Consider the following 72,089-nt stretch of genomic DNA (forward strand, 5'->3'; position numbering starts at 1 on the left):
ATGGCTGATTTCAGACAGAAATCCTATTTCAATTAACAGGAATGATTGCAGTACACTTTAGTAACAAAATAATTCTATTTATTAGGAAAACACATATGTGAGTGATGTTACCCATAACAGCACTGGAAAAACGACATTACACGGTGCTTGTTCCTTCTGACCAATTTCCTACAGAAGAAGAATGCAATTCCCTATCACAAAAGCAAGCTAAAACCCATTCACCTAAAATATGTCAAAATCTTGTGACTTCTTTATGTCATTTTTTCTTTAAATAAATATTGTCTTCCATTAACAAAACAATTTAAAAACAAGCTGGTTCTATTAATAAGCTTTCTTATTTCTTATTTTTTAAAAATGGGGGTGAATTTTGGAATAATTCTGGAATAGGCCTGCTATCTCACAAATGGGCTAGTCAATACTTCCTAAACGCTATTTTTTGCAAAAGAAAATTGGCACTGCTCCACGAAGGAGATTAAAAAGCCAAATCTTCCCCTGAAATGCAAACATCGTGCAACCTGAGATCTCCAGGCCACTACTGGCCAGGAGAGAAAGGGAGCTACACATAATATAATGTTATATATATCAAAATGGCCCTCTTCGCAACCCGGACCTCCTTCCCATAGGAGGACAGCGGGCCATTCCGCAAGAGAAAGGTAAGCAGGAGATATCCGTGATATCGCCTGTTTTACCTTCTTGAACAATGGCCCGGTAGCTTAATTTCTACAATTACAATGTTCATTTTTCACCTGCTTTTATTAAAATGAAGTGTCAAAGTTACAACGTCCTGATGAAAATGTTGTTTTGACATTGAAACGTTGACACTGCTGGGAGTCGTTTGAGTGTTTTTTCAAAGCCCTGAGTGACGCTGTATGTATATCCTGCTGTTAGGCTTAATTTCCGATGAGGGCAATTACATTGTAAAAGTGAGTGCATATACATATATTTTGCCTTTTTGTTAATGGACTCTTATCCTTCTGCAGTCTTTTGACCCTCCCATTGAAGATCAATCAATAGAAGAAAAACATATTTGTTCTGTTTTTCTTCTATTGATTGATCTTCAATGGGAGGGTCAAAAGACTTGCATTCTTGAGCAGATATCCAATCCTTTATTTCACAGAAAATGCTATGGGGTATATTTACTAAGGTGCGGGTTTTTAGAAGTGGTTTTGTTGCCTGTAGCAACCAATCAGATTCTAGCTATTAACATTTATCTAGCACCTTCTAGAAGGTAAGTAGAATCTGATTGGTTGCTATGGGCAACAAAACCACTTCTAAAAACCCGCACCTTAGTAAATATTCCCCTATATCTCTATATATGGACACCTACATCAGAAGGATAAGAGTCCATTAACAAAAAGACAAAATATATGTATAAGTGGTTATTAGGTTCTGCATGGATAGATAATTATTTTTGATAGCATGTCCTGATCAATTGTACAGTTTAATTATATTTATCCTAATGTTGCTTTTATACATATTCATTGAGTGTGATATGTACATGTATTAAATTTATATTTTTACTAAGCGCTTCTTCTATATCAGTTAATTCATACAGTACATTGGTTTTTTTTCAAACCATTTAATATTTATTACTTGATTTAATTTTTAATTTTTAGTTAATTTTTATGTTGTATTTGAGGAGAATCAGAACATATCCCCTTTTTTAGGAGCTGCTTTTTTCTACGAGATTTATATTTATTGACCATTCATAGATTTTTATTCATGTGATTTGTGCTCGAATTAGTGTATATATTTCTTATTATATTAGTATAGATTTTGTTGAAAATGGATTGCATTATGTATGTCAGTATGTGTCTGTCTATATGTAGCTGGAAGAACTTTAATTGACTGCACTTGCATTACTTTTAGAATTTTATTTAACTTAGCAAGTTTTGATTTTCAAAAATGTAGTCTGTGCAGCTACTGTACTGCCGTCTGCAGCTGAAGGATGGACATTGGCACTAAGTAAGATACAATAAGACAAGTCACATCCACCAGCATAAGGGGATTCAGTGTCATTTTGCTTTTATTGTTGTACTTTACAAACACTTCTGTTAATCATTATCTCTCCTCATATTTATCGAATAGTATTGCGTAAGTCTAACAAACTGAAAGTTTCTGCTAGTCTTCCCATGACAGGAAGCGAGTTTGTTTTCTCATGCTGGAATTTTAAACTTTTACAGATAATGCTGTATTTCTGGTATGGTCTGATGAGAGTCCAAGTTGATTGCCTTTGGGTCAGTGGGGATGGCCGGTACAGTAGGTCAGCTTGAGACACTACAGTGATTGTGTTACTGAAGATTTGATGATAAAGAATTTGGAACTTACCTGACCAGGTGCGTATCGGACTGCTTTTAATAATATTTGTGCCTCCTGCACTTATGTTTACACGAATGCACTGATTTCTACAGCAGAGTACATGGATGTAAAACTTACAGCAGCATCTTGTGATGGGAGAACCTGGGTTGTTGTTCTTTTTTGCAAGAAAAGACTATTTAAGTGAAATCCAAAAATTGTGAAGAATTTTTGGAGAAGTTCTCTGTTTCTTCCTGCAAATGGATTTGAATTTTCTGTATACTCAGGAGGTCGTAGTTATCAGGCTTCATCCTATACTTTCAACAACATGGGTTTCGCACCCACCAGGTGAACTTCTTTGGATAACTCAGTCATAGAAGAAAAAAAATACAGAAAAGTGCCACATGTAATAAAGATAGGCTTACCATACTATCCCTTTAAACCAGGACACTCATGAATTACACAGATTCTGCGGCTGGGTGACTTCAAGCCTGCATTTCTCCTGGTTTTAATGAGCAATAGAACCTGTGTACTCCACGAGTGTCCAGGTTTAAAGGGATGATATGGTAAGCCTAAATAAAGACATAAAACAGACTAAACTGATCAGTATTTTAGAGAGAAAAATGGAAACTGAAAATAACAAATATGGGGATGTTCTAAGGAAGTTGTAGGATGGACTTTCACTTTCCACCATATACATTTCCATTAAAACCTATAATCTGGAAATATTAGGCACAGAGGCCCTGATTCAGAGCGCTCGCTCTGAATCAGGGCCGACTATTTTTTTTTCTTTAACGGCCTCCTGGCCGCTCGCATAGCTGTGGGTGACCACCCACAGCTATAGCGAGCGGCCAGGAAGATGGTCGCGATGGTCAAGACCATCGCGACCATCGGGTTTGCGACGATACCCTTGTGGTAGGGTCTCATTGCCGCAAGCCCCAGAGAGATTTCGGCTCTAACAGCCGAAATCTCTCCCACTGACATCACTCGTGATGTCAGTGGGGCCGCCCCCAAACGGAGGCGTTCACATGGGAACGCCTCCGTTTGGGCAGCCATTCCCCCGGCCCGCCCACCAAAGGGGGCGAGCTGTCACTCAACATCAACAGCTCACCCCCTTTGTTGCGAGAACCAGAGCGAGAGAGTGCCCATCGCTATCCAGGTCTCGCGCCTGCGCACGACGGAGTCGGCTCCGTCGTGCGCATGCGCATTGGCCCATTATCGACCCGGTTTCGAGTGCACAGCACTTGCGACCGTGTCTGAATCAGGCCCAGATTCATTTTTAGAGAACAGTTCCAAACACCAGGTCATGGGCACACACCTATGAATATGCCTGGGAGACAAAAAGATCCATCTGCTCTGCACTTTTGCTGAAATTTTGTCAGATATGATCTTAATCACTTTACATGCAAAATGAAAGGATTAGAAGGACTAAAAAGACAAGCCAATATAAAAAACACCTTATAGCAAATAATAATTCCATTAATGATCTTGGTGCTCATCTAAAGTTGGACACATTTGCGCGCCCAACATATTTAAGAAACGACACACACTAAAAACATACTTGTGTGTATCTGTTGAGTTGGACATATCTCATTATGGCAAATTTTTGCCTGCAATTGTAAAAATTAAGTTAATATTAATTATTAAGTTATTCATCACGAATGGCGGAATGGCCCGCTGTCCCCATACACTAGTAGGGGGACAGAATTCATCAAGCTCCAAAAATATATTTTTGGAGCTTGAGTGCGGGAGCATTCGACATCTTCAGATGGCGAATGCTCCCGATACCCGCTCCTTCCGTGTGGGAAGGAGTCCCGGGTCATGAAGAGGGATCCTTTCGAATCCCTCCGCCCCTGACCGGTTCCTGCGCACTCCCGTCACTGCTTCGAAAGGAGCAGTGAAGCTGCTCGCGGGACAGCTGATTTTCGGATCAGCTGTCACCGCACCGGAGCAATGATGAATTGCTCCGTAATCCGTGGCAAGTTAGAATGTTAATTATCGGGACCCCAATAATTAACATCATGAATAGGCCCCTAGGTCTAAAGTTAAAAATAAATAGTAGTATTTGTGAAGAGACATACATACAGGTGTACTGTATATACATACGCCCAGGGCCGCTGGCCATCTGGCACTTCTGGCTTATACCAAAAGGGCAGATGACTTGATGGGCCAGTCTGGCCCAAAAGCCTGGCCAAGCTGCTCCATCTCCTGGCGCTCTGCCTGGCCAACATGCAGGGAGATGGGGTTGTGCCACGAGGCCATGCCATCCATGACTTGCGACTTGCCCCTGTTAAACAGGGCTATGTTCCATCCCAGAGGGATGTCAGAACTGAAATACAGCCCGTCTGTCCCTGCATATGCCCCACCATGGTTTGGTGATGATGCTTCACAGTGTTAGTAGTAAATGCACCTAATATAGCTGACCAACCTTTGTCCTTATTGTTAATTGTTAGTTGTTTGCCACTGTTCTTACGCTATATTTCATTGTTTTTACGTTGATTCCTTATGTATCTATATGCTTCTTACCTTTTTCTTACACATTGTATTGGTTTAATGATATCATATTTGCTTGAAACCACACCTGTTATTCATAAGGACACTAGCCTGTGATACATCTTGTTTTCATTCATTCTACCCTTTCCTGTGTTCTACCTGTTCCTGCTGCTGCATCTCTCTTGTCTTCTCTCTAGAGCTTGTATTCCTTCCCTCGCTAATTGTTCACCCCCTCTCTGTCACCATATCACGTCTGAGCCTGCCCCAACCCCCCCACCTCCCCGAGCAAAGAGAGTGCGAAGCCTGAACTTCCTCCTTCACTACCAGGCTCCTCTCCCTCCTTGAGTGCAGGCCGCGTTCCTTTTCCTGTCAAGTCTCTTACCTTTCCTCCCTCTTCGGTTTTCCTCCTCTATCCTTTATACCTGTTCTGCCAGGTGTTGCTGCATCATTTTCCCTGTTACCTCTTTCCTTCCCTTTTAAGCCTCCATGAAATTTACTTTTTTGTCTCTCAACCTTAACGGCCTCAACTCCCCTGCAAACGTGGTAAAGCCATTTAGTATTTTAACAGCAGGAACCCTGATGTTACCCTACTCCAAGAAACACATTTCACACCCCTCACACCTTCATGGCCTGTAAACAATACCCCCATGTTTATCATTCATACATGTCGGCTAAGTGCCGAGGTGTAGCTATTCTCATTCACCATAGGGTCCCCCTCACTTTCAACAACTCTATCTCAGACTCTTATGGATGATTCCTCATATTAATGGGACAGTTTAATCAATCCCCTATTACCCTTGCTTTAATTTGTGCCCCCAAAGTGGGTGTCATCTACACTGAATTTTTGGACCAACTTGGACAGGTGCAACAGTCATTGGAGGGGACTTCTGATATCACCTTAGATCCTCACTTGGACAGTTCACATCCCCAAGGTTATTGTAGCTTGCACTCTAAAGCCTCTAAAAACTTGTTGGCTTTCATACAATCATATGACCTATATGATGCTTTGTGCCCGCTTTATCCTTCATCCCTGGAGTGCACTCATTATTCCTCCCCTTACTTGCTCTGCACACAAATTGATTACTTCTTCCTAGATCGTGCTCCTCACAGTTGCACCGAATGGTACACTTCTCTTCGGTTTCATGGTCGGATCACGTGGCCATTGAACTAACCCTCACTGCTCCCTCTCTCTGCAAGAGTCTCCTGAACGTGATGACTAGATTAAACACTCCTCTTTCAAAGTGATACAATAGCAGAGCTTTCTGCTACCATCACTGACTTTTACAAAGTTTACACCACCCCAAAATTGTCCCCTCCACACTTTGGGAGGCACTTAAAGTCACTATCCGAGGGTGGCTTATAGTTCTAGCTTCTGCCTGATGTAAAGCCAAGAGGGCACGCATAGAGGAACTTGAGTCCCAAATTTAATCTATCACTATGTTTCATTACAGCTTTCTAAAACATCCACATACATTAAACTTTTTTACCTTAAGGCCAACTGACCCAAATAAAAAGGCGGCGAAGGCTTTTCTCTGGGTCCGACAGAGATATTGCGAGAAAAGAGATCGCACTAATAACATCTTAGCTTGCAAGTTTCATGACAAATGCACTCATAATAGAATACTCTTTCTTCAAATGACTCTCTCACTTACAACCCTCAGGACATGGGACCTCATTCAGAGTCGGTCGTTGCGGCCACACAATCGTAAGGGAAAAGGGGCCGGAATTACCAAATGATGCACTCGCAAGTTGCGTCCTTAAGATCGGATCGTTAGCTGGCCGACCAAGGGGAGAATGCGGCCGTAAGACAAAAAATACGCCCCCTTCTCGTACGCATTACACGTCATCTCCGGGCATATAAGGATTAATCGAGACCATCGGAACTGGTCGTAGAGCTTAAGGTTGACCATACCCTCTCTTAAGCTCTACGATCAAGTTAGTGTAAAAACCTCCCATGTCACGTGTGCTATGACACTACTTTGTTAACTATGCACTCCCATAAAACGCCATTTGCATAGTCAGGCACGCCTGCGTTCGGATCTCCACTCCCCCGTTCACAAGCACCTTCCCTGTCACTCAAACTAACGACCTGGCCAAGTTCAAGGAGAGAGATATTTCCGATCGTAACAGCTAGTTTGCGCACGCGCATTGCGATTTTTACGCATGCGCAGTTTAGCGAACATCGGTGGCGTACGACCGTGCAGCCGCAACGACTGTCTCTGAATGAGGTCCATGGTCTCTTTATTATAAAACTACTTTAAATCTCTATATGATCTCCTGCCTGACCAGACAGACCTGGCCCAACAAACAGAGGATATCCAAACTTACCTCCAGTCCTGCTGCCTTCAACTCTCTTCAGCTCTCCCTTAATAAAGATATTTCCTCTAAGATGCAGGCACAGAACTCAGGAGATCCTCCTTACCCAGATGGCTTCACTGGTCTATATTACAAAAAAATCCTGGCACCCTTGATTCTAGTGCTTCTCTCCTTATTTAACTTTTACCATGGGGTTAAAAGCTTAACAGCGCTACTACCAGAGTCAACATTGTAGTTATAGCTAGGCCTGATAGGGACCCCCTGGAGCTGGGGAGTTATAGGCCAATCCCAATCTCTTAGTTATGAAGAGACCTCTGTGATCCACCATGACCAGGTTTGTGTTATACCAAACCGGCAGGCGACCAACAATACCAGAACTCATTGATCTCTTTCATATAGCTCATGAAAAGTTGTTACCAACTATGGTGGTGGCTCTTGACACAGAAAAAAAAAAATGTTGATCCCAGCGCTGAAAATCCTGCAGTCCACATCTCACCGAACTGTTCCCAGTGGCGAGTGACATTTGGCAGCAGCTACAAGATGGGTGCAGCTCGTGGAACGGTGGCCATTTGAAGTTGGCGCCAGGCGCAAGCCAATTGCGGCATGTGGACCAGCATCCAATAGAGAACAGCAACAGCGAGCCAATCGCAGTTCGCTGCCCCATGGATGCCTGCAGCGTCTGGCGTAAGGCGCCACTAGGCAGAGAGGTCACTTTGGCGGCGGCAGGCGGAGGATGCAGACATCACTGGCAGAACTCCGGCGGCCCTGGAAGAGGCCAGAAGATGCTGGGCTCAAGATAGAAGAGTTGCGGCAGAAGAATGCAGCTGAGGACCGGACAGATAGGCTACCATTAATCCCTCTCTAGACCACCAGGTTGTAGGCCACTGATAGAGGGGGGGACGTGGTTTATTCTCTTGCCCTGGGCTCCAAACCCCCTAGTTATGCCTCTGCCCTGGCATCCTGTATTTAACGGAATCCTGATATGTCTGGTATCTCTGTTGGACCCAGGGATCATAAAATAGCGCTTTATGCTGACGTTATCCTAACCCTTACAAAGCCACATATATCCCCTCCAAACCTCCTTCAGGAAATAACAACATACAACTTATTTTCTAACTATAGGATTGATAAAGACAAGTCGGAAATCTTGGAACTGAATATCCCCGCCAGCACCCTTGATTTGCTTTCAGCTAACTATACCTTTCAGTGGCAAACTCATAAACTTTAATATTTGGGGGTATATTTAACTAAACAATACTCACAGCTATGTGATGCCAACCTCTCTAGACTTTTCACGTCAAATAGATCTGACAACTCCACATGGCAAAGCTCCGTAACTTCTTGGTTCAGCCATAATGCTGCCGTCAAAATGAATGTTCTTCCATAGCTCTTATACCTCTGACAGACTCAGATTCACCACTGAAAGTATTAGACATGTACAAAAGACTATCTTGGACTTTATCTTGGCCGGGAGAAGACACAGGGTTAAAATAAGGGTGCTCCAGTGCAACCATTTGTATGGCAGATTGGGAATCCCCAATTTAGTAAAATATTCTCAGGCCACCCATTTAGCCCAATGTGTTCTCTGGTATTGCCCCCCTATTTGTTGTTCCTGGGCCTCTATAGAGGCTGACGCTTTCTCCCTCTACTCCCCTTACAGATTGTTATGGCTTCCGCCTAAACTCCAACCTCCCCTAGCCAAAACCTTCCCTACAGTTCAATTCTCTTCTCCATAAGGCATTGCTACATCATTACTATAAACTCCTTTCTGCCCATCCCCTTTTAATTTCCCTATTGAATAACCCAGCTCCTTGCTGCACATAATGGTCATCTTGTCCCAATATCAGAGATTACTGGAAACATATCCACGATCTCATACTGCCCGTTACTGGCTTCCAATTCCTAGCCTCCACGCTTTACTCTCTCCTTCCCTGAACCATCTCACTAGTCCCTAAACCCACATCAAAACTTATCAAACATATCAAATGTCACTAAATATCAGATTGCTCTACACTGGAAAAACCCAACTTCACCCTCTTTACCAGTCACCATTAACATTATTTGGTTGTTTTATTGCATGGAGTGCATCACAGCTACTCTTCATGACACTCCTAACCACTTTGTTAAAGTTTGGTCACAGTGTACCAAGCACTTTGAGGCCGAGTCACCTCTACAAACTATTTAAAAACTTCAATTTTGAGACTCTATAACATGATGTAATGACACCCCCAACCTACCTACCTTTGCTTCAGCAAAGCATACTTAACGGAATTGCTATTGTGTAACCGGGGAGGGTGGCTCTCCCTTCACTTCAACCTGTCTTCACAGGAGCACTTGAGTTTTTATAAATGCCTAAAGCACCTGGTGAGGCAGTTTGGACAGATGCAAGCCTTGAGATTTATTGACATCTATGATCACTGCTTTTCTTCTCAGTGGTACTCAATGGTACTGAGTACTGACACATTTTCTCTCTGGGAACAAGAACTTGTTCTATGTTTGCTGTCTTGCAAATAAGCAGGCCAAACTGACAATATAGTCAGAAAGTGCCTTTTCCGGGATGTGGCAGGATGACGTCACTGAACGATATCATTCAGTGTGTACACCCAATATCTTTCACCGGTTGGGATACCACTGTATATTACTAATGTGTTAGCCCAGCAAAAAGGATAATCAGGCGCATGTGCTGGAACCAAGGGTGCTGGAAAATCGGCGGTGTACCTGTAGTACCAATGTCTTTTTCATAATAGAATAAAACCTCTATCTATGATAAATACAGCACTGACCCCATTACAAATATTCCTATTTCCATTTTTGTTGCGGTTGGCACTTAGAAAAGCACCACTCTATACTGTCACTGTATTTATATTTTGTACAGCATCAAATCATGTCTATTTTAACAGTATTCAATCTGTGTTCAACATTCACAAGATTTATTATTGGCTATAATCACTGTTGGAATATGTAACACCAGCTTCCTGCTTTCAAGCATAAAAAAGCTCAGGTTGAGAAAAGTCTCCTTTGTAAATGAGGGAAATGTAGCTCCGCCCTCAGCTTTTGTATTCATTCATACTCTGATTTGCTGCCAGGATCCTACTGCCATTCAGACTTTCCAGCTGAGTACTCGCACACCCAGGGCTGTAAACAAACAGCATCCCACAGTGCTTCTTCTTCTGCTACAGAAAGGCAGTGTGAGCTTTGCGTCGCAGGTAAGCCTCGTGGGAACTTTTAGCCTGTTTCGCAAAGGATTGGTGGATGTTTGAGTGATTATCATTACATAAAACAGTCTCTCTGTAGACTCAGCACTGCACTAGAATCCATTGCTAAACTGGTGCTGTTACCTGAGACAGACCAGTCAGACTAGTACAGTATATTGGTTCTCTGCGCATCTCTCTCTGATTTCCAGGGACTGTATTCATTCTTTCAATAATGCTGATTTTTACAATCTATCAATTAAATTCTATCTTCACTTTCTAAATTGTATGGATAAATAGTTAATTTCTGAATGTATTATCTGGACACGAGTCTATCAGCACAGTACCTTAGTTATTATACATGCTGCCTGTAATTATCCGTACTGTTATGGTATATATGTATGCCTATATATCTTTTTCTGTATGATGCATGTAATTACCATTATCTGTCTGAGTATACAGCAGCGCCCCTCATTATATGCAATATGTAGTGATCCATTAAGGGCAGACTAGATGGGCCAAGTGGTTCTTATCTGCCGTCAAATTCTATGTTTCTATATTTTATTATTCTGTAGGTCCTGACAATTGAACACTACCACTTTGTTTATTCAGTACCTTATTGCAACACTTTCTGATCTTATCATGTAAATAACTGTACAATACTAACTATCTTGTTATTCCTGATGAGATAGAGGGGGGGGGGGAGAGAGAGAGAGAGATTGTTAGGTGCCTGGCAGAGGTATACATAAAAGCAGTCCTTGCAGGTAAGCAAGACGTTAGCACTTGTTGGAAGATGCTCCAATACATATTGCTTAAATTACTTGCAGCCTATCAGATAACCTAGATTTCTCTCCTGCCTTGAAAGAGATCTACCGTATGTTAAAAAGTCCCTCTGCACAAGTCAGACCAGAGAAATAAGTAGCCATTCCCTTCATAAATGTGTATGGGGTCTGTTCACCAAAAGCATAGACTTATGTGTTCACTGACCAGTCGGGGTCCTTCTGCGGACTGCGGACTAGATCATACACGCACGTTGCACTGGAAAATGGAGATAAACAACATATCACACTTTTTTTTGGACTTTATTTCAGCACCTGACCGTAGTACCCTTGTTATGTATATTGTGCGCTCCCTGATTAGGCTTCCCATTAATAGGTGCTCACCTTTTCGGCATCTTTCAGTTTGCAATTGAGTACTCCAATATACTGTACACATTTTGTGAGTAAATGCTCACTTCTAACCACACTATTGCATCTATCTATCTATCTATCTATCTATCTATCTATCTATCTATCTATCTATCTATCTAGATTTAGATTAGACATACCTAAATTAGATATTTATATATTTTCATGTAAATGCTATCACCTCTACAAAAAAGATTCCATTACAAATGTTGGTGCTTAGTGCTTTCTTAAAATGTCCAGGTAAATCCTTCCTCCAGGACATCCAAATGCACTGGACAACACAGGGGGTACTCACCATTTTCTAGAAACATCAAAATAAAAGTCAAGATTGCTGTCCCGTGGTAGGACCTTTGTCAAGGCACAGGTTGAGTCTCCCATATCCAAATATTCCGAAATACTGAATAATTTTGGCATGACTGAGATAATGAAACCTTTGATTTTTGATGGTTCAATGCACACAAACTTTATCTAAGGCACAAATTATTAAAAAATATTGTATAAAATTACCTTCAGGCTGTGTGTATAAGGTATATATGAAACATAATTGAATTTCATTTCTGTACACAAACTTTGCTTGAGTCACAAAATTATTCAAATGTATTGTATAAAATGACCTGCAGGCTGTGTGTATAAGGTGTATATAACACATAAATGCATTCTGTGTGTATATTGGGGTCCCATTCCCAAGATATTTCATTATGGTATGCAATTATTCCAAAATACAGAATATTCTGTTATCCAAAACACCCCTGGTCCCAAGCATTTTGTATATGAGAGACTCAACCTGTACAACCATCACAATATTCCTGGTCTTTTGATGGCTGCATCTTGACGGAGGTTTTATCATGTGACCAAAACGTTCTTCTAATATGGGTGCTGCCAAATCTCAAAACGGTGAACACCAAAAAAGGAACCCAGAAATAAACACCATAAACATCTTCTCATCAGTACAATGCACAAATATCATGACTACATATACTGTAATATATAAGGAAATATATGAAGCAGTTCTTAGGTATTTTTCATTGTAGTTGAGCTCCGCAACTTCCCAGATTTATAGGGAATTCCCCTTTTGTAGATTACTCACAAGAATGTCAATATGAAAAAAAAAAAACATATTCTTTTCATGAATTTCCATTAATTTCACTTTTAATTGTAGGGAACATACCTCCCAACTTCCTGCAACTCAGGCCAAATGTAACGACGGTGGAATCCAATGGCAAGACGGTTCCCACAAATAGAGCCGTAACTAGACTTTTTGGTGCTCTGTGCCAGAAAGAGCATTGACGCCCCCCCCTATTTTTTAAATAGGGAGATAACTCACCGAAAAAGGGCCATGGCCTCATGGGGAAGGGCCAGGAAAGAGATAGGGGAGACCAGGAGATGCTGGGGATAAAATAAGAGGTCTCTACAAGTTAGAATGATAATAAACAGAAAATTGACAGGCCCAAACAGAGCCCCCTGCCCTGCGTTGCCCTGTGCCTTGGCACCGGCTGCACTACCCTAGTTACGGCCCTGCCCACAAATCAGAACTTTCAGGTGAAATCCAAAAAATTGGGAGCTATGATATAAAAACACACACACACATATCTGATATACCCATGGCCTAAATTTCAGTGCTATTTACATTTGTTTTAAATTTTTAAATATTTTTAAAATTATTTAATAAAGTTCTTTAACAAAAATAAAAATACATATTTTCTTATCCATTCCGATAACATATTTTCTTTGATGAGCATAGTAGAATTTTAACAGTTTTTTTTATTTCATTGTCAAATTCAGCAGCTTTTTTGTGAATTATTACAAAACCAATATCACATAAAACAACCTAGAACTCTGGTTATCACATGCCCTCTGAAGCATTTATTTTGAGGCATGGATGAATTGGTCTAATACCTTTTTCTTATGCTACAAATAAAGTAATTGATTGCCTTTGGACAAAATATATATTGTGCAAACTTAAAATTAAGCCACGCTGCCATTTCACCACTACACAGTTAAATATTTTGCAGTGGATGTGAAACAGAACAACCCACAAGCTGCCACATGGCTTATTATTCCAGACATGAGGCATTGGGAAACCAGGACGTCACAGACAGGAAGTCCAGACTCTCTGTTGTTTCCTTACAATACTACAAGAGATTTCTTAATAAGTGACTCCAAAAGCAATTAATCACGTTTTTTTTTACTTGTTTAATTTTTTTACCTTTGAAGATATATTATTCTTTCATGACACTTTTACATAAGATTATTATTTTTTTTCTCCTTAAACAAATTGATAGAAGAAAGGGCAGAACTAAATAAAAATCCTGGTACAATAAGAGCAGCAGGTGTTCAGGGTGTAAGAAGACAACTATTTTCACCTTTAGGAATATTTGGGGTTTATAAATAGATCTTCAATACATGTCACATTTGTCTTTCAAGTTACAGTAACAAGATGACATAGTTCTAGCAACCAAGGATGTAGAATGGATCAGAATCTTGTCTAGTGATTTTAAGCTCACTGTGCCTTGTGGCCTGCTTACGCAACTTAGATCGATAACGCGTGATCCAAAGTTGTACGGATGTCAGTGGTATCTCCACTTGTGTCTGAGTAGGTATTTCGGGGCAGTCGCATATAGGATAAGTTTGCCATGAGCGTGTCGTGGGTTTGTTGCTGGAATTGAGGGCTATTCAGAGGTGAGTGTATGCAGAGATCCATCCGATTCTCCTATGAACATATGTCCCGGTACTCTGAGAAAAATGTACAGGTACTCATCTAAATTGCTGAAGTACCTGTGGCCAGGTTAGTGTCTCCCTGGTCTATTACGTAGCTGGAATGGACTAGTCTGTTGATACAAGGATGTTAAAACATACTGGCAATGAGGGTAGAAGAACTTAAGCTGGGTACACACTATATGATGTGTGTACCCAGCGATGAAACAACGCAATATAATGATGCCATGCGTCAGCCGTACACACTGGCACTGCACAATGGCGCAATGTATCATTGTAGCATATGGCAGCACACATAATTGGGCATACACACTGCACGATCCACACAATAAATCATTCCGATCCCCATTGAAACGATCTATCGTACAATATATCTTATACAGTGTACCCAGGTTTACTGCATCCAGATTTTATAAAAAGTTGCCGCTACTCAGTATCATTGAGTAACATCACAAAAAAGCTCTGCAAGCGGAAATCCACATTTATTTCCAACCCTGGGAAGCAGTCACAGATGCGGCCTCTTTACATGCAACTAAATCATGCCCAAAGTGTTATACACACTGTAACATATCTCTACTCCTGATGTGGTGAAAGGACCTTTTACATATATATTTGTAAATGCTGCTTTTAATATTAGTTGAAAAGGAATCAAATGTTTAATGGCTGGTATAATGAATGGCTGGTATAATTAATGGCTGGTATAATGAATGGCTGGTATAATTAATGGCTGGTATAATTATTAATTATCGATATATTGAATCCCTATTTGATTTGCTTCATTCCAGTGATCAACATGTCTGAAGCAAATTTACCAAACACATTCAAGCCGATAAAGTTGATTGCCGCTGCTTGTAACAATATGGGAATTGGTTTGAAAGGGCATTTACCGTGGGATCTACCGTAAGTAACCGTCTTATACCACTTTCATACAGGTAAACCTCAATAACCCGGCTTTTACCTTGCGTTTGATGCATGGGTTTTTTTGCCGGTCCCAGCCTGTTCCCCCCTTCACACAGAAAAGCAAATTCCCGGGTCAAGCATTTGGACCTGGTAATTTGGGGATTAACCCGTGTATTTCTTCTGTGTGAAAGGGTCAACCCGGGTTGCAATTCCCAGGACTTCGACCATGGAAAAAAACCAGGGTGGTAGTCCTGGCAATTTTGACCCGGGTTGACCCTTTCACACAGAAACAGGACCCGTGTTGATCCGCAAACTACCGGGTCCAAATGCTTGACCCAGGAATTTGCTTTGTGCAGTCATATACAATGGGATTTTTTGATATAGTGAAAGGCAAATGATATTGATGATGGCCCAATTGTTATGTGCCAAACTAAAAATTTTAATCTCGTTGAAACCTCCGAAGGTTTGGAGAATGCGAACTTTGAAAACGATCGTTATTGAATATTTAATGTCTTTTTCCCTTTAAAGTGATTTACCATTTTTCTTCTCCAGTAAAAGCCATGTATTATTTTAATAATTTGATAAGGAAATGCTAAAATTCAATGTTTCCTGGAACTGTCCCTAATTCCAGTGGCATTTTATGCAAATAAGAGGAAGGAGATTTATGCAGAAGATATTCTAGTAGTTTAAAATGAATGGCACCCTCTTCTCTTATAGCTTTGGGAGAAGAATGTAAGGTTATTATTACAAAGGGATGTAGTTAGTAGTTACCATCCCGGCGGTCAGGATGCTGGCACTCAGTATACTTGGGCCACAATTCTGACAGCAGTTGGAATCCCTGCGCCAGAATCCCAACCGCCAGCATCCCAATGGTAATTATTAGGGTTAAGGGAAGGGTTAGGTTTAGGGGTTAGGCACTAGGGGGAGGGTTAGTGTTAGACTGTGGGGGAGAGGGCTAGGGTTAGGCTGTGGGCGGAGGGTTAGGCTGCGGGGCGGGGAGTGTTAGAGTTAGGCTGCAGTGGGGGAGGGTTAGGCTGTGGGAAAGGTGGGTTATGAGGGGGTAAGGATTTAGGGCATTTACCTAATTGGGTCGGGATTCTGACCGCCGGCATCCTGACTGCCAGGATCTTGTACCCAACCTATTGCAAATTCTATTTATATTTTCCATACAAATTTTAAATGTAGACAAAGGATTACTATATGAGAATACACCTCTCACTGTCCTTCCTCCCAACTAGTAGAATCCTCTCAGTTCCTATATAGTCACCTCTGACTGCGCTGCCAGAGATACTTGTGCCAGTCCAGTAACTAGAAGGGTGAAAGTAAACAGTTTCTGTTCTACAATTACCAGTAAAGCTACATTGCCAACCTTGCAATGGATACAGTTTATGGCTAGGGTGATTATATACTAGTTGGATAATCAATAGAAACTATCAAACAATTTCTATTTCTTAGTAAAGAGAGCATAAAGTCTGCCCATGACGGATCTGAATTAACTGAGAGGTACCATATAATGTGATTCAAACTAGAGCACAGGTTCTCAAACTCGGTCCTTAGGACCCCAAACAGTGCATGTTTCAGGGTCTCCTCACAGAATCACAAGTAAAATAATTAGCTCCACCTGTGGATCTTTTAAAACGTGTCCGTGAGTAATGACTACACCTGTGCACCTGCTGAGTGATCTGCAAAACGTGACCTGTGTGGGGTCCTGAGGACCGGGTTTGAGAACCTCTGAACTAGGAGGACGTTTCTGAAAATCAATGCAAAAGTAAAGGGTGGTGATTCTTACAACAAATCAAATGTTTGCTTAATTTTCTAAGCTGCAGTAGAAATCTTACAGTGGTTATTATTGGCAATACTGAGCTTTTACCTGCGCTCATTTTCATAAATGCCCACCTCCTCATGTCTAGATTATGGGGTCTATGTACTTAGCCTTGGAGAAAGATACAGTAGAGAGAGATAAAATACCAACCAATCAGCTCATGTCACTTTACAGGCTGTGTTTGACAATTGACAGAGAGGAGTTGATTGGTTGGTACATTATCTCAGTCGACATTATCTCTCTCCAAGGTTTAGTACATAGACTCCAAAAGTCTATGAGATATGCTTGAAGTGAATTTATTGAGCTGAAGACTTCTGCCATACTTAATGTGAATTAAGTAAATAGACCATCCATGAATTAGTTCTGACATACTGTCCAGGAATGATGATGTTTGTCCATGAAGATGATGTTTTGCCTCTTTCTGAGACCTAAATTTTGGAGGGAAAAATCCGAACCCGGCGTGCAAATCCGAACTAATCTGAGCCTGCACATCCCTAGTTTAAATGGATTACCACATTGAATAATGTATTTCATGTCGACATCAGGAGTCATTTACAATGCATAATTCAGCAAAGTTGCAGGGCAAAGCTCCAATTGGCGGAGCTTGAATCTTCACTGGTGCACTTAGGGCCTGATTCAGACCCGCTCGCAAGCGGGTGATGTCAGTAGTGAGTGATGTCAGTAGTGAGCTTCCGACTCTATTAGAAGCTCACTGGGGCTTGCGGCAGACGAGACCCTACCACAAGGGTCTCGTCGCAAGCCCGATGGTCGCGACCATCACTTGGCCGCTCGCTAAAGCTGGGGGTGGTTACCCACAGCTTAGCGAGCGGCCAGGAGGCCGGGTTTTTTAAAACAAAGAGGCCGCCCTGATTCAGAGCGAGCGCTCGCTTTTCGCTAGTGGCTCTGAATCAGGCCCTTAGTTTTAAGGCAATGTACATGGAGCTGAGGAGTGAGATTGACTGTTTTTGGAGAACAGGACATTTGTCGCCGATGGAAGGAGCAAGTGCGTTAAGTACAGAGTGGGTGCATCTGGGAGTCTAGTTATACAGAACTGTACCAAAACGACAATACGTTTTGTAGCACCTTTCCAGGATCCCTAAAATATGTTCTTGTCTCCAAAATTTTACTGATTTTTTTTTTTTAAATTTTACTGAATTATATTAGGATATAAAATTGTTGAGTTACAGTAAGTCTAAAATCACAGTAACACTTAGTACATATTATTATACACGTGATATATGTTAAACTATTACAAATGTAATTGTTTGAAATAATATGAAACATTTTCACTGCAGGAAGGAATTCCGCTATCTATTAGACACGATAACTACAGTGGCACAGCCTGGTAAGTTGCAAAATGGACTTGGTGGGTTTGTGGCCCAAACGTAGACCTACAACTGTGGCAGCACAATTTCAGTTTTATATGTGTAGTTAGAGTTGCCCGTATCTCAAGATACGTAATAAAAAGTAGAAATACATTTATTAACATTTTGAAAAAGTCCACTATGTCCCCCCCACCCTTGAAGGAATAACCAGCACAAGTGCTGTAGTTTGGGTTACTTACCCGCTAATGCATGAGGACAATGAAGGTGGGTTGCCCCTACTGAGGTGGTAACAAACAGCAAGCTTTGCCAGCAGGGCTTATCGCACTATAACAGGAAGCCCCTCTACATGGGTTCACCCTTTCATAAAGTGACCCGGCACCAGCTTGTACCCTAGGGGGATTAGACCCCATCTCCAGGGCTAACCAGATCTGTGCTGAATTGCACTAGGGCTCTTCCTGATACCCCTGTAAAGCAGCTCTTGACTGACTGGGCATTGCTGATGCTTGTAGAATTAAAAGCATCAGCATGTTCATAAGCTGCAATGCAGGATTTTGCCAGGGGTGCCTGGAAACCCCCCATCCCAGAAACCATGACCACAATAGCAATAGTAGGCATGAGGTAAGTCCCAACTTTCCCACCAAGATCGGGACTACTGGACACTAGGCCTAGATATAGCAAATGTTCTTTCTAAAGTAGTTTATAGGGAAAGAAAATAAGAATATATTAGACATACACAACTTGCAGTGACGAGACTGAACGAACTGAAGTGATTTGGTATATGATACCTTAATTTATTGTTGTTGCTAGGTGCAAGTTATGTACTTTTTACATATCTTTCCATTATACTAAGAACTTCAGCTATCACTACTACTCAGTAGGTGCAGGGTGTGCTGTACACACAGGCCCTTGGGTCCAGGGGACTCTGCACTAAACCATTTGTCACTGTGACAGCTCCACACTCCCTATATAGCCCATGCAAATCCCCCTCCCTAACTTACTCTGTAAGTAACACAACCATAGAAATGGGAAGAACATGCTGGTGACCTAAAAGAGTTTTATATGTACAGAGGTTGTACACTCATAGCAGTGACAGAAATTCTGTTTATTCAGTACTTTTCAAGAAAAAGTCACCAGGGCAGCTAAATGATACTCGGCTCACCTGAGACACGGTGAGAGTAGGCAACGGCAAGAATAGTCTTACTGCTTTCCAGGCAAGCTAGGTGCCACATGCCACATGCCAGATTCGGGCTTCTGGTTCCAGATTAAACAAAAAATGAAATATAACAAGTAAATAATATTTTTTTTTTATTATGGGATGAGATGGCCGTACCTAAAAGATGTGCAAAAACGTACCTGCTCAGTGCTCAGCCTTCTATCTCCACAGTCCTAAGGACAGTTGCTTTCACTTTTCCACTCACCCCTTCCCTCTTACACCTGTTATTAGCCCAAAGCAGCAAAGGCTACATGGCATGGCAACAAGAGTCAGGGTACGGTAGAACATGAGCATTGTGCCTTGTCTCTGTCACGGCCAGGGTATTTCAGCATGGCGCTAGGCGGGTGTTACCTGTGAGGTCATTGTGGCGCGGGCTGTCTGGTGGCGGAGCTGGCGTCTGGCGGGGGGCTTTGGCTGCGCGCGTTGTTGTGCGGCCCTGTTGTCACCCTGTGCTGGTGAGGCCTGGCGGCGTCTCCGTTCCGTTTGGCATGGGCGCCGCCATCTTGCCTTCTGGCCATGTGATGCGGCTGGCCAATCCTGGTGAGTCACATGTTCCCTCCGGCCAGTAACAGCACGGCATGGGGTATTTAGGAAGGGTCAGTGCCTTCCTTCTTTGCCAGTGCAACGTGTATCTCAGCCTAGCTGAGAGGGAGTTCTCTGTGCTTATCCTGTTCCTGTGAATTCGCTGTCTGCCAGTCTGCCTGTCAGCTCCTAGCTCCCACTGGACTACCCCGCTTCTTCCATCACCCTTGCCCATACCTGAGTGCCTGAGCCTGCTGACATCCTGCGCTTCAGTTCACTACCTGCATACCTGGCTTGTTTATTTTCAGTTCACTCCCTGCATACCTGGTTTGATTATTTTCAGTTTCACTACCTGCACACCTGGACAGCTCTAATTGTTTCTACTTGGACATTAACCCTTTTACTCCCACCACAGAACTCTTGTGCACATTTATATATTCCTGGACTTTTATTTTCTGCCACATTGTATGTCTGCTCAAGCACTTATTAAAAATCCTAGTTTTATTTTCAAATCTGCTTCTGTGATCGCTCCTGCTACCACCCCGGGTCCACAAACAACCCAGAACATAACAGTCTCTCTGTAAGGACTAATACTTAATATTTGAGCACTCATCTGGCCTCTGTACACATGTCAAAAACTGGGACAGTAGGAAGGCAGCTTAAAGGACCAAGGCCATTACTCTAATGCAGAGCCGTAACTAGACTTTTTGGTGCCCTGTGCCAGAAAGAGCATTGGCGCCCCCCTCATTTTTCAAAGGGACATAATGCACCCAAAAAAGGGCCATGGCTTCATGGGGAAGGGCCAGGGAAGAGATAGGAGAGGCCAGGAGATGCTGGGGATGAAATAAGAGGAAGCTACAAGCAACAATGATAATAAACAGAAATTTGACAGGCCCAAACAGCGCCCCCTGACCTGTGGTGCCCTGTGCGATGGCACCGGCCGCACTACCCTAGCTACGGCCCTGCTCTAATGACACCTGACATAGGGACGGAAGTGACGAATGACAAGCAGCACAAAATAGGCGATAAACTTGCTACTTGGTCCTTGATACTAACCTTACAGGGGGAGTATACTTAAAGACATTAATAATAGTACATAATTAATATTCACACAGAATAAATATATGTATGTGACGGCAACTTACAGTACTGTCCAATAGAGATAAGTTGCGTTAATAGGAGAGAGAAAGTGGCTAGAACCTGTTTCTGTCACTGTTTGCAGTGAGTGTTCCAATCAGTATAATATAGATTTGTACAAAAATTTCTCTATGTAGAATGTAGGTACCAAATAAACGTGTTCAGTGACTGCAGCTTCAGTTTTCTGTGACGTAACCTTATAATTGCTATTTTACCTTATACAGAGTAACATACTCTTATAGATTGCAAAGCTATTGAGCTAAGCCCAAAAATTGTGCATTATTTTTTTGTAGGAAAGAAGAATCTGATTGTTTGGGGCCGGCAGTCATTTGAGACATTTGACGAGGAGTTATTACCTCTGGCAAATACCGTCATTGTACTTCTGACGAGAAAACTCAGGTATTACCTTACATCTTGTTGTAATCCCTTTAGTGTTAAGGGCAAGTCGGACCTGTTTGCTCAAGTTTATAAATCCTTGTAAGAGGAGACACTTGGTGACCACTTTATTTGACATTTTTTGTATTATTTATAAAGATAAAAAATTGGTACAATAAATTATATTGGTAAAAACACAACACATCAAAGGTTCATTGGAAACATGTTAAAAAAAAAAACAATTATTTAAACTTGTCTAAAGTGCGTGTTGTTGTTTATGGGTTTAATGAGAAGTGAAGATAACCTGCGCCAATTAAAAAGTTTCAATGGATGTTAAGAGTATGCAGCTCAAACTTTTGGAACTCAACCAATACGTTCCTAGAAGATAGAGGTATCAAATGGGCGTTGCAGTCTCAAGATGTGTGGGTTAATTTACTAAAAAAAAAAAAGAGGAAAATAAATATACTGTACATTGTGTGAGTCAAAAAACATGCACTCAATATGACACAAGCTCACCGATTCTTGAATGAAATTAATCTTTGGGTAATATTACACCATTACCCACCCATTTCCCAGGTTGCACTGTGGCCTTCAAACCTTCTGGTAGGTGTTCCTCAGAATACTCAGAAAGGGTTACAGAACACACAACAGAGTGTCTACTGTCGCATATTGTGAATTGTACAAAATAAATTCTTCAAGATTGTGCTCACCCTTTATTCATTTATAATCCTGATATTCGTCGGTTTAATGGTAGTGGAATAAAGTCCTGTTATCTCATTACAAAGAGGTATAATGTGTAGAGTGCTAGAGTGTTCTTAGAAAAAAAATGGTGCCTAATTAGGGATGGTCCTCCCAATTTAAGCAGAAATGTTGAGTATATGTATTTTGGATTCACACAGTGTACAATTTGTTTTCCTCTCTTTGTGAATTAAGCCACACACCTTGAGACTAAAGATCGGAGAAGTGTTGGAACATCCCCTGTTCATGCATTTAAACATTTTTTCATGGTAGTGCAGGAAATTATTGTTGCTTGTCTGGCAATGTCCAGCCTGTGTGGCGCTGCCCCAAAGGGACTCATATAATAGTGATTCTAAAAAAACATTTTTGTTATAGTACAGCCTTGTCTGAATAATACAGGTAGTCACATGTCCTGACTCCTAAGAGTGAATAGGTAAAATCTTATAGATAAGCATAAACAAATGAAAACATATATACAGGAACAATGATGACTTGACCACTGGAGGGCACTGTTTCATCACAATTTATCATATTTACTTAATGTTGTCGAGACTTCCCACTAACATGAATTTATTAATTTATTCATTAACATTTACTAATAAAGGGCTCCATTTACTAACGAGTTTGAGCTTTTCTAAACTCGTTGTGAATTTTATTTTTAGCTGCTGCTATTTGTTAATGTAGACAGCGTTGCTGTAATACAGCGCTATTTAATTTGCATATCTGCCTTAGAAATGTGTTGGTGTTGGTATTTGCCAACGAGCGGTAATTGTTACTTACCGCTCGTTGGCTTAATTTGAACTCGCCAGGGTCCTGCTTCTTTTACTGTGCGGCCAGCAGCCATGCGGTCATGTCACACACACTGCCAGCACAGGACACCATCAGTGACACACCACAAGCATGGGACCTGGGCCCAACGGGGAGGAAAAGTGGAAGGCATATCAGCCAATACAGCTTTTAATGGGGCTCCTCACCTACTTCATCCACAGAGGAGTAGTGTGTGTCCGGAGCCTTGCGCCCACTACACCGCCTGCCTGTCCCTCCTACAGCTGCTGACTGGTGCGAGGGGTTGCCCCCAGACTCCTACCTGCTGGACGCCTCAGATCCCCGAGCATGGCCCGTCCCTGCAGGCTCCCCGGTTACATCGCTGCAGGCTCCCCAGAGACCATCCCTGTAGGCTCCCCGGTTACATCGCTGCAGGCTCCCCAGAGACCATCCCTGCAGGCCCCCCGGTTAGATCGCTGCAGGCTCCCCAGAGACCATCCCTGCAGGCTCCCCGGTTACATCGCTGCAGGTTCCCCAGAGACCATCCCTGCAGGCTTCCCGGTTACATTGCTGCAGGCTCCCCAGAGACCATCCCTGCAGGCTCCCCGGTTACATTGCTGCAGGCTCCCCAGAGACCATCCCTGCAGGCTCCCCGGTTACATTGCTGCAGGCTCCCCAGAGACCATCCCTGCAGGCTCCCCGGTTACATTGCTGCAGGCTCCCCAGAGACCATCCCTGCAGGCTTCCTGGTTACATTGCTGCAGGCTCCCCAGAGACCATCCCTGCAGGCTCCACGGTTACATCGCTGCAGGCTCCCCAGAGACCATCCCTGCAGGCTTCCCGGAGTCCATGTCCATGCTGTGAAGGAAAAAATAAAAACCCAGCCGCTCAACAGACGCTTTAAAAAAAAAAAAATACAGATAGACAAGGGAGAGAAGCAAAAAAAAACTTACCTTAGGTCTAATGGTGGACACAGGTCCGGCCTGAAAGACTGCGCCTGTGCCAGGTAAAGAAGACACACAGTGTATGCGCCGATTTTAGAAAAAAAACTTCAATCGTCAGCGCTACTGATAAGAGAAAAACAGCGCTGTCAGGATTATTTACACTGTCGATCACTGGCGAACGCATCATTGTTAAATACAAGTTAAAATAAGAAATAAAACACAGCGAGTGAGAATGGTAACTAACACTGCAGATAAGATTCGTTAGTAAATGGAGCCCAAAGTACCAGGATATTCCGTTACGCTTTACAGTAGGGAACAAAGAGTAATAAAATAATACTGGGTAATAACAGACAAAGAGGTACAGCAAGAGGGCCCCGCCAACAAGGTTACAATCTGTAGGACTGACCAGTGATATTGTCAGCTGTAGCTATTAACAGACATGTTAGAGCAGACACGGTGTAGTCAGATATTTAGTGTTACTATTTATTAGATTGCAGCTGGGAGGTAAAGACCTCAGTGACATCACTAGTAAAATAACAGACTGAATCAGTATGATTTACCGCCAACCCCATGGCCGGCGGTTCAAATTCCGACAGCGGAGGACCGGCAGTGCAGATCCCGACAGGTAAGTATATTTTCTATTTACTAACCTAACCCCCCTAACCCTAACCATCCCTTAGGGGTGCCTAACCCTAACCTTTCCCCCAAGTGCCTAACCCCCCTTTAAGTGCCTAAACCTAACCCCCCCTTCCCCGCAGCCTAACCCTAAGTCTCCCGGGGGGGTGCCTAACCCTAACCTCCTCCCGGGGGTGCCTAACCTTAACTCCCCCTTCCCCTAGCCTAACCCTAAACTCCCGGGGGGGTGCCTAACCCTAAGTCCCCCCCCGGGAACCCCTAACCTAACCCTCCCCCCACCCGCGGCTGTCCGCACCCGTCGCCCGGCTTACCTTCGATTGGTAAGCCAGGTGTCGGGCTCCCGGCGTAAGTCTCAAGACAGGCGTCGGGATTTCGACGCCAGTCATTAGACACTTGCCGGGATTAGACAGTCGGGATGCCGACGGCCGGCATTTAGACCGTCAGCATCCCGACTGCATCCCATTGTGTGCTAAGGACAGGTGACATTTACGTAAGACAGTAGTCTATTTACTAAGCTTTGTTTGTGGTAGTGGGGCTCCAGCCATTCAGTTCCCAACTGTCATCTGTTAGAAATATGACAGTTAGGAGCTGATTGGCTGGAGCTTCATTTATCACAAACCATGAAATTTATCACTCATTTTGAGTGATAAACTCGTTGATAAATAAGGGTAATCAATGAGTTTTATCATTCACAACGAGTGATAAAACTCGTTGCGTATGATAAATGGTGCTCCAGCCAATCAGCTCCCAATTGTCATTTTTCAAACAGATTACAGTTAGAAGCTGATTGGCTGGAGCCCCATTATCATATGCAATGAATTTTATCACATGTTGATAAATAAGGCCCTAATATAAAGCAGCTACACCTTATATCCCCCACTCACTGTGGTCTGTCTAATCCTTTACACATCACATACTTGATTTATTTTCCAGCGTAACTTATGTGATTTCTGCTAAAAATATTTTTACTATTTTACGTCTAGCGAACTGCCAAAGTATGTCCATTACATTTGTCGTGATGAGGATGAAGTTGTGGAGCTGGTCTCATCACCGCCTCTCAGTGACGAGATTGAGACCATATGGGTGCTAGGAGGAGTGGAGTGCTATACAGTAAGTCGTGCCGCACAGGATTCATTGCCAGTCTTCTACAATTGTACAATATTTCATGGACACTCAGGGACCAATTCAATTTGCCGCGGAAACCGTCTGGACCTGAGTAACTGCAGAAGGCAGATTCTGCTTGCGCCCTACAGAAGAATCTGCCTACCATAATACACGGAAAAATGCGAATCGTGATCCTCCGGCGGCAGCCCTCGGCTAATCGAATCCGTTTCTGAGAAGTTGTGCTGGCACACCTAAGCATGAACAAGTCTTCAGTAATGCACAACTGTTGTTCCCTGTCTTCAAAGTACAATATAACCAGCTCACCAGTGCCGTAGCTTGCTGATAGTTCAGAGTTGTGTATATTAATATTATTATTATTAATAAACAATAAGACAGTAGACAAGTAACAAATAGCACTACAACTCTCAACACAGTCACTGATGCAAGGGGCACAATGGAAAAGTTCATCATAAGCTGAAACCTGAATCTATTAGCGTAGGAAGAAGGTCGTCTGAAGAAATGAAAACAAAGGAGTGGGGTCCAGGGGCAGAGAACCCAAGAGGGGTAGAGTGTCACTGGTGTGTAAGAGAAGTAGGTCATGAGAACAGGAGGGAGGAGGGCCTTGCTCATGGAGCTTACGGTCTAAATGGAAGGGGGAGACAAATGGAAGACATAACTGAATCAGTGTAAGGGTAAAAATCATGGATATTATGTATGAATCAAAGAACAGAACAACAGTGAAGTATACGAATTGTACTGTTATTATATTGACTCCATCTGCACCTCAGCTTGACACACGGACTTATCATTTTCTGATGCATCATAGTCCATGAGTCATGTCAGAATAGCGTCTTACAGCAGCCGGAAACCAAACATTTCTATATAGTCACAACTTTGGTTTTATTGTTTCACATTACAATGTTCCTTTCTGTTTCATTTTCTCGCCAGCACCTCAGGTTTACTGCCTGTGCCTATTGAAGAAATCTATAATCAATAATCCATTATCTGTGTGCTCAGCACAAGTCAAGTAGAGAGCTGCAGGGAGGTTCCTCTTCCTCCCTCCCAGCTCTCACTGGCTGCCCGTCACAGTCTCTCCTCTCCCCCAGCAAATCAGCACAACAGCTAATGACCCGACAAATGACAGCTCCAAAATACTTGTATGTTCATAACAAAAGGTATAGAAGACAATGTCAGTGACGTCATCCGCATTCGCCCATTTTTGGTAAGCCATATATTAGGAAAATAAAGTATATTAGTACTTTATTTACTTTCTTGATCTCAACAACTGCTCCAATTTCTACCACCTCTAGCTGAATGATCATCCATTAAGCCATATATTTTAATAAGGTACAATACTTCCAGTTTTATGCATAAGCGTTTATATTTATTAAAGGGCAAAACACCCTATCTCCTAAGTATTCTTTATAAATTTTTGTTCACTACATGGAATTGACAAATTGAATGCACAAGTCTGGACACTGTGCATGCGTGAAGCAGCTAGGCATTTTTCCCCTGGCACTAGCCCCTCTGCATGCCAGTATCACTGAGGCTTCTCAGTGTCACTCAGCTGATAGATTGCACCACTAGGTGATCTTGTATTTCCGAAGCAAAGCTGCTTATCCACTAGCAGATAGTGGAACAACAGTACGATTCGAACATTGTAATCGTACAGTTGTTCTTCATCCCCTGTAGTGCCTACATTGAACAATATGTCGTTCAGTGCAGGCATCCTCCCTCATCCCTGAACATGGTCAGTCTGTCATTATCGGCAGACTGACCAGCACGTTCAGTGTTCAGGTCGATGATTGATGTCGAAAACGACCAGCGGGAGCGCGCAACGCTGGTCGTTTTCAACATTTTCATGCCCGATTAAAGAGCGATTGAACGTTAACAATATCGTTATTGTTCAACCGCTCATTTTACTCGGCAAGTGGATACGCGACTTAAGAATAGAAAATCAACCTTATCTAGGCAAATTTATAAATCTTTTACTAAAAAGAAAACAACCTCTGCTGAATATAATACTTAAACATTTTTTATTTTAATGCACGATTTCTACTTTTTTACTCGAAATATTGAAAAAAATAAGAATACAAACAATTCGCGGTATGTGCTAAAATTTGGGCACCTTGTCCAGACAATACTAATGGGCCTATTACTGTACCTAACTAAGTAACAATGGCCCTCATTCAGAGCCGTACGCTCTGAGCAGAGCGCACGCTCTGAATGAGGGCCGGCCTCCATGAAAATGGAGCGTCCTCCTGGACGCTCGTATAGCTGTGGGTCACCACCCACAGGCTATACGAGCGTGCTGTTTGATGGCCGCGATGGTCTTGACCATCGCGACCATCGAAACTGTGAGCCGGAGCCTGCGGTTGAGGTTTTCAACCGCAAGCTCCGGAGTGATTTTGGCTCTATCAGAGCCAAAATCACTCCCACTGACATCACTAGTGATGTCAGTGGGCCGGCTTCTGACATCGACAGCACGCCCCCTTTGATCAGACACAACGAGCGAAGGACTTTCCTTCGCTCGTCGCGTCTGGCGCATGCGCACGACGGAGCTCCCTCCGTCGTGCGCATGCTCAGTCCAGAACATCGACCCACTTGCGAGCGGACAGCCGCTCGCGAGTGGGTCTGAATCAGGCCCAAAAAGTCTTTCTATTGATGCTTGGTTTGTTGGCAGGTGGGTTCCATTCTACGGATGGCCAATGTCCTTTCGGAAATGCCGCGCTATAGACCTGGAGCACTGTCCGTTAGTAGCTTTGCGACCGAGATCCCTAACACCAACTTCAGGAAGAAGTGCTTGGACATTATTTCCCATTTACCTTGGTGTACTTACCTGTTACCTCTCATTTCAGAACATGATGAAACACCCTTGCTGTAGCCACATCTACTTTACCCAGATTATGGCAGATTTCGAATGTGACACCTTCTTTCCCGAGTTTGACAAAGATGTCTTCAAACTGAAGGAAAAGTGAGTTACACACAATAAACATCTTACAATTCAGGGGGAGGTGTATCAAACCTGCTAAAGGGGACAGGTGGAGGTGTTACCAACAGCAACCAATCAGATACTAGCTATCATTTTATAGAATGTACTAGATAAATGATAGCTAGAAGACGATTGGTTGTTATGGGAAACGCCTCCACTTGTCCTCTTTAGAAGATTGGCTAAATCTCCCCGATAATCCCAGACCTTTGCCAGCCAGTGGGGTCAGACTATCATATGTGCAAAAACATCCATCTTTGAATCAAGCCCATTATCTTTTATTTATAATGTGCCACGTAAAGCTGTACTTTGACGGGATCATGATACATACAAATGACATGCAGTGACAGGCCAAACGATTTTACAATCTAAGAGGTAATCTAAGTATTAATCTGGTACAGTATCTCTTTAATGGATATAGAAAAGCAGTGCTTTAATCCTTCATAATCAGAGCCAAACCATAATCAATAAGTAATATATCTGGGGAAGATTTATTATGTTTAAGTTATATTACAGTTACCTTATGTTAATGTGTTTTACTTAACACTGGAATGGTTCTGCCACTATGTTATGATAAATGGCAGTAATATGTAATTGTGCTTATACTGAATATAATTGATATTTTATTTAAATCGATCGCCCGTGTTTTGTCCAGTTCCCTCTTATCTATGTAGCTGATTACACAATGTTCAAAGTTATACAACAGATGGAAACTCCTACTTCATTATAGTTACCAGCAGGCCCCAAAGCTGGTTGTACACGCAGACTGACTATATTAACAACGTTTGTTATAGTAATTTAACTGTTAGCCACTATACTAATAGCACTCTTTATGCAGGATAAATACAGTAGCATAAAAAGTGAAGCTGTGTAACAGCAATGGCCATGGGACATAGGGCCTGATTCAGAGCCGGACGCTCTGAACGAACGCTCGCTCTTAATCAGGGCGTTTTTTTTCTTTTTTTGTGCGGCCTCCTGGCCGCTCGCATAGCTGTGGGTGACCATCCACAGCTATTGCGAGCGGCCGGAGGAGTTTCCTTCGGGAACGCCTCCGTTTGGCCAGCCACCCCCCCTGCCTGCCCACCAAACGGGGCGAGCTGCCAATCACCATCGACAGCTTGCCCCCTTTGGTGCGAGACCCAGAGCGACGGAACACCCGTCGCTAGCCGGGTCACGCGCATGCGCATGACGGAGCCGGCTCCGTCGTGCGCATGCCCAGTGGGCAAACATTGACCCGGTTGTGAGCGCTCAGCGCTCGCAACCGGGTCTGAATCAGGCCCATAAAACAATCATGCCAACATAAAATGCAGTTAACATATAACAATTTGTTATAGAGCTATTAACTGCTTATAGCTCAGATAGTAAGTAGTATAGTAGCAGAAAGCCATTGGTTTGCAAAGGAAAGGCTGGTTTTGCCTATAGAAATTATGGGGTGTGTTTAATTAGCATTGATATGCAGCTAATTTAGACTGTAAGCTCTCATGAGCAGGGCCCTCTTCTATCAGGTGCTTTGTCTTCCCTCACTTACACTATCATCTCCTTCCCACTGCCTACACCGGCACCAATCCCTTGTGTATTATGACTGCTGATATGCAATGTATATAAACCAGGTCCATGTCCTGCAGTGTTCTATACTGTAAGTGACTTTGGGGTCTATGTACTAAGCCTTGGAAAGAGATAAAGTACCAGCCAATTACCTGTCACTTTACAGGCTGTGTTTGAAAAATTACTTTTAGGAGCTGATTGGTTGGTACATTATCTCTCTCCACTTTATAACTCCCCAAGACTTAGTACACCTGCCCCAAAGTACAAATAAATCAGCTCCTGACTGTTATTTCTCAAACGCATCCTGTAAAGTGACAGTTAGGAACTGACTGGTTGGTACTTTATCTCCGTCCACTGTATCTCTCTCCAAGGCTTAGTACATAGACCCCTTTGTTCTTGTTTTTTTCATACTGTTTCTGTCTATGTACTTTGTAAGGTTTTACGGACAGCTTGTGGCACCATATAAGTTCTGGACAATAATAATAATTACATTGCTGATTTTCCAAGACATCTCTGTGGGTTGCAAGGAAACATCTGTGATGTTGGAGGTGGCGAGGTGTTGGAGAAACGGTTGTGGTCATCCCTGCTGATTGTATACACCCCTATAACTTGTTTTTCTAGCCGTTATTGGGCAACACCACAACACATTTGACGTAATATAGCACTAAAACATAATACAAAATGCTTTAGCAAATGTGACTGAACATGATGACTGTAACTGGGATACCAGTCTGTGTTCTTGGTTAGTCCCTGAGACCAGTGTAAACGTTCTCTTACTTACCATAGAGCTACTGTAGGAATGGGGAGCACAGTTTGTTCCATGGCTGGCTGGATATTTGTGTAACTGAGCATGGAAGAAGAGTAACGCAATACATGTCATATAGATTGGAAAGGAGAAAACGGGTAAGGCAAATGGTAAAGGAGTAGGACAAAAAGATCAGAGAGAGAGGGATCGTTGGTTAGATATGCCCCCTAGTGGCTGGTAACTTGTAATACTGCATTGTATACACTTACTGTACAAAGGACCCGATTCATCACGGATCACAACTGCAACAGCGTACGCAGATCGGCCAATGGTGCGTACTGTGTATATGTATGCATCGCAGTGTGCGTGCATGAGTTGGCATTGCGATCACCTATACTAGATACAAAGCCATTGCAGATCAAGGGACGGGACGTCACTGTTTGGGGGTGGTGACGGGGTAGGAGAAACGCAGACGTGCCTGTCTGTTTGAACGCCGTTGCATGGGTGTGCATAAATTAGCCACTGCGACGGCATACGCAGCTTGTGTACTTACTGTGTGCAATGAGGTTAGCAATTTCTGAGTAAGGTCAGATTGTAATTGTGCGTCAGGGACCGATGTTACTTGATGTTCCCGATGTATACGCAGGACTGCAAGGTATTACGGATGTGCAATAGCAGTAGTGGGCATCTGTATCCTGGCTTTGCAATCACAAACATTAGCATATTTTCACAGCAGACCTGCGTGCGGAATCACATCTGCGATCACAATAGAGATCCGTAGTGAATCAGGCCCAAAGTCCATTATGCCTGCATTCAGTTTTGAATAAGATGATTTAAGTGAACACTCACTTCCTGAACTCGCCTACATGAGAGCGTCCCTTCACACCCCAGTTCTGCTTCTCTGGTTGTAAGTGTAGATGTGATCTAAATGCTTATGACTATGCATTGACGATATTCTCTGCAAATGGGTGTGTACGTTCATGGCTGCATCAGCCAGGGCTGCAACTAGGGGGGCTAAGGGGGCACATGACCCAGCTGACGGACTTGAGGGGGTGCCGGGGAGAGGCTGCTGGGAGGCTAGGTTGCTGAACTTGTGGGTTTGGAGCTGCATCCCAGCCTTGAGAGGCACAGAGACACCGTCAGTCTAATGTGGTGCCGGTCGCAAGCCAATGAGTGCTCGCGGACCAGCAGCCAATCAGCAGAGGCTGCCGGTCTGTGATCTCCAATTGGTTTGCGGGCGGCGCCACATTACAAAGATGGCAGTACTGACAGTTCCCCAATGTGTGGCAGCCCCGTCCCGTGCCACCCACATGTCCCTGGCAGGTAAAAGAAGGGAGATAGGGCCTTACTGTTGCATAATGTAAAAGAGGCCTAACTGTGGCATAATGTTTATGGGGCATTTCTGTGTCATAATGTATATGGAGCATTACTGTGGCAGAATGTGTTATAAGGGGCATTACTGTGTTGCATAATGTGTTGTAAGGGACATTACTGTAGCATAAAGTGTTATAAGGGTCATTAATGTGTGGCATAATGTGTTATAAGGGGCATTACTGTGTCACAAAACCACACACGCTTTTCATCCTTTATGTTGTATTTATTTGGGGTGGGCGGCAAATTATGGCCTTGCCCTGGGGGACAAAAATCCTAGTTTTCGGCCCTATCTCAGCCCCTGTATGATCATCTGACTTTATATAAAACATGTAATAGTGTAATTCCGTGATTAATGTTTATCTTTATTTACATATTCACTTTTTCCCGCTTCAGATATCCTGGTGTTCCATCCGGAGTTCATGAAGAAAAAGGAACAAAATACATTTTTCAAGTCTATGAAAAAGATCATCAAAAACAAAGTCCTTAACATTTTGGATATTAAGTTAAAATAGATTGTTTAATAAAGTGTAACATTTATCATATATTGCAAAACTTTCCTTATAGAACAATATTGGAGTCCAAACATCAAACAAATCTGTAACTCCAGTAATAAAACAAAAAACAAACAAAATAAATATATATGAATTCTGAAGCACCTTAATTGGTTATCTGCTCCATGGCTTGTACACACCCGACCCTTCTTCTGTGCCAATGGCATACTCACTTTCAGCTACATTCACCAGTACGACTGGCACTGGTAATCTTTACTGAAGTGGGTGAGCTTTAAAGGTTTTCAGTAAAAAGTACACTCTGAAGAAAATGGCAATAAATTTATGTTCCCATGTGGCCAGAGGTCAGTTATAACCTTCAGCTTAATATAACTAAGGGCCTGATTCAGAGATGCTCGCTAACCCGATGGTTAGCGCACATCTCCAATGTTTTGGGGTCTGCGCATGCACAAGACCCGTTCTGTGCATGTACAGAACAGGTCCTGCGATCTCGCTCGCAGACCCCCCAAGCTGTAGCATGTCAATCATTTTTGGGGGGTAATGCGGGTACGTGGCTGGCCACCGTTCCCATAAACACAGGCTCTGCGTTGGTGGACTCAAATTTCTTGGCCTCACAAGTGACCAGGACCCACTCAGGCTGTGGTAAGCTTCATCTTCCGCAGCCTGGCCAAAGGAGCAACCATCGCGACCAGTGGTCACAATGGTTGTGATGGTGATCTCAGGTTGCGACCTTGATTTCTTACAGATACCTCCTGCTGCATTAGCATTTTAGATGGATGGAAATTAACTGCCACTTGTGTGTGGCTCTGCAATTCCGTCCATCTCTGACTAGGCCTTAAATCAGGAAACAGGTGATAGCAGCTATTAGTAGACACACATTTGGCCCATTGCAGCGTGAAAATAAAAACACCTGATGATGGGACCCACATAGCCTGAAAAACATGCAAATAAAACCTACTCAGCTAACCAATAAGGTTTATCACTTGGGGGCTGATTCTGATTCGTAGGCAGAGGCGCCGTGTCTGCGACTTTAAGTTCAACTGCGTCCACCAACAAAAAAGTTTCGACTCAGCTCCTTCATGTTTCTACCCTTGTCCTACATACAGTAGAAGCAGCCATTTTGTGGACTGAACCAAACTTCATGACAATACAGCCAATCAGTGCAATAGGAACTAGTGAAATCGCTGAAGTGGGATAAAATGGCGGTTGCAGTACTGTGCTATCTATACTGTATACTTATATATATTGTATCACCCAACAAATTAACTGTCAATTCTATGCAGGCAGTAGGTACCCTAATTTCAGTCTGGTTTTCCGGGCCAGTATATTATTTGCTAGAATCTGGGTATAATGGAAATAGGGGGAGATGTTTCAATCCTTGAAGTGAGATTAAGGGCCTGATTCAGAGTTGGGAATAGAGAGAGAGATAGCACTTAACTGTGTACCTGGACAAACCATGTTGCAATTAGGGGTGTGCACCGGCCACTTTTCGTGTTTTGGTTTTGGATCTGGATCTTTCTTCGTGTTTTGGATCTGGATTGGTTTTGCCAAAACCACCCTTCGGTGTTTTGGGTTCTGGGTTTTGGATCTGTATTTTTTTTAAAAAAAGCATAAAAACAGCTAAAATCACAGAATGTGTTGATTATTCTGCTCCTATGCTATTATTAACCTCAAAAACCTTAATTTCCACTCATTTCCAGTCTATTCTGAACACCTCACAATAGTGTTTTTATGTCCAAAAGGTTGCACCGAGGTAGATGGATGACTATGCTAAGCGACACGAGTGGGCGGCACAAACACGTGGCCCATCTAGGAGTGACACTGCAGTGGCAGACAGGATGGCAGTTTGAAAAACTAGGCCCCAAACAGTACATAATGCAAAGAAAAAAAAGAGGTGCAAGATGGAATTGTCCTTGGGCCCTCCCACCCACCCTTATGTTGTATAAACAGGACATGCACACTTTAACAAACCAATCATTTCAGCGCCAGGGTCTGCCACACGACTGTGGCTGAAATGATTGGTTCGTTTGGGCCCCCACAAAACAAGCTGGCAATTAATCTGGCCCTGCACAAACTGGCTCTACGGAGGCAAGATGACGTCCTCATCCTCCTCATTCACCGATTCCTCACCCTCTTCAGTGTTGTGTACATCCTCATCCTCACAGAGTATTAATTCGTCCCCGCTGGAATCCACCACCACAGGTCCCTCTGTACGTTCTGGAGGCTGGTCTCCCTGGAAAAGGTGATAATTCATTTTTATGAACGTCATCTCCACATTTTGTGGAAGCAACCTCCTACGCCTTTTGCTGACAAGGTTCCCGGCTGCACTGAACACTCTTTCGGAGTGCACACTGGAGGGGGGGCAACTCAGGTAAAATAGAGCCAGTTTGTACAGGGGCCTCCAAATTGCCTCTTTTTCCTGCCAGTACATGTACGGACTGTCTGACATGCCTACTTGGATGCTGTCACCGATGTAATCCTTTAACAGACAGACGCACGCTTGTCGCTGCTGCTTTGAGGATGCAGGTGCGGCTACAGCCCACACAATTCACAAAGACAGGAAAAAAAAGAATTTTTTTATTGTTTGTGGAGCGCACTTTGAGGGTTACACCACCCTTTAACAGACAGACGCACGCTTGTCGCTGCTGCTTTAAGGATGCAGGTGCGGCTACAGCCCACACATTTCACAAAGAGAAAAAAAAAGAATTTTTTTATTGTTTGTGGAGCACACTTTGAGGGTGTCACCACCCTTTAACAGACAGACGCATGCTTGTCGCTGCTGCTTTAAGGATGCAGGTGCGGCTACAGCCCACACATTTCACAAAGACAGAAAAAAAAAGAATAATTTTTTTATTGTTTGTGGAGCGCACTTTGAGGGTTACACCACCCTTTAACAGACAGACGCACGCTTGTCGCTGCTGCTTTAAGGATGCAGGTGCGGCTACAGCCCACACAATTCACAAAGACAGAAAAAAAAAGAATTTTTTTATTGTTTGTGGAGCACACTTTGAGGGTGTCACCACCCTTTAACAGACAGACGCACGCTTGTCGCTGCTGCTTTGAGGATGCAGGTGGAATCTAGACGGGATTTGGAACCGGGGACACACTACCTCCATCAATTGTCTAAATCCCATTGCACTAATGGCGGATACCGGACGCACGTCTAACACCAACATAGCAGTCAAGGCCTCAGTTATACATTTTGCTTCAGGATGACTGCTGTCGTACTTCATCCTCCTCGCTAGGGACTGTTGGAGGGTCAATTGTTTAGTAAAAGTAGTGGTGTTCCTACTTCCTCTCTGGGATGATGAACAACTCCCAGCAGCAGCAACAGCACTAGGAGGAAGTGGTTCTTGATCTTTCCCTATTTTATTTTTATCGGAGAAAGTTTGGTCCTCCATTTATGTTATATTGATATATATGTGCGGCTAAGGCGCACACACAGAAAATATTTTTTTATTTTTGCTGGAGAGTAGTGCACTTTGTGGGTTACACCACCCTTTAAGAAATGAGCCAGCTGGCTCTTTACTTATGGGACACAGGCGCACGCTTGGCACTGCTCCTTTGTTGATGCACGTGCGGCTACAGTGCACACAATTCACAAACACAGAAAATATTTTTTTATTATGCTTGGAGTGTACTTTGGGGGTTACAGCACCCTTTAACGGACAAGCCAGCCGGCCCTTTACTAATGGGACACAGGCGCACGCTTGGCACTACTTTGTTGATGCACGTGCGGGTGGCTACTGCGCACACAATTCACAAACACAAAAAAAATATATTTTTTTATTTTGTTTGGAGTGCCCTTTGGGGGTTACAGCACCCTTTAGCGGTCAATCCAGCCGGCCCTTTATTTATGGGACACAGGCGCACGCTTGGCACTACTTTGTTGATGCATGTGCGGCTACTGCGCACACAATTCACAAACACACAAAAATATATTTTTTTATTTTGTTTGGAGTGCCCTTTGGGGGTTACAGCACCCTTTAGCGGTCAATCCAGCCGGCCCATTATTTATGGGACACAGGCGCACGCTTGGCACTACTTTGTTGATGCCCGTGCGGCTACTGCGCACACAATTCACAAACACAAAAAAATATATTTTTTTATTTTGTTTGGAGTGCCCTTTGGGGGTTACAGCACCCTTTAGCGGTCAATCCAGCCGGCCCTTTATTTATGGGACACAGGCGCACGCTTGGCACTACTTTGTTGATGCACGTGCGGCTACTGCGCACACAATTCACAAACACAAAAAAATATATATTTTTATTTTGTTTGGAGTGCCCTTTGGGGGTTACAGCACCCTTTAACGGACAAGCCAGCCGGCCTTTTACTTATGGGACACAGGCGCACGCTTGGCGCTGCTCCTTTGTTGATGCACGTGCAGCCACAGTGCACACAATTCACAAACACAGAAAAAATGTTTTTTTTTTGCACTTGGGGGGAGCACCCCTGATGGACAGAGCACCCCCTGGACAACACTACAGCACCCCTTTAGGACTGGGACACTGCACAGGACTTTGGAGTGGACACAGCCCCTATGGACAACTGACTGCACAACACAGTCCTGCCAGCCCCTATGGACTTTGAAGTAGTGGACACAGCCCCTATGGACAACAGCAGCAAAGCGCAGCACAACACTACACAGCCCAGCCAGCCCTAACTCCCACCCTCCCTCTTCACTGTCCACAGCCGAGTGAGAAAATGGCACCGACGCGGGTACCTTATATAGGAACCAAAACCCGCGAGACCCGGAAGGCGGGATGATGACGTTTTGCCTCGATTTCAGATCCGAGTCAGGCGGGAAAAGTCGAGCCTGACTCGGATCGGCCTCGGATCTGGGGGGCTTGGATTTCAGAAATCCGCACCCGCTCACCCCTAGTTGCAATGCAAGGGGTGTAAATACATAATTTTTTTTTTTGTATGTATGTAGGGTAAATACTGGCTGCTTTTACATGTAGCCCACAAATACTGCACAGCTTATTACTCTACAATTTAGATGTCAGTTTGGACACCTCCCTCCCAAATCTCTCTGCACATTTTATATCTGCCCACCTGCAGTGCAGCATGGTTTCACCAAGATGATCAGTTGAGAGAGGTATCTCTCTCTATTCCCAACTCTGAATCAGGCAAGTACCAACCAGATTCTAACTGTCGTCAAACAGACTGTAAAGTGACAGAAGCTGATTGGTTGTTGCTTTATCTCTCTCCAAGGATTGATGCATCTCCCCCATAGACATGATATTAACTAGATGCATGATGTTGGCTGAATTATGTGGCATCATTTATAGTATTTTCTGTGGAGTTGTAAACAAGAATGTTCTTATTCTTGTCTCATCCAAATTAATATCCTACATTCAAAATATCTGTGGCTATTGGGCCTGATTCAGAGGTGTAGGCTAATGCCGGTGCTGCTGCAAATTAGTAGGCAGCGACTGTGCGAAAATATGCAAATGTCACAGCTGCCGGGAAACACCCACTGGCGGCTTAGTAAATCCAAGCGACTGAGGGCCTGATTCAGCAAGGAACGCACGGATGCAGACGCACGCACCTGTAGCACAAGATGCAGATGCCCAGCCCCATAATAAGCCATCCATCTCCCTTTACGCACAGCCTGATCAGTACGCAAGATAGCATAAACATCGGTAACATCGATAACCATCGGACCCATTAGCATAATAGTGGTTGACCTGACCTGCCACAGGATTTTGGCCGCTTCCTGTGTACAGCTTATGGTATGGCTGCGTATGCCACCGCACTGCCTTAATTATGCACGCACCTTAAACGGCGTTATAACGCCTGCGTTCCCCTGACCACCCCCCGTCACCACCCACAAATGGCTCTTCCTGTCAATCAATATCGGAAGGGTCTGCGTGCACACTGCGTTTAGTCTACATACCATAAACCGATTGCACTGGCCAGATCGCGCACATGCAGCGCGATGTATGCGCAGAGCAAAAACATCGGCCAAGTGCGTGCGTTCTCTCATTTGCTTTCCTTGCTGAATCAGACCCTGAGTACAAAGACACAGCATCGGTCACAGATAAAGTTGATTACACTGGTCTACAAAAACAAACTTTATCTTTCACAAAAACTAAATAAGCTATTTTCCGTGCTGAATTCGAATATGCATTCAGATTTTTCCCATCAGGCAGGGTTTTTTTGTGACATACGTTTAAAGTTAGTACTTATGTAAGTCTAAATGATAAATATACACCTCATTCTGGCTGCCCTAAAATGTTGTAGATGATGATTTTCAGACATATTTTGCCTTTGGGGTGTCTCTCTGCAGGGTCCTGCAATAGTCAGCCAGCATACTGGAGCTTAATTTGCCTTGGTACCTCTTTTCCATTGTAGAGATCGGGCTGCCCCCCTCTGCACACACCCAGCGGTAAACGCTGCCTGACACCCCTCCCATCTGTGAAATCCGGCGGCTGCATAGAGAGGCAGCAGCCAAGAACTATAAGAACCAACCCCCTCCTAACATCCGGCGGCTGCATAGAGGAACAGCCTCCAGGAACTATAAGTACAGCCTGCCGGCCTTCCCTCCTAAAGCCTGGCGGCTGCATAGAGGGGCAACCGCCGGGAACTATAAGTACAGCCCGCTGGCCTTCCCTCCTAAAGCCTGGCGGCTGCATAGAGGGGCAACCGCCGGGAACTATAAGTACAGCCTGCCGGCCTTCCCTCCTAAAGCCTGGCGGCTGCATAGAGGGGCAACCGCCGGGAACTATAAGTACAGCCCGCTGGCCTTCCCTCCTAAAGCCTGGCGGCTGCATAGAGGGGCAACCGCCGGGAACTATAAGTACAGCCTGCCGGCCTTCCCTCCTAAAGCCTGGCGGCTGCATAGAGGGGCAACCGCCGGAAACTATAAGTACAGCCCGCTGGCCTTCCCTCCTAAAGCCTGGCGGCTGCATGGAGGTGCAGCTGTAGCGAACTATAAATGCAGCCCGCTGGTCCTCCCTCCTAACACCCGGCTGCTGCACTGAGGAGCAGCTGCAGGGAATAGTGATACTGCCCGCTGGCCCCCCCTTTGAACACCCGGCGTGACACTGCCCACCGGGAACCCCCTCTGAACACCCGGCGGCTGCAGAGAAGAGCAACCGCTGGGAACTTTCAGTGCTGCCTGCCGGTAGGGATGGACATCGATGGTCAATGTTTGCTAACCATCTATGTTTTTTTATGATGTTAGTGTTTTTACCATTCGATGGCGGCATTCCGATATTTGCCGCCATCGAATGGTAATAATCTGATGAGGTTACAATGGTTACCTTTTCTTTAAAAATGCTGAGAGCTGCGCCTTTTCTGGCTGCAGCTCTCTGCATCGGGCATCTTGATTGTTGGAGGCTGTCTCTGTCTACCTCAGAGACGTGACCTGTTCTGTCACTGCTCCTGGTATCGCCCCCCATATGGGCGTATTTTGCATGTGCAAACAGTGTTTTTTTTGCACATATGCAAATCATTTGACAATTTTTTTTCCATAGGATACTTTTGATGTGATGGTTATTGTACTTATCATTGCATTGAAAGTTTTGATGGTGAAAGTCCATCCATCATTTGATGGTGGTCTTCCGATGTCAATCGCTACCCCCCCCACCCCCACCCCCACTGTGCACGGAAAAATCTTTTTATTGTTTCCCATCGATGGCAGCCCGATCGCCACGTTCTGTGCATGTGCAGAGCTCAACAAACGATGGCTAAACCATCAATTGTTTTCTAACTATAGTTTAAAACCATTGGCCATCGATGATACATCCGTCGATAGCCATCACTACAGTATACCATGCAAATTGCTATTTTTATGGTATACTGCTTTAAAAAAATAAATAAATTGTGTTGGATAAGCTGTAATTACATGTTCTTGACCTAATTCAATCATAAAAGTAACCCGACAAATTTCTGAGCATTTTTGGAAAAAAATTTTGCCAATTAAGACCTGTATTCAATTGCCGGCGAAAAGTCAGAGTCCGCGAAAAAGTATCGCGGATGACATCATTTCGCCAGGCGGAAAAAGTATCGCCGTATTCAATTGCAAAGACTTTTTGCGTACGCGGAAAGTCAATGCAATGTCATAGGCAAAAATGTTTCGTCTATGAATTGCAGGTGGAAAAAAGTGCAGATTTGCGGTTTTGGGGTGCAAAGGTGCGGAAACCACTTTGCACCCTTTGGACAGCCCCCCAAAGGATAACTGTCAAAAAATTGCTAAAAAAAGTGAGGAACACCCCAGAAATTGACTTTTAAAATGGGGGTGCAAAAGTACAAAGTGGGGGGTATACACACAGAAAAAGTAGCGAAATAGACTTGGGGGGCCTGCAAGTATGGGGGGAGGTGTTGTTTTGCTTGCAGGTGCTTGCTGAAGGTGCGTTTTTGGTGGCACTTAAAACTTCACTTTAGCGATTTTAAACCATGCTAGCACCCATTTTCAAGTACCCCAAATATGACGGGACTACTTATTTTCTTCAATAAAAACGGCTGAATGCTATTCTTCACCACTTGTGCAAAGACGCTATATAGAGCCAATTGAAAGTACTTAAGTACCCCAAATAGCTCCAGGGGGGCTAACTGGGGACATCTATACTGATCCCCAATGTTAGTGCATCTTTTGGGGGGTGTCAGGCTGATTTCCCCATTTCTGACAGCACTTTTCGCCTGTTTGAGTTTTGCCGGGTCGCGATTTCGCGTCCTTTGGAATTGAATACGGCGAATAGCACACGAAAAGTTTCCGAGGCTAAAACACATGAAGTCGGTGAAAAGTGTGTAATGCGAAAAAGTATCGCGGGTGCGAGACTAATTGAATACGGGCCTAAGTGGTTAATATGCAGTGGAGGTAAAGTACACTTTTTCAGGATTCACTAAAGGGGAATTTAACACATTTTCCTGCCCAGATTCATGTTTAGGCCATTGTCTGTGTGTGTATGACAGGCCATAAAGAACACTAAAATCTGAAAAAAGAAAAGTAACTGTCACAAACACACTATGGGGCAGATGTACTAAGCTCTAGGAAGTAATAAAGTGGAGAGTGATAATCTACCAACCAATCAGCTCCTGTTATTTTTCAAACACAGCCTGTAACATGACAGTTGGGAGCTGAGTGGCTGGTAGTTTATCACTCTCCAATTTATCACTTTCCAGAGTGCTTAGTACATCTGCCCCTATGCCTGATGGAAACATTCTAATCACATATTTGAATTCAGAATTTATAACTGCACTAGAGACACTTTCTTGTGAAAAAAAATTATGTTGACAGTGTAATCGGAGTTCTGAGTAAACCTATGGTCGCGGAATATGGCTGCACAGACATCGGAGCCATGTCTACTGCATACGGGATGCATGAAGGGCCCACTGGGGAAATGCAGTGATAGGGGCCCATACTTAGGGGTGTCGCCAGCCTCCAGACGGGCCCCTTTAAAATTATATACATATATATATGTATATAGTAAATACTGCTAGTGAATGCATGATAATGTACCAGATTAATAACAGCAGTGCATTGAAGAAAATACACAATATTACTGTGCAGTTTAATTCAACTGCACAGTCTGGAACCTGATCCCTAGAGGAGGGGGTGGGCCCTCAGGCAGTGGGGCCCACCAGGGGTTTCCCCTGTACCCCTGTGGGCCAGTCCGACCCTGACGGGATGGCAATCACAGGCTGCAATATCCCCCCCAAATAGTTGTGACATGCCTGCGTTTTTGTCACCACTCCCCAATTATCTCACATAAACGCTCCCTGTCAAAAACACAGCTACCAAATCCGCACTGCGATCTTGACACACACGCAGTGTAACTCAGATGCATGCGCAGACCGCCAATAATCGCTCAACTGCATAAACATCGGCATAGCTTCCATCTCTGAATCAGGCTCATTATATTAAAAACATGACTCTGGGTCTCATTCAGACCCGCTCGCGAGCGCAGGACGCTCGCAAGCGGGTTGATGGTTCCCAAATGCGCATGCGCACGACGGAGGGAGCTCCGTCGTGCGCATGCGCGAGACCCGGCGAGCGACGGGGTAGCCGTCACTCGGGGTCTCGCACCAAAGGGGGCGTGCTGTTGATGGTGAGTGACAGCACGCCCCCTTTGGTGGGCGTGCTGGGGGCGTGCCGTCTGGGTCGGGCCCCACTGACATCACTAGTGATGTCAGTGGGAGTGATTTTGGCTCTGATAGAGCCAAAATCACTCCAGGGCTTGCGGTCACCGAGACCCTACCGCAGGGTCTCGTCGTAAGCCCGATGGTCGCGATGGTCTTGACCATCGCGACCATCATCATGGACACTCGCATAAGCTGTGGGTGGTAACCCACAGCTATGCGAGCGTCCAAGAGGCTGCTCCAATGTTAGGTAGGAGGGCCCTGATTCAGAGCGAGCGCTCTGGTCAGAGCGTCCGGCTCTGAATCAGGCCCTCAGTATTACAGAAAATCATCCAGTTTGAACAAAATAGCAACATCTTTAAAACCAGCATCTGTGGAAGTTCTTATCTAAAATGGCCGCCAAGATGTGTGTGAGCAACTGGACCAATAAGAAATTGGAAATCGGCGCTTGAGGCTACATTTTATGTACTGGTAATAAAACATTCCAGCCCACATCGCCCCAGGCCCAGTTTTGGCAGACATTTTCATAAGGCTCCGCTGAGGTATTGTCACTTGACCCACGAATGTAACCTTGATGACATTTTCAGATTCCTCCACTTCTGCACCTAACTGTAATGATAACTGGGCGGCGACCATGCATTTGCAAGGAATTGCCCCATTTCATGGGAGTGTCATGAGCGCCGCATTCGCGTCAGATCTCTTGCACCTGGAATGGAGCTGGTGCAAGTCCGTATACTAATGATGACGTTGGCGTCTGCTGAAGGAAACCCAACAGACAGGATAGGCTTCCGCTTTTAGTCGCACGTATTTTCTGCACACTGGCGCATTCTGAGGTAGATGTACTAAGCCTTGAAGAAAGATAAAGTAAATGGAGATAAAGTACCAACCAATCAGCTCCTGTCAGTATTCAAACACAGCCTGTAAGGTGACAGTTAGGAGCTGATTGGTTGGTACTTTATCTCCATCCACTTTATCTCTCTCGTTAAGGCTTAGTACATCTCCCTCTTTGGTAGTTGTATAAGAAAGTAAGTAGAATGCCATGGGCGTCTCGAAAAGTGATCGCACAGACGTCCGACTCAGAATCAGCTCCACAATGTGAAAAAGTTACCTCACTAAAAAAAAGGCAATTCTACTATTTCAAAGTTATTTAAAAAAATAAATAAATAACCCTCTCCCCTGTACTTTAATGAAGAGACAAAGGAGCTCATTCAGAGCCGCTCACAAGCGCTGTGCGCTCGCAAGCGGCCCACTGGTATGCGAACGCGCATGCGCACACTTCATTCTGCGCGTGCGAGAACTACTCTGTGCGATCGCAAACCGCTTGCTTGACCTGCAAATGTAGCCCAGAGTAATGAGTGACAGGAGAGGCCGTTTGTGGGTGGTAACAGGGGTAGTGTAGTAAAAATGGGTGAGTGGAGGTGCGAACGCAGGCATGCCTGAGTGTTTTTTTAACGCCGTTTCAGAGGTGTGCATAATTAACAGCCAGCGTCATTGTACACATCACCAGCCTTTTTTTTACACTGAAGTCCTCGCAGTGCTTGCGGTAGGGTAAGGCTACCACAAGCGTTGCGATCACTTCCGATGGTCGTCAATATACCAATATTTGAATACACTTCCTGGAGATGACGTGCGCTAGTGGGCGTCTCAGTTTATGCTGATGGGTGTCTGCATACACAGAGCGATCACTCGCACTGCCAAAGTGGGTGTGCTAATTCCTTTCCGAGCGAGCGCCTGCCTTGGCGTCATTTTGCCGAATTTGCATATGCTGGATGCGAGCGATCGCATCTATCGAGCGGCTCTGAATGAGCTCCAAAGTTCTGTGCTGTAGACACATCCCTTTCATGTAAAGCTGGGTATGCACTATACGATCAGTCGTCCAATATATTATTCCAATGTTGATCGGATCGATATATCGTACACATCGCATAATGTATATGCCCAATCATTTCTTCACTACCGTTGGTTATTGAATCTTTCCTTCTGCTATTCTGTACATCATTTGGGACTATTCCATGGCCGAAGCAATGTTGTTGCTTGCAGCATGTAACGATAGTACATTGCGCCATCGTACGATGGATCATATAGTGTGTACATCGCCAGGTTGCAATATTGTATAGTGTGTCCCCAGCTTAAGAACGTTTTCCTCACAACTTTGAAAAACGATTGCACTGTGAAATTCGGTTACATGTTAATTTCTGGAAAAAAAACAAATCACCTTGAACTTTCGATACATTTTTTTCTCTTTAAACAGATGATTTTCATCGCTAATGAAACATCATTCTCAATTGCTCTCATGACCAATAATGGTTATATTTAGAACCGATGTCTAATTGTAATAGATTGCTCCAAATTACATTTACATTTCACGTGAAATTCTCCATCAAATTCCTTATTTGTCCCAACACATTTCAGGAGATTTATTTAGCCTTCATTTAACTACGCAGCGCTTTTAATTTCTGTAGTCCTTGAAATGGAAGAATAGCTCAATCTCTTCTCCAAAGCATTTTAGCAAACCCTAATTACACCATTAATTCTAGGGAGAAATAAACTGAAGCCTGGAGGCATTAGATGACTGTGTGAAGGGTCTCCATTATACTGCCCCTTGACAAGCCATTGGTACCTCAGTAACTGTAGATGTCATTGCTTTTAAACTTTTATTCAACTTTCTGCCTCTTCTCATTATAATGCGCAGAATGGGATAGGTGAGAAGTGTACCTGCCAGCCACCTACTAATAGGCTGATTCTGAGGGGGGAGCAAGGCAATAAAATCAAGTAAAATTGCACCTTAGCAAAACCAAGTTGCACTGCAGGTGGGGCAGATTTGAAATGTGCAGAGAGACAAAAGGGTCTATGTACTAAGGCCCTCATTCAGAGCCGGACGCTCTGAGCAGAGCGCTCGCTCTGAATGAGGGCCGTCCTCCATAAAAATGGAGCGTCCTCCTGGACGCTCGTATAGCTGTGGGTCACCACCCACAGCTCATACGAGCGTGCAGGATGATGGTCGCGATGGTCAAGACCATCGCGACCATCGCCAGTGCGACCAGAAGCCTGTGGTCGGGTTTTTCGACCACAAGCCCTGGAGTGATTTTGGCTCTATCAGAACCAAAATCACTCCCACTGACATCACTAGTGATGTCAGTGGGCCGGCTTCTGACGGTAGGCGTTCCCTTGGGAACGCCCCCGTCTGGGAGGCACGCCCACCAAAGGGGGCGTGCTGTCAATCAACATCGACAGCACGCCCCCTTTGATCAGACACAATGAGCGAAGGAAATTCCTTCGCTCGTCACGTCTCGCGCATGCGCACGACGGAGCTCCCTCCGTCGTGTGCATGCTCAGTGCAGACCATCGACCCACTTGCGAGCGGACAGCCGCTCGCGAGTGGGTCTGAATCAGGCCCTAAGTGCCTGATTCAGAGCTGAACGCTCTGACCAGAGAGCTCGCTCTGAATCAGCGCCCTCCTCCCTGAAACCACCCACAGCATATGCGAGCGGCCAAAAAGATGGTCGCGATGGTCTTGAGCCATCAGAGCCAAAATCACTCCCATTGACATCACTAGTGATGTCAGTGGGGCCGGCCTCAGACGGTAGGCGTTCCCATGGGAACGCCTCTGTCTGGCAGACACGCCCACCAAAGGGGGCGTGCTGTCAATCAACATCGACAGCACGCCCCCTTTGGGGCGAGACCCGGAGCGATGGTGAGCCCGTCGCTCGCCGGGTCTTGCGCATGCGCAGTGGGGAACATCGACCCGCTTGCGAGCGTACTGCCCCTCGCGAGTGGGTCTGAATGACCCCCTAAAGCCTTGGAGAGAGATAAAATGCATGGAGATAAAGGGCCTGATTCTGCACGGATCGCAAGTCTGCAATCACAGCACTATACCAAGACACCCACCACTGTATAAAGCCCACTTCCCATTAAATACATCCACAAGTCAGCGAAAACATCGGTAACATCGGACCCAATCGCACCGTTGTGGTTGAGCTGACCCTGACTCACAGACTGCGAAACTTCCTGTCTCCATCTAGACCTCTGGCTGCGTATGCCATCGCAGGGGCTTAATTATGCACGCCCCTGTAACAGCGTTCAAATGCACAGTCATGCCTGCGTTCCTTCCACCCCCAAATGGTGCTTCCTGTCAATCATTTCTTTGTGCCTCTGCATGTCCGCTGTGTTAGCATACCCGATCGCTGTGGCCGGCATGCGCACTGCGATGCATACGCATGCGAGAACGCAAACATCGACCAGTTGCGTACGTCTGCAACCTTGCGATCTAACCTTAATCAGGCCCCAAGTACCAACCAATCAGCTCCTGTCTCTTTACAGGCTGTGTTTTAAAAATGACAGTTAGGAGCTGATTGGTTGGAACTTTATCTCCATCAGTTTTATCTCTCTTTAAGGCTTAGTACATAGACCCCTAAAGCTGGTAACACACTATATAATGGCCAATCTTGTGACACGCGATGGATCGCAATGACCGTCGTATAGTGTATACTGTACGCCAGATGGGACAATGCAATGTATGATGTGGCGCAGTAACATTACCCCTTTAACAATATTTGGTGTCATCGTACGGCGGATGATGCAGTGTGCACGTGGACACGATGTATATCATAAGTATTGGACTGCCGCTAGATTGATGCATCGTTCAGATGTATACCCAGGATTAGATTTGGGCATGTCCTAGCTCAAAGCTAAATTACAGAGTAAATATAAAGCTGTTCAGCATTTGTGAGCAACATCTAACAGCAGCCAGTATTTACTCTGCATTAAAAAAAGTATTTGCTCTGCTTGCATCTAATGGTTTTGACAAAGCGCAGGGCTACTTACGGTACTTTTTATGCTTTGCTACCAACATAGAATCAGCCCCAGTATGCGGATCCTCAGCTTATTAAATTTGATGCAAATTAACCTATTCAACATAGGTATTAGCCACAGGGCAGTATGTGGTACCTCTGTATATAACTATGGGTGTAACATCACTCCAGGGGCAGACGAGCAGGGGCGCCGAGAGGGGGGGCAGCGGGTACAGATTACCCGGGCCCGGGCTTTCTGAGGGGCCCGGCGGGGGCCCGGGTCCGGCGCCGCTCCCCCCCTCACAGCAACCCAGCACAGTGTGTGCTGAGCAGCAGCCACAGCAGTCTCCTATGCCTGTGGGGGAGAGCGATCACACTGATCGTGCCCCCCCTGGCTTTGCGCTGGGCTGAGGGGGCTCAGAGCGCCCCCCCTCCCCAGCGCTCAGCGCCGCTGCAAATCTTTTTTTTCCCTCTCGGCAAGGGGGCGTGGTCACACCTACCGCTATTAGGCCACACCCCCTATTACCAGGGCCCGCTGAGAGCAGACGAGTATCACCGGCGATGCTGGGCTGCCCCCGGGGACTGGGTAGTCTGCACTGTCATCTCCTCTTCTATGACAGGAGCCGAGTGCTGCAGGAGAATGTCACACTGGTGAGGCCCGCACCCCCTGCAACCCCCTCATGATGTCACTGGTAACACCTAAGAACCATTAATACAGGATTTAATTCAATAATAGAGGATAGCCCTTTGGGTTCAAATAACGTTTATTATAAATGTATAAGTGGCATTAAAAGTGCAAAACAATTTCTGTTATAAACAAACGTAATATTAAAACATACAAAACGTTTTTGCTATCTACAGACAGTAAGTTAATAATATACTGTATAAGAAATTAATATTTTAAAAAAGACACCATCAGTAACATACAGTAACATCAGACATACAATCAAAACAATCCAGAATATAGAGCATAAGACAAATATTATAGCTCACTTCTAGGAGTATACTGGACGTGTTTCCTGGCACCTGGCCGATTCCTCAAGCAGTAAGAAGTGAATGAGACTCCAGTGTCGGGATATCCTTCTTTTCATATCTATCTACTGTTGAGGGTCTGGGAAACCCAGTTTTCTCTTTAGACTGCAGTTATAGGGTAACCTCTGGCACCTCCCATACCTATGGATTTTATATAGTACCTAGGCACCCACACACTGACACACTCCCCCACTGCTATGGAGGCCAATTCCGGGATCAGGGGGGAGTTTAGGCCAAAAAACACAGTGATTTCAATCCCGGGATTGAACTGCGCATTGCGCAGTTTGGCTGGGCAACGCTGAGCACTTTCCTTAGAGCGTGCTGCCCGGCCCTCGGCGGCGAGCATACAGTGCTGCGGGCAGGCTGTGTGTGGCTGAGCGGCCGTGACTTCAGAGGTCACGCAGCATGCTGCACAGCCCCACGCCAGGCCGCCCCCTCAGTGGCCGCGGAGGTGAGCAGCAGCACTGCAGATTGACTGGGGTCTGGGGAAGCCCGAGATTTAGTGCAGCTGCCCCCTGTTATAGAGTGTCAGTCCCGATGTGTTAGCTGGACTCCGGACTGTCGCCGCCACTGCTGTGTGAAGAGGATGAAGAATAGGATTGAGGAGCAGAACGTTCTGTGTGCTGCACTGCCTGGAGGGTGAGCTTATTCATGTTTTCTTTTTATTAGTGTGGTGTTGGCTGGGGCCGCCATAAATGTCGTTTTATTTCTGTGGGGGGCCCTAAAAGTTTGAAGTATGATTTTTTATTTTGTCATGAGGGCCTGTGCTTTTGGGCCTGAAGTACAGGCCCAAATAAAACTTTCAGGGCTCCCTTCACCACAGGAATAAAATAAATTGGGAAAGCCATTTTCATTGCTCAACTCAATCCCGGGAATCCCGGGATTTAATAATATAGACAAGACATATATCTATTTATAGATATATATCTATAGATATACAGTATATACATACAAACGTGTTGGTAAGGGCAAAGAGTTCTATATATCTATGTATAATTAAGCAAGTACAATGAACCAAAATTTGAAGTGTATATATATCACATTGATCATTTTATTAAAATAGCCCCGACAAGGTTATTGCCCAGGGGCCCCCACAAACCTTAATCCAGCATGGGCAGGATGTACTAAGGGCAGAAATGCAGTTTTCTGGGGTTTTACTGCATTTCTCATACCGGTATGTACTAAGCACCGGAATGTGCTTTATCCCGGTGGGTAATGCCGAGCTTCTTTTCGGGATGCCGCCTGAGAGGGATCCAATAGGATCTACCCCAGCTCCACCCGCTGCGCACACGGAGGGACTTCTGGGTCATATACCCGGAAGTCCCTCTATCTGAAAGGATAGCTCTTACTGGGAGAGGTGTGGCTATGCCTCCTTACATTAGGCCACGCCACTTGTCAGTACCAAGGCCTGGCCAGGCTCTCTACGGCCCTGCCCCCTTCTTCAGGACCTACAGTAGGTGTAGCACATGATTTTACAACGGTTGCCAAGTGATCTTACACTACTATTGTGAGTGGCCGGACTGCTGGCTGTTACAGAGTCCAGAGGGCACTTGCACTAAAATGTCAGCTTACAGCAAGGAATGGTTCAGGTAGCATTCTGAGTATGTTTTATTCAGGTATGATTTTCAAGATTAGTAATACACAATAATATAGCAGCTATGGGAGTGCAAAATGATACATTACCTAGATGTTCATTCCTTTATCCAGCAAATCAAATGTTATTGTTTTTAAAAATGCAATTGGAATGGATAGAAATGTCAAAGGATAAAGAAAAAAAGAGTAAAAGAGTTTTTAGCAATATGGGTATTATATATCAGACAGTTAGCAGAACAAGTTAAAAATGCCCTAAGACAGGGCCGGAGTAAGGCTTGTGGGGGCCCCAGGGCAACTAAGTGGCGGGGGCCCCCTTCAAACCACACAGAGCCCAGCCCAGCTGTGCCCCCAGTAGCAGTCTGCCCCAGCAGTGCCCCCAGTAGCAGTCCACCCTAAACAGTAGTCCCCCCAGGAGTACCCCTAATAGTAATCCCCCAGTAGTGGTCCCACCAGTGTGCAGTGCCCCCAGTAGTATCCCCAGCAGTGCCCCTAGTAGTAACCCCCCTCTATGCAGTGTCCCCCAGTAGTGGTCCCACCAGTGTGCAGTGCCCCCAGCAGTCCCCCTGGTAGTACCCCTAGTGGTAGTAGTAGTCGTCCCCCCACCCCCCCGGCCAGACACACACACACATGAAAAAACAAAACTTCCACTTACCTTAATCCCCGCTCCGTCATCTGCTCCTCCGTCTGGCGTCCTCCCGGGCCGGCCCGCTCTGCATGATGGGAGAGACGTAATGACGTCTCACTCATCAGCCACTGCAGGAGCCGGAAGACGGAGGCTCCGGCAGTGGGAGCAGCAGCCGATGAGAGTCTGAATGACTCTCATCAGCTACTAAAACAAACACACAGCTGCCGGCACCGGCGGCTGTGTGTTTGTGCTGTGTAGTGTGGACGGCCACACTACCACCCTGCCCCAAGCTGATGCAGCAGCACTGACTGCTGCAGAGCGCCCTCCCCCCGGGAACAGGTGCCGCTGGCACCTGTTCTCGGCAGGGTCACATCGACCCTGTGTGGGGACCCCTCTGTGTGTGGGGGCCCAGGGATGACCGCCCCTGTCACCCCCCCCCCCCTTAATCCAGCCCTGCCCTAAGAAGAGAAGTTAGACAAACTCAATGGTACGAGGAAGAAAAGATACAAATAGGGGAGAAAATATTTTGATGCATGAATATGTTATAAAGTATGTAAAGATTACAAAATGTTAACTGTGAAGAACATAAAATAACTATGTAAAAACAGGATAAAATATGCGTATGAATATAATACCCTTGTGAAAGAATAATATGTATAACGCAGTCTTGAAATAAAAATTATTGTATAAAAAAAAAATACAATTGCTAAAGAACAAAATAGAAATGTAAAAGATTGCACCATTGTGTTTTGTACTGTACGGATACTTTGTGACGCCTTATATATAAAAGTTATTAATAATAATACAAGATTAAATGCAAATCACATAAAACATGTCTATGCCTACATGATAAATATGGGCCAGAGAATTCTGAAACACATTGTCAGACATGCACAAAGCTCTGGTGTCAGTGTGTCTCACAGATTTATGACTGTTTGGCAGCCGACTCACAAAACTGGCCACAGCTGAATTTATCTCCATCATTTTACATTTCCACCGGCAATAAATCTCTCCTAGGTGCTGGATGTCAGCACGTAGTCACTGCCCTGTCAGATCATACACTATTCCCTCCCAGGGCTTCCCAGACGTACCTGCAGTCTGCATCATACGGCATTACATTGAAGACTATAGAGGAGAGAGCTGTCTGTAATGATATTTAGCGTTACCGCTCGCCGCCGCATTTATTTTTTACTTGAATTTATCAATTGATTGTTCCCCGGCGAGCGGTAGAGCTAAAAATCCTGTCAGCGCTGTTTCTTCTCTCCAAACAGCGCTAACGAATGTAAGTTTTAGTTTATTTTTGTTATGGGCGCATTCGCCGTGAGACCTGGCTCCCTTAGCTACGTAATACTGCGCTAATGAGTCCTGGCAGATCTGTTCTGCTTGGACTCTTGTTTAGGCTCTGTCACAAATAGCCGGCTGTGTGGTATGGCATCCGCACTGCAAAACATATCAACATCCTAACAAATGGGAGACATTAAGGGCGGGATGTACTAAGGTTGCGGTGACCATTCGGCCAGTCACCGCAACCTTACTAATCGCATATGTACTAACATATGCGATTAGTATCGCAAAGGACAGCTCTTGCGATAAGAGCTGCCCTTTGCGAAGTACCCAACGCCGGGTGACGGGGTCTCCGAGCCCCGGGGCTTCCTGCTGGTCACCTGTGCAGGAAACCCCGGGCTCCTCCTCCTCCTCCTCCTCCCTGCACCCGGAAAAAGCTTAGGAGGAGGAAGAGATGGAGGACGCAGGAGGAGCGTAGGCTGGCGACCATGGAGAACAGGTGAGTGGGGGCTAGCGCTGGGCGACGGTAGGGTGGCGAGGCAGCAGCGAACCGGCGGGAGCAGGGTGCGGTAAGACGCCCATAGGCTTCTATAGGGTAACGCCAGGTTTTTCTGGCGTTACCCTATGCACCGATAAAAGTGCGTCCGGGCCTTAGTACATAAGAAAATGCGGTAAAACCCCCGTTTTCTGGGTTTTTACAGCATTTTCCCTTTAGTACATCCCGGCCTGAGAGCCAGCTCCATGATCGAGCCGTCTCCCCTCGCTTGGCCCGGCAGCGACAGCAACCTGCTTTCCCAGTCCAGTGTGTTGTTTGCTGGGATGGAAGGGAGGCTGCTCCCGCTGCCTCTCAGGGATGGAGAGGAATCAGCAGTGTGCTGGTGGGAGGAGGAGGAGGTAGGGGGTAAGGGTGGAAGGGTTGGCTGCTGGTTGCTGCGGGAAGGAAGGAGGGAGGAAGGGGGTCGCCAGCTGTTGCAGGAGGGTGGAAGGCGGCAGTGGTGTAACTATAAATTTTGCTTCCCCATGCCAAAAAAGTTTCAGGCGCCCCCGCCCAAAGATCAAACACACCCAAAGACGACATTTAAGGTGTGTGGTTACATGATACATGCCTTACACATTATGACACACTAAGTAATGCCACTTATAACACAGTGTGCCACAAAGGAATGCCCCTTACAACACATTATGCCACACCGGAATGCCCCTTACAACACATTATGCCACACAGCAATGCCCCTTACACATGCCACACAATAATTCCACGTATAACACATAATGACATACAGTAAAGCCCTTATAACAAATTTATGCCATGCTGTAATGCCCCTATTTCACATTATGCCACACTGTAATGCCACAAACAACACATTATGCCACACAGTAATGCCACATACAACACATTATGCCACACAGTAATGCCCCTTACACATTATGCCACACAGTAATGCCCCTAATAGCACATTGTGCACACAGTAATGCCAAATACACATTATTCCAAACAGTAATGCCCATTACATCCCACCCTGACAGATCTACTTCACCAACCCTCATCTCTGCTCCTGCCAGTCTGTCAACTCAGCTCAAGACAGGTTGCACAGTTTTTATGTCCGTGTAGAACCAGATTGGGAACATAGTTTATAACCTGTAAACTGTGCGTATCAAGTTAGTGCCCCTTATACAGTGCCCCCTGTAGTTGTGCCCCAAAATGCAATGCCCCCTATACTAGTGCCCCTTATGCAATGCCCCCTGTAATAGTGCCCCTTATGCAATGTCCCCTGTAGTAGTGCCCATTATGCAGTGCTCCCTGTAGTTGTGCCCATTAAAGTAGTGCCCCATGTAGTTGTGCCCCATATGCAATGCCCCCTATACTAGTGCCTCTTATGGAATGTCCCCTGTAATAGTGCCCCTTATGCAATACCCCCTATAGTAGTGCCCATTATGCAGGGCCCCCTGTAATTGAGCCCATTAAAGTAGTGCCCCCTGTAGTTGTGCCCATATGCAGTGCCCCCTGTAGTTGTGCCCATTTTAGTAGTGCCCCCTGTAGGTGCCACACAGTAATGTAGTGTAAATAAACACTATCCATGCAATAATAAATAACATCCACACTTGTTTTCTCTCACAAACGACTTCACACACCTGAAACTCGTTAGTAAATGGAGCCCTAAATAAATGAATATTTAAAGTAGGATTTCAGTGTATAATAATATTGAAGTTGAATGAATTTTTCTACCATATATAAAGGTGTAACCAAACTTGCTGGCAGTCTACCATTTGCTAGAGAACCATCGTATTTGTCACTGTTCCATAATCCTTTTATCTTCTTACAAAGACGTTATGGGAAATGTAATAGGTACGAATTTGGACGCAACATAGGAGTCGCCGCATATCGTGGCAAATTTCTGGAACTATTACATTCCTAATTACTGTAATAGCCAGCACTTTGGAAGGTGAAAGCCGGACCTGCCAGCTCAGGCTAGCTCACACTTGGACCAGCGCAGTGGTTTTTTTTAATTTAGTTTTTAATTAGAAAAAACAGGTTCTGGTCGCCTCGTTTCTGTCATTGGGCTGTGTTAGTCTGTGGGGGGAGGAGCACAAGATAAATGTGCGCCTCACCTACCTAGAGCTATTGGGCCCTTACATGTGCCAAGGGCCCATGGGCAGTGGGTATCAGGGTGACGTTAATATAAAATTATGCCACCTTATAGGATTAATAGTTTCTTATGATGACAAATGTGTCCAAAGCACCAGAGTACAAATGTTCGTCAGCAAAACACTAAGGGGCCTATTCATCAACACTAAAATAAAGTTTTTAAGGACATTTTCCTTAAATAACGTTATTTTGGTATTCATGAACAGACTTAGCACAGGAGATATCACAGATATCTCCTTGCTAAGTTCCCCTGCGTTCATTTCCACACTCCCCATACATTAGTATGGGGATGTGGAAATTGTGGTATTCATCAAATTCCGAAAATTATGAATTTTCAGAATTTGATGCAGTTACTATTCGCCACTGTGAGGCGAATAGCAGAATCGACTTACCTGTATCCGCGTGTGCAGGTCCCCCGACAAGTCCCTCCGGCGCTCTGCTCCGTCCTCAGGCTCCGGAGGCTGTTTTTTTTTTTTCCTAATCTGTCATGTGGTCTGCTGGGAAACCACATGACAGACCAGCAGGACGGAGCCAGAGGCTACTGCGCGGACAGGTAAGTCTGGGGGAGGTGAGCGGAGGGGGGAAGGGGGTGGGGGGGTCGGGGGGGGTACACAAACTTAACGCATCTGTAGGCAGTGCTGCGCATGCGCTGGTTTTACAGATGTAACAGCGCATGCGCAGCACTGTTTCCAGATGCGATAAGGTAGTGTAGGCAGGGAAAAGTATCTATTTCCCAAAAAGCTGTCATCGCAAAATTTACAGCTTTTCGGAATAGATACTTATGGAGAGGTGGAATGATGAATTCCACCTATAATTAGGTAGAACTCCATGCGAGTTCTAAACCTAATTATCTCCATTGAATTTTTAGGTTTAATGAATAGGCCCCTGAGGCTGAACTTAAAGGAGCTGATGCAGAGGGCACCCAAGTCCGTTTTGCAGACATAAGTAATCTACAGGCAGCATCTCAGTCCCATCTTCTCTTGTGGCTGGATAGGCATACTGGGTGGCTACAGGGAGTTCACGTATAGACAGGGAGCCGAGAGGGGGTGGGGGAGCGGGTACTAATTACGCATGCAGCAGATTTTTCCCCTAAGGGGGCGTGGCCACATCAACGTGATGAGGCCACGCCCCCTTTCACCGGGTCCGCTGCGGCTGTCAGCACCCCTGCACATAGGCTAAGTGTAGCGGGGGCATGTAGATGGAACTGCAATCTTTGCAGAGCTGTGCATACACAGCAATCCATCTTATCTTACAATGCATCTCCTGTACCAAGGATAGGGCCGGTGCACAGGCCCGCTGGTCATGATGGTGGCTATGAAACCGAGCGCATGGATAGCGGCAGTGTGGTCGCATAGATGCGTACAACTATGACATGTGGGCGAATATCTTAAGTTCCGTGCATAAATGTGAGTGTAATTGCGCCCGACTTGCCTGCAACTCTTCAACGGCCCCAAAAGAGCAAAGTGAACTAACCATCCTGATCAGTGCTTCTTTATGTAATCAGAGCGATTGTCTGACCCCCACTGTACTGCACTACCACCACTGTACTGCGCTCCCATGCTTGTGTCAGCTTCACACAGACATTTCCTTGTTATTAAACTGGCTCATGCAGGGGCACCTGTCTGGTTAACTATACATTAAAAAACATAGGAAGAAGACTGGGTGGCGAGTATGAGGTTTCCCAGAGGTAGGCATTTGGGGGCCTGATTCTGAGTCAGGCGCTAATGGTGAGTTTTTGCATATAGTGAATGCAGACGTGCAGATACCAGTGATAACGGATGTTGCGATTGGTGTAAAATCAATGGATGGCGCGGCTTTCCATGTGCAGATATACAAACCCCCTGCATTAGCCCTACAGATTGCCACCTTAGCGTAAGTTAGTATCAGGATTCTACGGCTGCCGGCATCTACAGCCACTTTGCGTGCAATTCAGAATCATCCCCTGAGTGTTTGCACCTACACATCCCTACAGAGAGACATCACACATTCTGCCTCTGTGCAAGTCTCTAGTCTACTATATATCTTACGTTTGGATTTCAAGACATAACAGTTAAAATAAGATGTGATCATTTTTCCTGCTTGTCACGTCTTGTTAATAATTAAGCCTTAATATGAAAACAAATAAACCCTATAATTCATGAAATTACAGTAAATTGAATAACATGGTAACACAGACCCAATTACGGCACCTGTTACAGAATGGTATGCAGAATGCTGTATATTAGTATAATAACAATATTGCTATGCAGCAATATTGCCACTAGGTGGAGCAATAACGTCATTATGTACTAAACGTGGCCATATCAGCGCTCTCTCTGCTTTTTAGGATTGAAAAAAAAAACTATCCCACCAGCATTCAAAAGCATAAATCCAGTGTGAGAGCTGGTTAGTGGGAAAAGCAGAGTATATGAAACATATAAGGTGCACTCAATTCATGCAGATGTGGAAACAAAGGGTTTGTGGGCGGAATGTATGACGCATCGCATTTTGAATGTGATGCATCCCGCCATTCTTCGCAAGGAAAGCAGCATTTATTAACGCTGTATGCTTGAAAAAAATCACAAAGGACAGCTCTCCCGGTAAGAGCCGTGCTTTGCGATAGGACTTCCAGGTTTACGACCCAGAAGTCCTTCTGCGCATTTGTCGAGTGACGCACGGGTCGCGGAAGGTGCTGGGAGGGATCTGATGGAGTTGCCCACCGCATCCAAGCCATTCTGGAGCCTCATGCAATCCATGTGCAGTGCTGATGTTCATGTAGTTCAGCGATTTTTTTTGCAACTGCGCATGCGTAATAATTAAATAAAACACCTATGACACATGCGTTACACAGAGTGTGCACACAAAGGCTCTGTTGTGATCTAGGCGCACAGTGGGCCTTATTCAAAGACGGACGCAATGCCAATATTTTCACAGAATGAGCGATTGTTTGGATGGATTGCGCATGCGCAGTGTTTGCAATGCGATTATGTTCGTACAGAGGAATCACTCGCAAAGTGAGTGACAGGTAGTCAGCGTTTGGGGGCGGTAACGGGGATTGATGGAAGAACGCAGGTGTGGTTGACCGTTTAAATGCCGTTTTGTGGGCGTGCAGAAATTAGCCATTGCAATTGCCTTGCAGCATAAAAGCTCTTTGCGTGTCAAGAGAGCTGCGGTGTTTGCGGCTGGTCAGACTTGCTGTATATGCTTTGTGGCTGCCTGATGTTCATCATTAGTATTGTTATATGTTGTTGGACGGATATGAGAAGGCAGCAGTGGGTTTCCCTATGCTCGGCTGTGCTTTTGACGGCATTAGCATATTTTAGCAACTGTGACCCGTGAGAGAATGCATCTGCGATTGCATTACTGTCCATCTCTGAATCAGGCCCAGTATCAGAATTGTTGTGGAAAGTGATGGGCGTTCCCGGGCGCTGACTGGGAGGTGGCTAGTAGTGCATGCAAACAGGGTCTGTTCAGTGGGCGTGTTATGGGAGTGATGCAGGTGTGGCGATGCAAGCGTCTGCGTTCCCAAACTCACAGCTGAAGGCATAGGAGGCCATGGTCATAGGGGGAAGCTTCACCTGCTATAGGGCTGATGCATGTTTCAATGGAGCGACCGATGGGGGCAAATAAGGACGCACCAATAGGTATCACATTATCAATAATTCAGTGTTTTAGGTGCCCTCTAATTTGGCACCCTAGGCGATTGCTTTATGTTGTCTATTGGTAGCACTGGCTCTGGGTTTTGGAGGTGGTTGTGAGTCATTTTAATTGGATCCTGTAAGCTGTGCTGAGCCAGTGTAAGGATGTACAAAGTGCTTCAGCCAATGCGGAGCAGTGAGAGAGAAGACTAGGCTTCCCATGGCATATAGGACAGGCTGAAGCAGGGACAGATGAGTGAGGGAAATACCAGGGGGGGTTTGCAGTAGATGAGTTGGGTGATGAATGATGTGCAAATGGATAACAGTTTGGGGGGGTCTATTTACTAAGCTGTGTTAGGAGATAGAGTGAACGGAGATAATGTACCAGCCAATCAGCTCCTAACTGCCATTTTTCAAACACAGCCTATGACATGGCAGTTAGGAACTGATTGGCTGGTACTTTATCACTGTTCACTTTATCTCGTTACACAGCTTAGTAAATAGACCCCTCGGTTGTATCTTGAATCATAGCTTTTGCCGTACAGCACTTGTCAATTATGCCTTATTCAGATAATGGTACATTTATTTCTCCTGCTGAATTGCCAGCTACATACTGTTAGGATAGTGATCTATGATGTATTCAGGAGTTGATGACAATTTGTATAATAATGTACTTGGCTGCTCTACCAGAGAACATCACTAAATCTTTATTTTAGATAAGAAGACAAGAAAGTATTTCTATTACTGCTGCACAGTCACCGATATGGGCAATGTAACTGCAGGCTGAGTTTTAATTTGTTTCCCCAGGTTATTTGGGGAACTGAGCCGACCACTACAAGCCGAGTACTGCGACTTTCTGATATAAACGTGTTTAATATTCCTACATTATTATCTATGAAGAAAGCACCTAACAGAGTCCTGGGTAAGGCTATCCATGTATGAGCACAGGTCACTTAAGCTGGGTACACACTATGCACAATATATTGTTTCACCGCCCATCAGAATGAGATATAGGGAGGGATGCAGCAAGAGAGTTCTGCCGGGCTCAGTTACAGAGGGGGCGTGGCCTAATCGCGGGGGGAGGCATGGCCACGGCCCCTTGAAAAAAAGAAACACTTTTGCAGCGCCGGGGAGGGGGTGCTGTGAGCCCCTCAGCCTGGTGCAAAGCCAGGGGGGGGCGCGATCAGTGTGATCGCTCCCCCCCACAGGCATAGGAGACTGAGTAAACAGTAAACCCCCCCTCTCGGCACCCCTGGCAGCAAGGTAAAAATACGGTCAAGCACCGAAAATGCAGGTTTGATGGCATTTCTCATATGCACCAAGCCCCGGAATGTGATGTACTCCAGGGCTTTGTTGAGGTGGGTAACGCCATCTTCCTGATGGCGTTACCCATAGAAGCCTATGGACTTCTCTCCACCGAGTGCTAACAGAGGGATCCAATCCCAGCTCCCCCTGCGGCAGCACTCTCCCGATAAAAGCCCATAGACTTTTATAGGATAACGCCACCCACCGCAACCAAGAAATACTGTCAAACCTGCATTGTCGGGATTTGACCGCATTTCTCCCATTGCTGCATCCCGCACATAAAATGGCCATTTCACAATAAATCCAACACCATGAACAAGACCTCTCCCTTGCTGTGTCCCTATCCCCTATCCAGGTGCAGATTCAGGGGTCTATTCACTAAGCCTTGGATGGAGATAAAGTGGACGGAGATAAGGTACAAGCCAACCATCTCCTAACTGACATTTTTAAAACACAGCCTGTGACATGACAGTTAGGAGCTGATTGGCTGGTATTTTATCTCCGTTAACTTTATCTCCATCCAAGGCTTAGTAAATAGAACCCATAGGGCTTGTTTCAGAGGTGGCCACAGTATCGATGTTTGTGCAATTGAGTTATTATTTGCTACTGCGCATGTTCGAAAAGTCAGAGTAAACCTATGACACATGCGTGCCACTGAGTGTACGCAGAGTGCACGCCGGGATGCCGACTACATCCCCATTAAAATAGTGTTAAAAATAAAAGAAACGTTTTGAAATATTTATCACTTTTTTGATTAATAGGCCCCTTTATTACTATGGGCCCTATATATTATGTTAACTATCGGGACCCCGATAATTAACATTCCAACTCAACATGAAAATCAGCTGTCTTCCCGAGTCTTTTTCGGAGCAGTGAAACGAGTGCGCCTGAGTGACCTACAGGTCACATATCCACACAAAAGCCCTGGTGTCTGGCGAAAGAAGCCGGATAGGCATGGAGGGATCCGAAAAGATACCTCTTCACAACCCGGGCCTAGGAGAGGGTTGTGCGCTGAGTGAAAAAGATCCATCTGAACATGGGCATAATTATGAATGCGCACTACTCCGCATAGCGCACAAGACCCCCCCCAGTTACCACACTTTATTTACAAGTGGAGATGTGTTCGCTTTGCGCATGACTCTGCATTGTCTGTAGTTAAGGATAGTTTCCGCAGCATGCGCAAAGCATTCACACAAGATGTGCTCCGCTAATGGACTTCTATTCAACTGTGCTTCAATGTCAATGCCATTCACTAGGGATTTATAGTGCTGAAAACTGTGTGCAGCATGTGGTGGTAATTCAGAGGTGCAAGCCAGCGGACTATGGCCCTCATTCAGAGCCGTACGCTCTGAGCAGAGCGCACGCTCTGAATGAGGGCCGGGCTCCATTTTCATGGAGCGTCCTCCTGGATGCTCGTATAGCTGTGGGTCACCACCCACAGGCTATACGAGCGTGCTTTGTGATGGCCGCGATGGTCGAGACCATCGCGACCATCGAAATTGCGAGCCGGAGCCTGCGGTTGAGGTTTTCAACCGCAAGCTCCGGAGTGATTTTGGCTCTATCAGAGCCAAAATCACTCCCACTGACATCACTAGTGATGTCAGTGGGCCGGCTTCTGACGGGAGGCGTTCCCGTGGGAACGCCCCCGTCAGGGAGGCACGCCCACCAAAGGGGGCGTGCTGTCAATCAACATTGACAGCACGCCCCCTTTGATCGAACACAACGAGCGAAAGACTTTCCTTCGCTCGTCGCGTCTGGCGCATGCGCACGACGGAGCTCCCTCCGTCGTGCGCATGCTCAGTCCATAACATCGACCCACTTGCGAGCGGACAGCCGCTCGCGAGTGGGTCTGAATCAGGCCCTATGTTTTCAGTATGCGCATGCCTTCGAATCGCACTGCGCATGAGTCCTGATGGTTACCTCCAGGGGACGCAGAGCAAATTTGGACGCAGAGAGAGGCAATTTCAGTGGGTGTTTCTAGATGGTAACTAGGGATGTGCGCCAGAAAATTTTGATGGATTTGGATTTGGCTCTGATTCGTCGTCCGGTTTTGTATTCGGATTTGGATTTGCCAAACCTGCCGTGACTGGATTTGGATTTGGATTTTTTACAAAAATTGCCAAAAAAAGCTAAAATCACATAACTTGGGCTTTTTTTTGTTCCTAGAAGATTATTAATCTCAATAACATTAATTTCCAGTAATTTACAGTCAATGTAGACCACCTCACAGCTTACAATATTGTCTTCACCATTATTGGCCAAAGGCTGCAGTGAGCTGACTGGTTACTAAGCGACAGAGCAGCGGCACAGACACCGCAATTTAAAGCACATTTATGAAACACACAGTACTTGTATACACAGTGGGCTATGGCTATTATTAGTCGGACTCACTCGGCACGCACGCTGTGCAGAGCTCTGCAAGGAAGTTATCTGTGTCTAGACTCCAAACTAGTGGCTACTGGCTGTGCTGTTAAGTGACTGTAGGGGGGACACACTGCACGCTGATGCTGCGCTACTCTGCTAATTCAAGTGACTTCTTGGGCAGTACAAGCACTGTGACTCCTCTGGCAATAACCCTTCTGTATACAAGTACCGAGACTCCTTGGACAATAGCCCTCTGTGTATACAAGCACCGTGACTCCTTGGGCCATAGCCCTCTGTATATACAAGCACTGTGACTCCTAGGGCCATAGCCCAACCCAACCCCCTTGTCATAGGGAGTGGCAAGTGCAGCTTGCCTGGAAAAAAAGATGCACATCCCAAAAAGACACACATGTGTGCTAACAAAAGGGCAAGTTGTTGCCAAAAAAAAGCAGAAACTTGCGTTTACACCTAACGGTGAATGAGGTCCATGATGTGCACTGAAAGCATAGGATAATGGTCCTCATACAGAGCCGTTCGTTAGCATCAGTACGCTCGTTGCGTTCCGATGTTGTGAAACCACGCATGCGCCGGTGTTACACTGCGCATGTGCGTACGGCAGATTGCGAGCTTTTTTTGTCTCGTTCGTCAAATAGCGAACAGGAAGAGACATGTCAAATGTGATTGACAGAACAGGACGTTTTTGGGCGTTGACGTGGGTGGAGATGGAAAAACGCAGGCGTGGCGAGGCGTTTTTGGGGCGTACATAAATTTTCAGATGCGTACGTCAAATGTGTTCGTACCAAGTCATACGTCACTGGCTGATCCTCTTTCCGTTCAACTTGCTCGCACAGCTTGGGGTGTGGATTACTCGACCACAATGGCGATGGCCTTGTCCTCCGGTCCGGGCCTCCTCGATGTTTCATCGATTTATCACGGCTTGACAGAAAAACAATCAACTTTGAATTGCAAACCAGCTTGTAATGTGTTTTTAAAAGAGTTTTTTGGGTTAGCACAAAACCGTACACAGGTGAAAATCTCAGCTGCTAATTTCAGGATTACACAATCAATTAGCGTACATTTGTTTGAATGTTTTTTTGGGGGGGATTTGGGTTTTGTGCTATTGTAACAATAATGTCATCATGTTTGTGTGTATTTTACCATTTTGCATTGGCCTGGAGAATTTGCATCCTTTTTTTAATTTTACAGTGTTCCTTAAAGAAGCCTTTTTTTTAAAACCCATTTTTTTTATTTTTGGGAGGACGTTTTTGGCTTGTGGGCCAGGATTAACTCTAAACCATTTTTTAAATAATGTCACAATACAATGGAGAACATTTGTCAAATTTTTAATTTCATACACAAATTTTTCAAGTTTTGGGGTGCATTTTGCAAATACACTTTTTGGGCAGTGTTAGGCAATACTAACTTAAATAATTCTGAAAAACATATTACCAGTGTTGGCCAACTTAAACAAACACATTAAAAACAATTCACAAGAAAGGAGAGGGAAGTTTTGGCCCTAAAGGAATATGGGGCAAGCACAGAAGGAGTGTGGGAAAAGTAGCCAGTGCTGTCATAATTTTTTTCCCCGTTTGGCTGGGGCAGGGTGGGCGCCAGACCGGGTCCGGGATGTCCTCTGGCTGGCCTGTCCAGAGGCAGATGTTGTGGCCTCTGGACTAGGCACAGGGCTAGGCACATTTGGAGGAATGGCTGTTGTTGTGCCCGAGGTGGAGGATCCTGATGTTCCGGCAGGAAGGGAGGTCGGCTCCACCATGTGCTGGCGAACGAGCTGCTCCAGGGCATTGGCTATTCTGATGTTGGCCCTGGTATTTTCAGCCAGGGCCTGACCAATGGTCACGTTGGCCGCAGCATTTTGCTCCAGGGCCTCAGCCACCCGTAGCAGACTGGCGTCCATCCTCTGCAGAATCTCTGTATGGTAATCCGATTTAAAATTGAGGTCTGTGAGGAGTGCCACTACCTGCGATGGGGATTGCCCTGGACTGGCTTCTGCAGGGTCCTCAGCCGGATGTACTGGTTCCTCCCCTGCAGAGCCAGCAGAAATTCTGCGGCCAAGGCTCCCCTCTGGAGCAGACTCATCCGCCTGTGTCTCTGTGAGAAAAAAGAGAAAAGAGGAACATTAGAATCTACATATTGTCACAATAACATTTCAGAGTTGGTTACATCACAACATTTACCTGGGACAACATGAGGAGCCGCAAAGTCTGGCATGTCCGTATCCATGTTGGACACGCCAAACACCTCCACATCCTGCACACACCCCTGTGCCAGCTCTTCCAAATCATTCAGCTCCAATGACACAGGGGTGGGACCCCCACCTGTCCCCCTTGCATGCCTAGCCCTGTCAGCCAGTTTTTGCTTCAGGCGATATTTGAAGTCTTGCCATCTGTGGGTGAAAAAGTAGGCATTATTCCTGCATTATTTGACCCTGTATCATTTTTTTTTTTAGAAGTTTTTACTTACCGGCGTTTGACATCCCGGGCTAGACGGACATAATCACCCACCCTATTGACAGCACTGGCTATCTCCTCCCACATTCTCCACTTCTGGCTTACACCCATATCCCTGTCTGCCTGTGGCAGGATGTCCACACACTTCTGAACCAAAACCTCCATCTCCTTTCTTGTGAATTGTGGCTGCCTTTTCTTTTTGCCAGCTTTGGCCGGAATACTGGGCCCAGCAGCCTCTTCCATGTCATCCTCAACACCTATTTACATTAAATTAATTTGAATTTAGATGTCAATCTTTCACTATATTCTGGTTCAAAATAATCCTTGAATAGAAATGTGAGAAATACTTACCGGCCGCCTCTTGGCCATTGTTTGGCTGATCTGTAGCCATTTTTCATGCAAAAACTTGAACTACACCAGACCGTTTGTTTTTTTCCGTGACGTATTTATACATGCGTCCTTATTATTCGGCCGCATCATTGATTGTGCGTTCCTATGATCCATCCTTAATTTGAGCGGGAAACTAAACACTATTTATGGCTTTTGGTGACTCGAGTCGAGGTGGCGGGTGTTGTTTGTTGGAGGTTACATGGTTCGGAGTGTATTGTTGGAGGGAGTAGTGTTTGGAGGAGGTTTTTTGGATTGTGTTAGAGGCGTTTTTTTTTTTAAAACTTTCCGTTCGCAATTTTTGGTGTGGTTATTTTAGTTGTGGTGTTTTTTTTGTGTAAGTTTTTTCCCGTCATCCTTGTGTAAAATATGGTTCTCCTTTTTTTTTGGGGGGGGGGGGCAAAAAATAATAATTTATTTTATTTTGTTTGTAGGTTTTTTTTGGCTGTGCCCCAACGACGTTTTTGTTCTGTGACTTATTTATCGTGTATTGGTAAGTTTTGTTTTTAACTTGTTTGTAAAATGTTCATGTATTGTTCTTTGCATATTTTGGGGTCATTAAGGTTTTTTTATGGGTTTTTGGGGATGTTAAAAATGCGAACCATTTAGCGCACTTTTGTAGGCTTGATTCCCCTTGTAAAAATGCAAACCATTTAGCACACTTTTGTAGGCTTGATTCCCCTTGTAAAAATGCGAACCATTTAGCGCACTTTTGTAGGCTTGATTCCCCTTGTAAAAATGCGAACCATTTAGCGTTCAAATTCTTGGGTTTTTTTTTGGGGCCAAATTGTGGAAGTCCTCTCAATGTAGGTTTACTATTGTTCGAAATGTGTGTTTACCCCCTTTATTTTTGCCCATTTTCAAAAAACGAGATTACAAAATGCAACATACCTTAACTACAATTCTTACCATTTCAGGTTGATGTTGGTCGTATTATTGTGGCCATGCTGCCGGAAGCCGACCAACCTCAATCTCGTCCCAGGCATAATAAGCATCGTAGGCGTGCTCGGCCCCAGATATATAGAACACGTGTCACCCTTTTTGGAATGCACGATGATGAGGTGTTAAGGCGCTACCATCTTCCGCCCCAAATCATCATAGACACTCTCTCATTAATAGAGAGTGATCTGGAGCGGCAAATTGACATTCCTACAGCAATACCACCACTTACACAATTTATGGCGGTGTTACATTTCTGTGCCTCAGGATCCTTTCAAACCACGGTGGGAATAGTTGCGGGAATCTCCCAATCCTCCTTTTCAAGGATCCTGAGGGCAGTGATGGAGGCCCTTTTCAAGCACCTCCATCATTTTATTCAAATGCCTTTGGATATGGGTTCCCTTAGTGTGGCGAAGGCCAATTTTTACCAAATAGCTGGCTTCCCACACATCATAGGGGTTGTGGATGGTACTCACATACCACTTCAGCCTCCAGCACGGCTGGAGGCCATTTTTAGGAACCGAAAACACTATCACTCACTGAATGTAATGGTGGTATGTGATGCCTCCCTCCAGATCCTGTCCCTGAATGCAAAATTACCCGGGAGTGCACATGACTCATTCGTCATCCGTCAATCAGGGATTTGGCATAAATTAAACAACCTACAAGCTGGTGATGCGTGGCTTCTGGGTAAGTGTAGACCTTTTTTAGATACCAATGCAAAGCTTGATACACAGTGATCCTGATTTTGTAACTTCTTTTTCACAGGAGACAGTGGCTACCCTTGCACGCCCTGGCTGCTCACTCCTTATTTGGCTCCCACACCAGGGCCACAAAGTGAGTATAATTCCGCACTTACAGCCAACAGGCAAGTGGTGGAGCGCTGTATCGGCCTTTTAAAAGGCCGATTCAGATGCCTCCACCGCTCTGGTGGCGAGCTCATGTATTTGCCGGATATGGTTTCGAAAAATTGTGGTCCTGTGTGGGATATTTCACAACATCGCCATAAGGAGTGGTGTCCCAATGCAGCCAGAGGATGCCTTGCCTGAGGATGGCCCCCCCGAGGTTGGTCGGAGGTCTGTATGTGGGGGCCATACGCGATGATGTTGTGGCCCGTTTTTTTAGGTAATTATTGTCCCAAATGAAGTTAGATGACACAATGTAGACATGTAATAATGTAATTACCAATTTTAATTTTTGTTTTGTTTGTGTGTTTTATTCCATAATATTTTTCGTGAAAACCATGACTACTACCTGATCGTAAAAAATGACTTCATGTGGACACATTGGATTTAACTTCTGGACCAAATTTGTCGTCAACTCATTTGTGGAATCATGTTGGCATGCTACTTCGTCAAACAGTTCTTGATTGTTTTGTTTTTGTATATTTTGGGTGTAGGCTGATTTTTGAAGAGTGATTTCACTGTGTGTATTGATTGTCCTTAATCACTTTGTGTTTCTACATTTTTATTAAATAAATTTTTGTTACGTTAAAAAAAAAATTTCCATTCTATATTACATGCAAGTGTAACCTGTTTCCCAAAATGTAAACTTGATTAAGGGCTAATCCAGTAATGATTTAAATTGTGCAGTATTTTACCATTCTTAGTGGCTCAACTCAAACACCCCACGGTATTATGGTGAATCAGTATGTTTTGGATTCGCGGCCTAAACAGGTTTCATTTAATATTTACCTTACCCCCCCAAAAAATAAATTAAAATTAACAAAAAAAAAACAAAACCTATTGGTATTGTTAGGTGTTGAATGTGCCAGCTTACCTAATTCAGCTTTCTACAATCTAAGTTACATTACTTTAAAAAACTTGCTGCAATAGTCGACTTATGTAAGGTTAAACAATATAATATTTACAGAGAAGGAATGAGACTTTAAACGAAACTTTTTTTTTAATTTTTTTGAAAAATGACAAAATTTTGCAAAAACGAAAAAATTAATGCTGCAGGATCCCTGCCATGTGATCGAGGACTACCAGCATGCCTATAACATGGCCCCTCAGCCTCTGCACACACACTGCTGCCTCCGTCAGCCGCCTCTGGTCCTCTGTTGGTTAAAAAATTGAGGTGCTTAATAAAAAAAAACGTAATTTTGTTTGAGAAACAACTGCCAAAGGAAATGCAAATTTACAAAAAGTGTCAATTTGGACAAACATTACAATTCAAAGCCAACATTCTTTGCCCAAGTAAATAAAAAAAAAAACACTGCAAAAACTAGAAATTGTAAAAAATTAGAAATACGCAGAAAAACTACTTTGGTGGGTACCGTAAACAAGAGATACAAGTATGAGTGTTTGGACATGTGTGATATGTGTAAGGGGCAAACATCATAGACATTTATAAAACAAGATATATATAACAAACATTATAAATAAGTAAAATTTTAAAAATGCACAGGCAAAGGATAACATTCCCCCCCCCAAAAAAAAGGTAAAAGGGAAACATACCGTTGACAATGCCGCCTGGACCTGTAGCCCCACCATCGTCCTCCTCGGAGGTAGGCCAATGCAGGTCTGTAGGAGGAGGGGTGATTTCTGAAGGGGGGAGGGGGTGGAAAAGAGAGGGGTGGTTGGAGAGGAGGGTGATGAAAAGAGAGAGGGGGGTTGAGGGGAGGGGGAATTTTGAGGGATGGGAAGTATACTAGAGGGAGGGGCGTCTGGGTCTGGCCATGCTGGGTTGGAGGGTGAATTAGGGGTAGGGTGGGGAGAGGAGGATTGGCTGGGAGTTGGGGATAGGGGACGTGGCCGACGGCGTCGCTGCCGATGACGGCGTATTCTGCGCTCTGCCCCTAAATGATGGGTAACAATTTAAGGTTTGATTAATTTTTAAACTTGAAAACATCCTCAAAAAATATTTAGAGCAAAAAAAAACCAAACATGCACACGCAGATATGTAGTAAATAAACAAACAAGGCAAGAAGGAAAACATGCACATGCAGATATGTAGTAAATAAACAAACAGGGCAAGAAGGAAAACATGCACACGCAGATATGTAGTAAATAAACAAATAGGGCAAGAAGGAAACATGCACACGTAGATATGTAGTAAATAAACAAACAGGGCAAGAAGGAAAACATGCACACGCAGATATGTAGTAAATAAACAAACAGGGCAAGAAGGAAAACATGCACACGCAGATATGTAGTAAATAAACAAACAGGGCAAGAAGGAAAACATGCACACGCAAATAAGGCCACAAAATAAAAAAGGAAAGCGAAAAAAAAAAACTTACTTTCAGCTATCCGCTGTCTGAAACATGCCAGCAAGCGTGGCGTGCGGCATTGAAGATCCGACCACCTGCGCTCCAGCTGGCCAATCTGTCGGCGTGAGCCGAAGGAGCGCAGGAGGCGGCGAACCTCCGCGTAGGCGGATCGCTTCTCTCTGTTGGTGATGGGGGGAGGCTGGCTGGTTATCCGCCGGTCCATTACCTCTGTCAGTACTAGAAGCTCCCGCCTGGTGAACGCAGAGGCTTTCATGATGGCAATGGTGGATTTAGGAAAAAACAGTTTTAATAAAGCCAAGAAAATAATTTTGATTGGCTAATGTATTTCGAAAATTAACAGGAACCATTCTATTGGTTAGTGTATAAGTCATGTGTTCGACAGGCTTAAAAATCTAATGTGAGTTATGATTGGCTTAATGCAGTGACATGCGTAAGCTAATTTAAAACAAAAAATGAAACAAGTAAAATATGCGTCAGACAAAACACGGAAAACAATAGGAAAAATGACAAAAACATGTATTTTGGATAAAGGAAACCAGTGTTTAATCCGTACGTATTCTGTGTGAAAAAACAAACCCGGACAAGAGTAAAGTTTATTGAAAAAAAAAAAAAAAAAACATGTGAAGAGCAATTAAGCTAATTGATCTCTTGATTGGCATGATACGATTAAAGGATGTATGCAGAATGAACGAGCAGGTAATCGAAATCTGACAGGCCCACTTCCGGTTTGGACTTGTGCAAGCGTTCCCTGCATGCAAAATTGGAGATGTACGGTCGCAATTTGGCTCGCTGAAAATATGAGATATGGTAAGAACTTACCTTTGTTATCTCTATTTCTACGAAGTCCATAGGGTTCCACAGAATACCTTGGGGTATAGGTGATGACGTCAGACATCGGGCACCATAGAGTTAGGTTTTCAGCCTCCCAGGATGCACTAGGGACCCCTGCTATACCCTGCCCCCGAGCCAAGGCATCTCAGTTACGTACCAAGCCATAGGCAGGAGGAGGAGAAGGAAGAGAGAGAAAAAAGATCTGGACACACATAAGAATCACATTATCACCAGAGAGAAACGGAAAAACCGGTGACGAGAGCAAAGCCCATCTGCAGCACAGGTGCGACAGGGCGGGAGTCCTGTGGAACCCTATGGACTTCGTAGAAATAGAGATAACAAAGGTAAGTTCTTACCATATCTAATATTTTCTACTTCAGGGTCCATAGGGTATCCACAGGATACCTTAGGGATGTCCCAAAGCAGTATCCTTTAAGGGTGGGGACGCTCCTGTGCTGAAAGGAGAATCCGCCGCCCGAAGGAAGCATCCTGAGAGGCAAAGGTGTCAAATGCGTAATACCTCACAAAGGTATGGACAGAGGACCATGTGGCCGCCTTGCAGGTCTGGACTGCAGAGGCACCACGTCGAGCTGCCCACAAAGGACCCACAGACCTAGTGGAATGAAAACGCGTAATACCTCACAAAGGTATGGACAGAGGACCACGTGGCCGCCTTGCAGATCTGGACTGCAGAGGCACCACGTCGAGCTGCCCATGAAGGACCCACAGACCTAGTGGAATGAGCCCTCACAGAAGATGGAACCGGCAGGCCCTCATGAAGATAAGCTTCTGAAATTGCCATACGGATCCAGGCTGCCAAAATTTGCTTTGAAGCAGGCCAACCCTTTTTACGGAAGCCATAAAGGACAAACAAGGCGTCCGACTTCCTAAACGAAGAAGTGCGGTCAACATAAATCCTTAAGGCCCGCACAACATCCAAAGTGGCCTCACCCACTGAAAGGCCAGGTGAGTTAAAAGCCGGCACAACGATTTCCTCGTTGATATGAAAACGGGAAACAACTTTGGGAAGAAAATCAGGACGAGTGCGCAGCACTGCCCTGTTCCCATGAAAAATCAAGAAAGGGGGTCTACAAGAGAGAGCCCCTAAATCAGAAACACGTCTGGCCGAAGCGATGGCCAGAAGGAAAATAGTTTTAGCTGTTAGCCATTTAAGATCCACTAAGCCCAGTGGTTCAAACGGCGGTCCCTGGAGAGCCCTCAGGACCACAGCCAAATCCCAAGGCGCCACAGGTGGAACAAATGGCGGCTGAATTCGCAGAACACCTTGCATAAAGGTGCGCACATCAGGGATTGTAGCAATCCTACGATGGAACCAGACAGACAGGGCAGAAACCTGCACCTTCAAAGAAGCAAGGCGAAGCCCAGTGTCTAGTCCCGCTTGCAGGAAGGCTAGCACTCTAGACAGACGGAACTCCGAGGTGCATAACCTCTCGGTCGACACCACTGTAAGAACGTATGCCACACACGATGGTATATTCTTGCGGAAGACGGTTTCCGAGCCCTTAGCATAGTTCGTACTACAGAGCTGGAAAACCCCCTGGACTGTAACATGGCCATCTCAACAGCCACGCCGTCAAAGACAGCCGAGTCAGGTCCGGGTGAAGACAAGGACCCTGTGACAGAAAGTCCAGTCGTAGCGGTAACCGCAGAGGACTGTCCACGGACAGACCCTGAAGGTCTGAGAACCAGTGCCGTCTAGGCCATGCGGGAGCTATCAACAGGAGCGTCCCTCCTTCCTGTTTGAATTTCCAGATTACCCATGGAAGAAGAAAACGGAGGAAAGAGATAAGCAAACCGGAACGTCCACTGGACGGACAGAGCATCCACAAGAGACGCCTTTTCGTCTCTTGTGCGAGACCCGTACACCGGCAACTTGTTGTTGTGCCGAGATGCCATGAGGACGATCTCTGGAAGACCCCACCTGTCCACCAGAAGTTGAAAGACGTCCTGGTGCAGAGACCATTCCCCCGGATGAACGTCCTGGCGACTGAGAAAGTAGGCCTCCCAGTTGAGGACTCCTGGGATGAA

General features: G+C 45.0%; 1 protein-coding gene across 2 annotated transcripts; it reads left to right on the plus strand.

Annotated features, from left to right (window-relative positions):
* The first annotated feature begins 2,180 nt into the window (after nucleotides 1-2,180).
* On the plus strand, nucleotides 2,181-32,978 carry LOC148517242 (dihydrofolate reductase-like). 2 transcript variants are annotated; one of them, XM_088478995.1, is made up of 7 exons: nucleotides 2,181-2,336; nucleotides 14,983-15,097; nucleotides 18,215-18,264; nucleotides 21,410-21,515; nucleotides 25,558-25,684; nucleotides 28,537-28,652; nucleotides 32,725-32,978. In XM_088478995.1, exons 2-7 carry the CDS (start codon nucleotides 14,991-14,993, stop codon nucleotides 32,816-32,818), a joined length of 600 nt encoding a protein of 199 aa, XP_088335121.1. In that variant the 5' UTR covers nucleotides 2,181-2,336; nucleotides 14,983-14,990; the 3' UTR covers nucleotides 32,819-32,978. The 2 variants fall into 2 exon arrangements, with proteins under 2 accessions (XP_088335121.1, XP_088335120.1); XM_088478994.1 differs by lacking the exon at nucleotides 2,181-2,336 and adding an exon at nucleotides 10,227-10,310.
* Nucleotides 32,979-72,089: the final 39,111 nt, after the last annotated feature.

Source organism: Taudactylus pleione, unplaced genomic scaffold, assembly GCF_031769625.1.
Source record: "Taudactylus pleione unplaced genomic scaffold, aTauple2 ptg000225l, whole genome shotgun sequence".
NCBI classification, from domain to species: Eukaryota; Metazoa; Chordata; class Amphibia; order Anura; family Myobatrachidae; genus Taudactylus; species Taudactylus pleione.

Coding starts and splice junctions, on each gene's coding strand:
- LOC148517242 (XM_088478995.1), top strand. CDS start 14,991: ATGTCTGAAGCAAATTTACCAAACACATTCAAGCCGATAAAGTTGATT. Junction 21,516..25,557: donor CTTCTGACGAGAAAACTCAG/GTATTACCTTAC, acceptor TTTTACGTCTAG/CGAACTGCCAAAGTATGTCC. Junction 28,653..32,724: donor GTCTTCAAACTGAAGGAAAA/GTGAGTTACACA, acceptor TTCCCGCTTCAG/ATATCCTGGTGTTCCATCCG.